General features: G+C 44.2%; 2 pseudogenes; both read left to right on the top strand.

The window, feature by feature from the left end:
- The first annotated feature begins 25,855 nt into the window (after window positions 1–25,855).
- Window positions 25,856–59,764, top strand: LOC116906029 (annotated as a pseudogene).
- Window positions 59,765–60,356: 592 nt separating this feature from the next.
- On the top strand, window positions 60,357–60,793 carry LOC116905777 (annotated as a pseudogene).
- The last annotated feature ends 11,296 nt before the right edge of the window (window positions 60,794–72,089 follow it).

The raw sequence follows: 72,089 nt of genomic DNA, 5'->3' as shown, positions 1-72,089 counted from the left end.
CTGATTTGCATAATTCATTTTTAGAACATTAATTAGCCGGGATGTGTAATAGTTCTTGTGCCAATTTGTGTTTCAATTTCAAATGCAAATACAAATTAGCAAATGTTCTTCCCTCACTACCTTAAGGAGGAAGCATTTGCTGCTCCAAGTGAGTATTAGTCTTTACATTTCCGAAGTGATCACTGATAGCAATAATATCCTCTCATTGGCACGAATGAGGGGGAAACGCTCTAGTCTGATGGGGGCCTGGTAAGTGAGAGATGATTCTCTCTCAGCCAAAGAAAATAGTACGTTAAGTGTCAAGCCACTCATTCGTCCTTCCATTCCTTTATCCATCTGGTAGATAGCACTGAATACCTGCTTGTGGAAAGAGAGAGAGAGTACCCAGGAGCTCACACACTTAACAGAAGAGAGAACCATGTAAATAATAAATGTATGGCATCCTGACGGGCTTTGGAATAGGCCTATACTATGGGCTGAAGTAGGAAACCAGAGGATGCACGATTACCATCTAGAAGAGAAGTCAGGAGAAAGACAGGTAAAGGTGGGATGTTCCTAGTGGCGTTCCTAGCTGGCAAGGGGCTACCTTGAGCTAAGACTCAGATACAGGCCTGGTGCCCTTGCGGTATGCAAGTCTTTCTGTATTTCTGGAAGTAAGATCTCCTAGCAGGTGTGTGCTCAGAGGTAAGGTGACGGGTAGAACTCTATGCTGCTTGGAGTTCACCCAGCAGGCCCGTGAAGCCATTGTCAGGAGTTGGTGGGCCTGGCACATTAGAAAGGCCGCTGGGAAGGTTGACTGGAAAAGGTTGCTGGGGAGGAGACCATAGACCAAGTTGAAGAACTTTTGGAACAACCCAGCAATAAAAGTAGAGAGGAAGGGACATCGCAATGAAATTCTCTAGGAACCAGGCCTGCTGGCTCCGTGTCTGCAATACCAGCATGTCATAAGCTATGTAAGAAGTATATGGTCTGAGTCAGTCTGAGCTACATAGCAAAACACCAACACTCCCAAACCAATACCAAGCAAAAGTACAGCAATATCACTATTTGGTGGCCAGTACAGTGTGGGGAAGAGACGAAGTCTTCAACAGTCCCAATGCTGTGACCCTTTAATGCAGTTTCTCATGTCGTGGTGACCCCCAATCATAAAATTAGACTTGTTGCTACACCATAACTACAATTTTGCTTCTGTTAGGAATCATAACGTAAATATAATTCCTAATGGAACCTGATGGTCTTAGGTGACGCCTATGAAAAGGCCCAAAGGGGTTGTGGCCCACAGGTAGGGAACCACTGTCTTAGGGAATGTGTGTTGTTGACAGGAATGCCCGTCATGTGGAGGATCCTAATACCTCAAGCCTATGGGAATGGTAAAGCCTTTGCTAGAGGGATAAGCATGCTTGAGGAATGGTTGACCTCTAGCTAAATGCAGTATATGCCTTAAGGTATCAACTGTAGCTTCTTCCCAGACCACTGCTACCCTTCAGGGGCCTCCTGCCGAGATGGGCTAACCTGCCTCCTTCCTTCTTGCTGTGTATAATAAATTTCTCAGTTTCTGGACTGCTGCTGGTATGTCTCCATTGAAGCACATGGCCCACCCAGTCTCAACATTTCTGTATATACATCTTTTTACATTTATTTAGTATTCGTCACTCCAGTGAAATTAGTCTTTAAGTCATGCAGGTCATAGCAGTCTGGGGTCATACTTTGAACATGGCCTGCTGTATTTCAAGTCCAACTGTGACCTAGGCCAGACTACTTTAGTGTGGTGCTCTCTAAAACATCCATCTTAAGGATTAGTAGATATGGGCTGGGGATATAGCTCACATGGTAGACTGACTGCCTAGAAGGCAGGGGGTCCTAAGTTCCAATCCCGGTTACCACATAAACTTGAAGTGGTGGTATGTGCCTGAAATTACCAGTACTCAGGAGGTAGGAGAGTTCCAAGTTAAAAATTCAAGGCCATCTTTGGCTACATAGGGAGCTGGAGGCCAACTGGGACACATGAGGCCTTTTCTGTTTTGACTGGGGATGGGGTTGGGAGTGTAGTGGCGGAACTGACAGAGTGGATGTGGTGATGATGGTGATGTAGACAGTTACTTACTGGATATAAAAAGAGAGAGGAGCCTGGGGATGGGGGCAAGCCCAGAGGTCTGAGCTGGACAGAGAAATGTAGCATTACTTCTTATCTGATTAAAAAGCACAGAAAACAGAGTGGGAGTATGGAAACGACAAGGGAACTTAGAGTAGAAGAGAAGCCACCTGAGTTCTAGAAGACATCGTCTCAAGGCACAGCCTCCTCAGGATTGTCCATTCCTGTGATAGCCTCAGCGAGTCCAAGTTTATACTTCCAGCACAGTTTGAAGGCACTTTTCTATCTCATCTCAGATTCTACGAGCATCACCTACTGGCATGTCCCGGGATGCCCCAGAAATCCTGGATCCAGTCCAGGACACATTTATTCTGGGAGCAAAGGAGTTCACAGTCTTATTGTTAGGACCATGCCTGCTTCAGAGGACAATGTGGGAATCTACCAGGACAAAGGCTATTTTCAGGGTGGTGTGGCTGTGGTGCCTGAAAGATCTTAGATACATATCCTGACTGAAGCCAAGGGAAAGTAGCACCCACTCCAAGTAGCTTAGCAACTTTTAGAAAGCACTGAAAGAAGGATTGAATTTGGGAACCAGAGCGGGAGAAGGAGGAGGGAGGGGAGAAGGGAAGGAAAAAGAGTGAGGGAGAGAAGGAAGGAAGAAGGGAAAGAGAGACAGAGACAGAGACACAGAGAGACACAGAGAGATACAAACACAGAGACAGACACACATAGAGATCCTTAGGAATAGGAAGACATGGCAAAGTCTCAATCGTTATTCAGATGTCACTGATAACTTGGTCCCTTCTTTTCCTTCTCAACTGTCCTACTGTAAAAAGGAACAGTAAATGAGGTTAGTTTCATTCTGTCAATAATGTATTCAACAGGCACTTTTTTGTTGCCACTGAAATCTAGGGATTAAAAAATACTTAATCCCCCTTTCTAAGATGTTCACCAAAGAATGGAATAATTGTTTTTGTTTTGTCTGTTTTTCTCAGTTGTTTGTAGTGAACAAGAAGTCACAGTGAAGTTGAGTATCTTACAACAACATAGGTAGCCTCTTGTAATCTCATGGTTACTGGTGGATTCAGAGAGTGGTTCTTTTGTTGGCATCATAGTTATGTGATTCCCAGCTCTAGAATCTGCCAAGGAGTGGGATGGACAGACCTTCATCTTCTCTTAACGTGGCTTAGTGGCTCATCTACACGTGGTCATGTCACCTATATGGCATCTCATCCTCTAGAAATCCCAAGTGGTGGGGGTTGTTTTGTTTTATTATTAGTTATTCTCTTTGTTTGAGGTATTTTTGTTATTGTATGTTAACAGTACACAATAATGGGTTTCATTCTGACATTTTCATGCATGTAATGACGTAATTTCAGTCAGATTTACCTGATTGCTTTCTCTTGTTCCTCTCTCACTCTCAATGGGGCATTTTGCTCAGCAAAAAATCTAAATGGACTTCTAAATGGTGGCTGATATCCAAGAGTGTAGAGGTGAGATTCTCAGTGGTTGAGATGCCTATAATCCTAGTACCCAAGAGTCAGAGGCAGAATGATCATGAGCTCAAGAGTCATTTGGGCAAGTTTAGGTCAACTCCAGGCTATTTAGGTCTCTTGTCTCTCTGCTCCCTGAAATCCCCAAAACCACAGAGTAGACTTTTACAAGATCACATAGTTCATGGTAAAACAACTTGGAGATAATCCACATTAATGTTGGAAGGTCAACAAACGCAAGGGGCAAGTCGAGAAAGATGCTGTGTTAAGGACCATTTTTTAGGTTCTAGCAAACCTTACACAGGTGCGCCACCACACTTAGTTTATGTGGTGATGGATATTGAATCCAGGGCTTCATGTATGTTAGAGAAGCATTCTGCCAAGGGAGCTACACCCCCAGCCTTGGCATGTAATTATTTTATGTGTTATGCAATGCTAGAAAGTCAATTTTCATTATAGTGTCCCTCAGAGATGGAAGGAGAGTGCATTCAGAGAACGAATACAATAGAGTATCTGATGGCCCTAGATTCTAGAGCCTCACATCTCCCTAAGCTTTTCAGAACTCTATTCTCTCACAGTGAAGGTTGTACCTAAAGCTAGCATGACTTTTTATGCAATTTATAATGTTCTTCTGCAACCTGTGGGATTTAGTGTTTCTATTTATTCTTTACTCACTCTGAGGATACAATGAAGTATAACTAATTTTTTTTAAGGCTTTCTGTTTCCAGATTGTACCTTTAGCTAAATATTTAGTCACTAAATAGCCCAGGCTGGCCTCAGTCCTCCTGCCTTTGCCTTCTATGGTGGTGCAGGCCTATACCACCATGACTGGCTTCAGCTAAATATTTAGAGTTGAAAGTGCCATTCCTCTCAGGTAAGCATCAACCAGAACTAGAAACAGTCCTTTCCTATCCATCAAAGTGGCTGGAATGATTATTCTCACAGTATATTGATTGATCTCACAGTATATTGATTTTAGTGAGCATTTTTGACATAGATAACTACTGGCTGAACTTAACTGTTCTTTAAGAGCCACTAGTTGTTGCCTACCGGTGTGTCATTTTTACCTGTTATGTGCATAAACGGGCTCAGATTCACAGTTGTGAGTTGGTTATTTAGAGTTCAAGACTGTGGATGCCATGAACTGTTGGCAGTGGGGGATACTACTGTTCCCATCACTCCTCAAGCCTCCCCATTAACACCTCAGGGCTCCTCAGTCCCTCAAGAGCATCCCTTGCTGAATGGCACTGCCAGCCAACCTTCCAGCCAGAGCTATGAGCGCTGCTCTCACACTTCATGCTTTGTTGTCACCACCCATGGACTCATGCCGCCTAAGCAGCATCCCAGGAGCCCACACCTGTCTCCCACTCTGTTGCTGCTGCTGAAAGACAATGTAGGCAAAACAAGCTGCCTTCTCTCCCCCTCTGCCGTTCACTTTCCTGGCAACGCCTCAAAATCTGAAGCCAGCTGACAAGGGAATCTGGGTTGTGTGTAGTCTCCAGGCTTGTAGCCTCTTGCAATTCAGAGCAGAACAATTACCAGGCACAATACAGAACTGAAAAAAATTGGAGCCTCCGTGACAAAAATTGAGCCAAATTATCTCCCTTCTTGATTTCATGTAATGTAGCTCTTCAGTTCCTCTTATTGTGGGATGGGCTCTGCTTCCACACTGCTTGGATCTGGGACTCCCCTATGACTTCCTTTGCTGGACAGAATAATGTTTAGCAGAAGGGAAGTTTGCCCCAGTTCTGAGCCAAGTCTCAAAGGCCCTGTGTGTTTCCACTTAACTCTCTTTGAACCATGCTTTTACCTGGGAAACCACACATGGCAGTGTGAGATGGGGAAGAGCCAGCCAAAATAGAGCTCTCAGAGGCAGTAGTATCAGTGGAGGTTTTCTTCTAGACCTAGAATGCTGCTTGGTCCAGTGGCTCTCAATCTGTGGGTTCTGACCTCTTTGTGTGGTGAGCAACTCCATAAGGGAAACCTAAAACCATCTGCATATCAGATATTTATACATTTTGATTCATAATGGTAGCAAAATCACACTTATGAAGTAGCAACAAAAATAAGTTTCTGATTGAGGATTACCACATCACGAGGAATTGAATCGAAGGATCACAGCATTAGGAAGGTTGAGAACCACTGGCTTAGGTCTGTGTGGCAGCTAATCCACCAAGAAAACCCATTCCGGCCTTGTAGCCTACTCACAGACTTGTATTTTTAGTCCACAACCTTTGGGAGTAGCTTGTTCTGCAGCAATCACTAACTGATACATCTGATGTCAAGGGTGCTAAGTTTGGCAAGGAGACAACACACACAGAATGGAAGCAAGTGAGAAAATAGTGTGCATTCCCTCTTCAATAACTTCTATGGTATATCTCATTAGACAGGGTTCCAAGAAGAGGGGAGTTTTGGTGGCTTAGGTTTTCACTGAGTCATCTAGTAAGTGCTGAACTTGAAGTAGGCTTTGGAAAAATTTCAGTGGAACATAGTAGAGCATGCCATTTTGGGAGGCAGAGGCGGAGGCAGAGAGGCAGAGGCAGAGGCAGAGAGGCAGAGGCAGAGGCAGAGGCAGAGGCAGAAGCAGAGGCAGAGGCAGAGGCAGAGGCAGAGGCAGAGGTAGAGGCAGGCAAGATCTCTTTGAGTTTGAGGCTAACCAGGTCTATATAGCGAGTCCAGACACCTGGAGCTACATAGTAAGATGGTATCTTATTAAAAAAGAAAGAAAGAAAGGAAGAAAGAAAGAAGGAAAGGAAGAAAGAAAAGAGAAGAAAAGAAAAGAAAAGAAAAGAAAAATTTCAAGTAACCAGATTAGAAAAAAAATACACGGCAACTAAGTACGGAGAAAGTCTAGTGGAGTGAGGGGCAGTTTGAAGAAGCAGTCATTACTACCTTCTCATTTGCTTACTTAAATAAAGTCATGTTGGGCTATTGCTGAGCGCTGTTGGAGAGAGTAAAATTACAGATGCATGCACACACTACCTAAACACTTATCTAGCGAGCACAGTAGACCACAGTCATTGAAGAAACTAAGAAGCCTTTTGTGTCTTATCTATCCATCCATTTGGAGGATCCATTACTTTGTTCTTTTATATTTTTTTCTAGTACCTGTTTTCAAAAATATTTACTTTATTATTTAGTTGTGTGTCTCTCTGTGTGTCTGGCTTGACAAGGACAAAGGATGATGTTAGATCCCCTAGAGCTAGAATTACAGGTGGTCATGAACCAGCAATGTGGGTGTTGGGAATATAACTCAAGTCCTCCAATAAAGAGATAAGTGTTCTTAACCATTGAGCTCTTTCTCCAGAACAATATATATAAATTCCATTTTTATTTAGCTAGTGCACGTGTGCACACACAGGAGCCCACAGCACACAGGTGTCAGAAGATTGGTTCTCTTTGTCCCATGTGAATCTCAGGGATCGAATCCAGGTCACCAGCCTTGGTGGCAAGTGCCTTTACCGGCTGAGCCACCTCACTGGCTCCCGGTATGGATATTTTAATAGATACGAATTGATAATGACTTGTCGCTTTTATTCTCATCTCTTTGAGTGTGAGATTGATTGAACATTTTCAGTGTGCTCTGGGCTTTAGTTTTCCGTGGTGGTGGACTGACTGCTCATGGCTGGACATTGATATTGACAACAAGGTTCTTTGTGAACAGCCTAGCTACTGCTGTTCTCTCATGGGACATAGGCTGTGCAGCGGGGAAACTGTCATCTCCTATAAGAGCCTATATAATAGGCTGCCTGTCTTGGCTGTTGTCGCAGCTGTCACCAGGGTGGCACTGCCAGGGTTCTGTCACACAGTCCTTCTACCCATGGGCATGTGGACCCTGAAATGTGTAGTTTTCTGCAGGGTCCTGAATTTGGTGGCTTTGTGCCCTGCGGCTTGTTTTATGTGAATGGTAGGAGCATTGAAGGATTCAATTTTCAAGCAGTGCAAGGACCTACAGTGACCCAGAGAAAAGTGGGTGCCATCAGGCAGGTTGGCTTGGGGATTTTCAATAATCTTGTGAACTATGTGTATGGCAGTCAGCCTTTAGTTTTCCAATTCCCTGGTATAGGATGCTGGAGAGTTTTTGAGTCTCATTACCTGCCTGGAGGGTCATGGGATGCCTCAGTGTGCTACCTGTTAAGTCACTTGTCAAAAGGGCCCAGATTTGTATATATTTATTGGCTGTGCATCTATATTGAGGCAGATAGAGAGATGTAGGTAATATGAGAGATACAGAAAGCGCTTGGAGGCCAGCTCACCTCTTCTGTTCTTACTCTAGGTATCAAACCCACTTGGTTTTGTCTCCTCCTCCTCCTCCTCCTCCTCCCTCCTCCTCCTCCTCCTCCTCCTCCTCCTCCTCCTCCTTCTTCCTCCTTCTTCTTCTTCTTCTTCTTCTTCTTCTTCTTCTTCTTCTTCTTCTTCTTCTTCTTCTTCTTCTTCTTCTTCTTCTTCTTCTTCTAACAAACAACAACAACAAAACTTATTTTATTTATTTGGGTATTTCTCCTGTGTTGATGACTGTTCACTACATGCATGCCTGGATGCCCACAGAGACCAGAAAAGGACATTGGATCCCCTGGAACTGGAGTTACAAACCATTGTTAGCTGCCATGTGGGTGCTAGAAATCGAACTTGCATCTTCTACATAAGTAGCCAGTATTCATAAGTCCTGAGATATCTTTCCAGACCTCTTTTTTTCTTAAACTTTTTTTTTCTTTCAAGACAGGGCTTCTCTATGTAATAACACTCCTGACTATCTTGGAACTTGCTCTACATACCAGGCTGGCCTGGAACTCACAGAGATCAACCTTACTCTGCCTCCTGTGTATAGGGATTAAAGGTGTGCACCATCACTGCCTGGCTTCCTTTTACTTTTTAATTTATAGTTTTTTTTTTTTGTTTATAAATTGGTTTTCTTTGAGATAGGATCTTAGAATCCAGATGTGGCGTTACTTGAGGAAATACAGTATGATACCACTTCAGGAAGATGCTGTAATGGAAATGTATTCTCTGGTTGTAGGCGTGGCTCTGTTCAGTGCCTGCAGCGTGAATGAAGCCCTGGGTTTAATCCCATTATTGCATAAACCAGGTTCAGTAGTGCACACTTACAATCCCAGCACTCACGGAGTGGAGGCAGGAGGGCCAGAAGTTCAATGTTATTCCTGACTACACAGACTTTGAGACCAGCTTAGGGTTCACGAGTCCCTGTCTCAAAGAAAACAACTCTGCAGAGAATCTACTGAATCAAAGATGTCCCCTTGTTTAGCTCTGGAGCGTGAAAGAACAAAAATCTGTGACTTCCATAGATGAGCAAGCCATTTGCCAACCCTTCAAAAGCGGTTGGTGAAGCAGTGGGCCTAGCTCCACTGCTGCTGTGGCCTCTGTCCAGTGTTCCCTTGTGTGTGGCCGGGATTCCTCTGCCTGGGGCTGCTACAGAGAAGCCTTCTTAGTCCCCAGCAGGATGGTCAAGGAAGCCTGGGTTAATTGATTCTTACCCAACCCTTATGACCAAGACATTCCCATCTGCTATAGTATTAGAACTTGAATTATGTCTCTCCAGAAAGATATGTTTGAGCCTTAACTCTCAGGACCTCAGAATGTGTCTTTCTTTGGAAGTAAGGTCACCGAAGATGTCATGAGCTAAGTTGAGATCACAATGGAGTAGGTTGGGCCTCTGTTTAGGATGACTGGTGTCTTTATTACAAGAGGGAAATGGGGACACAGAAACACAAAGAGAAGGCCATTTGACCATGGGGACGGATACTAGAGGGGATGCTGTGACAAGCTGGAAGGAGCTGGGAATGATCTTCCCCTCAGGGCTCTGTGTCTGTGTGTGTGTGTGTGTGTGTGTGTGTGTGTGTGTGTGTGTGTGTGTGTTGGCAGGGAGGGGACATAATCATCTGACATCTTGACACTCACTGCTTTAGAACTGTGACAGACTGAATCTCTGATGTTTGCTGTGTTTGTTCTGGCAGCCTTGAAAGATGATACTCTGGGATTGGTATTGCCTACCCACGCACAGAGGTGGCGCCTCCATGATGCATAAATGCTTCTGTGCACACACACACACACACACACACACACACACACACACACACAGAGAGAGAGAGAGAGAGAGAGAGAGAGAGAGAGAGAGAGAGGGAGACAGAGATAGACAGAGAGAGATAGAGAGACAAAGACAAAGAGAGAGACAAACACAGAGATAGACAGTCAGGTGCACACACACACACACACACACACACACACACACACACGAGAGAGAGAGAGAGAGAGAGAGAGAGAGAGAGAGAGAGAGAGAGAGAGAGAGAACATACATCAACACCTCTCCAGTAGCACTGGCCTCCTTTCTGAGAACTGATCGATAAAACCTCAGACCCTTGTGTCTCCCCTGGAGACGCACTGCGTTTCTCCGCCACAGTGCAGAGCCACAGCTCAGTTTTGCTGCCACGGCTTTGTTTTCACCGCATAGCTTTCTTTCTCTGTTCGTATGGAAGCATCTGCGATTGTCCTTGCTGTGGGAGACAGGGTGTGTGCAGACATGTTTGTTCTGGCTTTGTGCAGGCCACTGATGGAATACTCCTGGACTCTGTGCAGGTGCTGAGACCATTTCCATTGCTTCTTTGGTGGAACTCTTCTCCTTTTAAATGGGGTAAAGACTGAAGTTGGGGACCAGGTCAGATACCAGAAGCAGCCTTTCAAAGCAGAAGGGGGCTATGTTCTCATGTCTGGATTAAAGCAAGTCGCTCCTCTCTTTACCTCATGGATATAATCATCACATTTATGTCCTTTACAGATCGGCCCTTCCAGTGGGTCTGCACAGAGGCATGGGTTCTGGGAACCTGGCAAGGAGGACTGAGGGGAAAGCAAGGCCTTGCTCTCATCCAGGAACAACACCCCGTGGTTTCTTATTTGTTTTAGGATAGCAATAAAATGAAGAGTATGAGTCTTGTCAAAATACCTTCTGCTCAGAGGCCACTCAGGGTCAGTGGGCCTGGTTTTCTGACTTGGCTACCTAGCATCCCAGTGGGAGGTTCCATGTCTCTGAGCCTCATTCTTCCTTGTGTGGACAGTTCAGGTACCAATCCAGACTCCACAGGACTTTTGTGAATTCAGACGAGAATGTGGCGTAGGCTTGCTTGAAGACCCTAAGGCTAAGACCTGGGAAGGATAGAGCCCTTGAATGGCTGCTCAACTCAAGCCCTCAGTGTTTTCCTCTCTTCCCTCTCTCCTTCCCCATCAGCAGGGCCTCTAATGGCTTTGGCATCTCTGCGGTCCATTTCCTGGAGAGTGTAAATTATTTATTAGATAGCCACATCTGCCTGCAGGCTGGGGCGCCGCCGTCAGTGCCTGCTGCGGGAGGAGATAGGCCTGGCAGACCTGGCCCCCGCCTGGCTCCCAGCTCCCTAGAGGCCTTCTTCAGCCCTCAGGCTTCTAAGATGGGCATTTCATGCCACCTGCCTGTCACACTCCGGGCTGTTCCTGGGATGTTCTCCTCCAGCCTGAGCTGCTAGTTCTCAGGCAGTGGGTTTCTCCTTTGGGGGAAAACTTGCCCTCTTACTAACCATGAATAATCTACAAGCTCTTAGGGGAAGGTTCTGGGGAGACACATGCTCCCCATTAGTGACCCTGCTATCTGTCTGAGGTGCGTCCTTTTCATAATGCACTTCTACCAACATGAAGCTTCTAGGCTGGGCATGGTGAGTCCCGGTTTCCCAGATGATAACAGCAGTAAGAGGCAGCTTCTGAGAGCAGTGGGCTACTCCCCGGGAGAATGTGTCCAGAGACACTCTGCCTGCCCATCTGTAGCCAGTGCAGGGGATTGTGTATCTGCCCCTAATCTGGAAGTGTAGAGAATGTCTGACTATACAAGGGAGCTACAAATGCTTCCCCAGACAAATGCACCTGCATACAATCAAGAGGGTGTGGCCAGCGATCTTTGATGGTCACATCTCCTGGCTCCTTGCTAGTAACCTCCCATACTGGGCTGAGCCCAGTCTTCTCTGAATTCAGACTTCTCTGGACAACTTCATCCTGTGTGCTCACTTATCTGCCCACAGCACTGCCCTGCCCAAGGAGCTCCCAAGTATAGCCAACATCCTCCAGGCTTCAGCATACGCCTCGAGGGTCCTCGGAGGACAGTTTAGATTCTGGCATTCTGTATCCTCCTTTTCCTGACATGTATGATGCTCATGGCTTTCTTGGGGGACAGAAGTCACTGACTGTGCTCAGCCCCGCATTCCAGGTTCTTAGCCTGCCGTGTGTCATTAACCTTAAAGGAGTCCTGTAGCTTTTCTTCCTTCACCCAGAGGAGAGAGTTGGATCCACCTTTTATAACAAAGGCGGGTTATCCCCTGTGGGGAGGGCTTTGTTTATTCTGCAATGACTTCCAGTTGAGGCTTTCTTTTTTCTGACTCCTAAGGGTGGGCTTGTAGATCAGACTTGATATGTATGGGTACATTCAAATAGTAGCACATTGCTTAACAAAGGAACCCCAACTGATATACTTATTATTACATGATTTTATAGTTGTGAAAACAATATATAATGTATTGTATAAACTTACATGGATACTGTGTTACTGGGATACATATATATGTGTGTGTATGATGTATGTATGTATGTATGTATGTATTATGTACACACACACACACACACACACACACACACACAAGATCATTGTCTTACAGGCATGGATTGAAACATCACTATGTGGGTCATGACTGCTGGAGTTAATAGGAAGGTCTCCATTAAGTCACCTCCCTGAACTGATTATTTCTAGAGTTTTGATTTTTTTCTTTTCCTTTTTTCCAAAGCAGAAGAGTGTAGGTATTAGACACAGTCTTTTCTGTTCAAGGCAGGATAAAAACCACACATTAAGGGACTGAAGAAACTTGTCACGTTAATTATGGCTCACCCAAGATTTATGGCTAGTAGGTAAGTATTTAAGCCATCCCAGGGCAGGAGTAGGTAGGCAAGAATGGGTCAGTACTTGGATCAGGCATGATGTTTGGCACTTTATTTCTTAGATCATTTCTCATATGGTTCTACCTGTCAACTGCTTTTACTTTCCACTTATGAGAGAGAATGAGGCATGGACATACAGCTTGCGTGAGTTCACACAGTGCATTTGGCAATGGTGACTCTTTGCACACTTAGGATGGCATGTCTGAGATGGTGGTAAGTTCTCAGAATGCTTGAGTCTCTCTCTCTCTCTCTCTCTCTGTCTCTGTCTCTCTCTCTCTCTCTCTCTCTCTCTCTGTGTGTGTGTGTGTGTGTGTGTGTGCGTGCGCGCGCGCGCGCACGCGCACATGTGCTTGTGTGTTGGTATAGGGAATGTGGAACAGGGCAGCTTGTGGAATGGAACCATGAGGAATGTTCCAAGTATGTCTATTCTATCTGACAGCTCATTCTTCCCTGAGCCTACCAGTAAAGGTTAATGCTCTGGGAGCCAGTTCCATCAAAGTCATCTCTCCCATTAGAACACACTTTCTTTTCTTCAAGGCATTTTAGACCTACCATCTCTTTTAATTCTCTAAACAGCAGCTACTGCTGTCAACAATTCACTAACAAGCCTGCAGAATCATACGGAAGCTGGCTAGGAACACATCCAGAGCTAGGATGTAAACAGATACTAATTCTGATCTTCCCATGGAAGGCCAATAACCCCCATCGAGCCAGGCCAGTGATCTTGTCTTCCCTTCGTTTCTAGCTATCAGTGAACTTCTTACTTTCTAGTAGTGGGCTTCTTCACCCTGCAAACTGTGGCTGATGAAGGAATGTAGGTTCTTAGTGGCTAGAGGCCTGCTTAATCCAGCAAAGAAAACATCAAGCCTGAGGGACCTTGATTTGTTACCTGTTCTCTATAGTCAGGAGCCATCTGGAAATGTGTCTTTAGCTTGCTACATCATACAAGGTCAAGACATCAGACAGACACAGTGAGAAAAATATAGGCATGTCTCTAATGCAGCAGATAAACGCCTGTTTAGGCTAATGGCTTTCCACCTATGGGTCTCCTTTTTCCACCTTTGGGGTTTGCATAATATATATCCCATATATCAAATATTTACATTATGATTCATAACTAGCAAGATTACAGTTATGAAGGAGCAATGAGAATAATTTTATGGTTGGGGGGGGTCACCACAATATGAGGAATTGTCTTAAAGGGTCACATTAGGAAGGTTGAGAACCACTGCTTGAGATTCAAGGGAAGAATATATTGTTTTAAAATCAATCTATCTATCTATCTATCTATCTATCTATCTATCTATCTATCTATCTATCTATCTATCTATCATCTATCTTCCTTCCTTCCTTCCTGTCTTTCTCTTTCTTTCCTCCTCTCCCTCCCTTCTTCCTTCTTTCCTTTTTTTCCATGATGTTCCACTGTTATATCTCAGTGTAATTTCTGAATGTGATTGACTAATACACCCCTTTTCTCTTTAGTTTTGTCTCTCTTTTTACCTGACATATAATAAAAGGAAGGCCACAGAGGCCTGGAAACACAGACAGAATGTTGACTTGATGGCAACGGTGTGTACTTCAACTCTCCCTTCCCAGATTTCGATTTCTGTCAGTAGAGAAGGGAGGCAGCAGACACCAGCAACGTTCTGGCTGTGGTATGGAATTTCGTTTCTCCCTTACAGCCAGCAAGAACAGGAGGCACCTGCGTCTTCATCCCAGTGAAAAACTGAGCTCATTGCCCTCAGGAGAGGTGAGTTGATGGGGATGGGGAATATTTGTGTCTTTGTAACTATGCAGCCAGGTTCTCCTGGCTCCACACTCTCTGGTTATTGCTTTATTTTATAGCCACCCACAATGACAGTTTTGCCTCTGCAGTGCCTTCCTGCCTTGGGTCAGAAATCCATCAGCTCTTTGTAGCCACTCTGTGTATTTGAGTTTCTTATCATAGCGTCCCCATCAGATGCCTTCAGAAGGTCCTTCCCAGCCCCAGTGTGACCTTACCAGGCTCCCGAAATTTGTCGCTCCTGAGCCTTTTGCTGGCTCCTAATTGGCCAGGAACATAATTCTTAGTAGTGGCATTAAAATCCGCTGTTTGCTTTTCTACCCTTGAAAAATCACACATAACATTTGCAGGATTAACAAACTTTATAAATGAGATTTCATGGGGTTGGGGATTTAGCTCAGTGGTAGAGCGCTTGCCTAGCAAGCACAAGGCCCTGGGTTCGGTCCCCAGCTCCGAAAAAAAGAAAAAAAAAATAAATGAGATTTCATGTATGTTAACCCCAGCAGCTTCTCCCATTCATTTTCTAGCTAAGTCTAGGCACTGCTTACTGCAAATCTTTGAGTATGTTTCTGCCTTGTGGCATTTCTTCCCGAGCCTTTTTGTAACTGCCATGAATTTTCTCTCATATTTACATTTAAATTCATCCCCCTCCAATATCCTTTTTAAAAGGACACCTCATTCAGGAAGCACCCCAGGATCTCTATGCTAGGGAGAACTTACCCTTTGATTAACATAGTGTCACAAAACACCAGGCTTTGAAGGTAAGAATGAATGATCACTGTTTACTCCATTTGAGCCATCACTGGCCCCCACAAGACTCTCAAGTGCTTTAAGAAATTCTTACTAAACGAAATCTTTAGATGGCATAGAATGATTACCAGTAATTGATCCTACTGGCACTCAGGTTGAATGTCTGTCTTTAATCCAAGGCTGTGAAATACAATGGGAAAAAAGAAACCAAATTCTGAGGACAGAAGTGCAGCTGGAATGTGTCAACTGGGGTGAGTCCTTGAAGAAACGTTGGGAAATGTTAGTTTTGGGGAGAGAAAGAATATAGGGGAAGTGGGGGGCACATGGCCTATGTGGGAACTGTGCTTCGGCAGAGGCAAGCATGGGTTTTTCCCTCACTGGGGCCTGCCCTGACTCTCCTCCAGGTGCCTTCTGGGGTATGCGTCTGCTGATGTTTCCTCCCATTCAAAAGGCATGACGTTGCTTAAGTTAGCCGACTGCAGAGACATCCTCGCAATGCTGTTAAGGAACGAGAAATGTTTACAGCGTGCGCCTTTGCACGACGAGCCATTCGGTGGGTGTGTATCTATTTCTTAAAGCAAATTAGTATAGGAGCAGCATACCCTGTCCCAATTTCAAGTGAAAGGAACTTGAACCTAGAAAGAAAAGGACCATACCCAGGGTGCTACTTCATCCAATGGGTTAAAGGATTGGCCTTCAGTTTAATTCCTTGGGAAGAAGGCCGTAAAACTGCCCTTTCCTGCATACGATTGAGAACCATTATGTGGGGTGAAGGGAGGGCAAAATACAGAGGATTTGGGAGACTGTGAAAAGCCTAGGTGTACCCTGGAAGCTGGGAAAGAGGGCAGGAAATAGAATTTTTTACAAGGACATGCTATACATAACCTGACAGCAAGACTGGGCTGGAGACTTACCTTTCTCAGGTGCATTGTCAGGGCCTCTGGTCTCTGTTCCAGGAATGTGAAGCAGATTTAGAGGTGCTGCCTGCAGAGCGTTTCAGGGGTCTTGGGGGTAGATAGTGTCCCAGGGTTTCTGCCTGTGAGTGTTGTTGCTTGACCCGAAAGGAGGGAATGTTTGCAGAAAAATGTGAGTGGAAAGGGCTGGTTTATGGAGAAGGGGGCTTGAGTCCCTATTCTAGGAAGCATCTGCCACACCGAAGCCCAGAATCCTTTATTGCTTAAACCTCACTTATTTCATTTGCAGAGAGGAGTTAACCAGGCAAGGCCTGCATCTGTTGCAGTGCGAACATGCTCGAGATGAGGCATGGCTGTGTTATCGGAAGTGTTGACGGAAACAGGTGCACATAGCTGTCAGGGAGCAGCTGTGTCCTATGGGAGAATCCCGAGACCAGTTATTCAGCTAGTACTATGGGAATTCTTCCGTTGTTTGTGTTTGTTTGCTTATTTGAGACAGGGTTTCTCTGTGTAACCTTGGCTTCACTGAAATTCTCTTAGTAGACGAGGCTGGCTTTAGAACTCATAGACATCTGCCTGCCTCTGCCTCCCAAGTTCTGGGATTAAAGGTGTGCACCATTACTGCTCAGCTACTATGGGAGTTCTTATTCCTCTCTTACTAGCATGAATAGGGAATGAGAAAATGTACCCACTATAATATTGTGGGTATGCAGGACTGATTGACGGTGGTTGGGTGATGTCAAATAGTCAGTCCTCCAGTCTAATCCTGGCTCCAGTGCTCATGGTCTGGGTGACTGAAAGTCTCAATGACATCATAGAGAAGATGGACAAGATAAAAGATAATGACCAATGATTTTATAGCACATGTTTTACATGCAAAGACACTTTGGATAGATGTACACATAGTCATTGAATTCTCCAGACAACTCAGGTTCAAAACCATTATATTTACATTTTACAAGTAGGGAAATTGAAGTTTAAAAAGGTTAAAGAGTTTAGCTGGGCATAGTGGCCCATGCTTTTAATCCTAGCACTGGGGAGATCACTATGAGTTCAAGGCCAGCCTAGTTTACCTAGTGAGTTCCAGGACAGCTAGGGCTGTGTTCAGAGACTCTGTCTCAAACAAACAAACAAACAAACAAACAAACAAACAACAACAACAACAGAATAAAAAATTTGGCTCAAGGTTAGCAAAGTGGAGTAGAGGTATCTGGGATTCAGATTATGCTGAGCCTAGCTCAGGGTCAGTTGTTTCTCAGCAGGAAGACGATGAGAAGAGGGCAGAAAGCCCTTGATGCTATTCATAATTTTATTATTTTATTGTTGCTGTTGGTCTTGCTCTGGAGCTGGTGTTCATTTGACAAGAATCCTGCCCAATGCTATAAATAGCAGCCTCACTCTCAGAATTGCCGTGGTCTCCGTGAGAATGGCCATTATAGGCTTATATTTTTGAGCTGTTCGGTGGAACTGTTTAGAGAGGATTAGGAGGTGTGGCCTTGTTGGAGGAGGTATGTCATTGGGGGAGTGGGCTTTGGGGCTTCATAAGCAAGCTTATAGTATCCCCAGTTAGCTCTCCCTCTGCCTCCTACCTGTGCATCAGATATCAGCTTTCCACTACTGTTCTGGCACCATGCCTGCCTGCCCACTGCCATGTGCCCCACCATAATGGTCTCACTCTCCTGTAAGCAAGATTCCAGTTGAATGCTTTATAAATTGCCTTGGTCATGGTGTCTCTTTAGCAATAAAAACATAACTAAGATTAGAATAACACCCCTTCTCACTGCCTTTTTTTCCACTAACATTCTTCAACAGCTGTAGGAACACTGAAATGCTTTTTGAAACAGATGGGTCACAAACTTCAGTGTCTGCTCTAACCTGTCTCCTCCAATAGGGCATTTATGGACCCAGAAGAAAATGGAGATGTGGCCAGGCTGGCAGCAGCCTTGCTGCCTCAGGTTATATGTGCATAGTTTATTATCAACCCTACCCATGTGTAGCCTGCCTTTTCTGGTAAGGAATCATAATCATGGGCTTCCATATTCACTCTCCATGGGAGAGTGTGTGCCTTACCAAGTAAATTCCTGATAAGACGTAATTTAAGGGAGAAAGGATTTATATTTATTCTGTCTCACTCATTTGAAAGGCAGGGAGGGTGTGGCTAACATTTGGGCTGATCTGGAAACAGGGAAATCAGGCTAGAGGGAATAGACTTGGCTATAGCCTTCTGTCTCCTCCATCCCTATGGCCCTATGCTTGCCAGCTAAGTTCTATGTCCAAAGATTCATAACTTCCCAAAACAGTGCCTACAGTTAAGAGGCGGAGGGGTAGACCAACTGTTTACATAACTAAAAGTAGAGCATGAACATGGTCATTTGAAATGGAAACTTAAGGGTCCTTTGGAAAGTCAGTTGTGTTGGAAGGTATTTTGCTGGGGCAAACACATAAAGTGTTTTTTCTAAAATGGACACAGGTGAAAAACTAAGGCAGACATTTAGCTGAAGCAGACACAGGTGAGGTGAAAGGATGTCCTGCTAAAGCAAGCACGTGGAGGATTCATTGTTGATAACATGCATATATTGGTCTGCCTTACATTGTGTAGTTGAGTTGCATTCACTGGGACTCCATAGAGAGACATGTACCAAAAATCTTCTGGCAGTGTGCTGCAGCTTCCTGCCAATTCTGTGAACGCAGGCTGATTGGCAGAGTGACGTCACCTGAGACAGACACATGTGCTGAGGCAAGATACATGCTGAGGCAAAACCTGTGGAGGACGTGTGATGTTTGGAGGGCATAAATAGGACTTGATGGCCAGTGCAGGAGACTGAGCTAGGCTTGCTTACAGAGCTAGCTATGCAACGCTTGTTGGTCTTGCCTCTTCACTGAGAAGGGCACAGCCAAGAGCTTCTCCCGACAGCAACGGCAGCCCTGGTCCTTCCCGTTGACTCATGTTGAGGCTGAGGGCTGTCTCTGCTAGGTAGTGCCACTGCTGCTCATTTGTGTTTGCTCTCTGGACTCTACCAAACTGACTGCTGGTGTATCCATGAAGTGTTTGCAAGTGGATCGAGCTGCTGCTGACTTGTGAACTGAACTGCCAATTTTAGACAACACAGATGGGAGTTGCCCCAAAGAACCTTTCTAAACAGGTCTACTTCCCCTGTATCCTTTCTTTTCTACTACCTCTGGTAGGTGGTAGGCTAAAAGTCAGGTTAAAGCATTTAAGAACCATCATTAAAAATAGTTTTGTTTTTTTTAAATTAAAGTTACAGTCATTCAGCTGGTTCCTTCAGTACCACCAAGAACTACTAGACATTAGGAAGATGGAAGATGCTCCACTCTAGAAGGGTATGGAAGGGTAGACATTCAACAAGTGGACATCTCAGCAGGGCCAGAACAGGGTGAGGCAGGCAAAGGACCAACTGACAGTTAGCTCTATCTTGACAATGATTCTCTTTAAATTTTGTACCGAAGTGACTCTTGGGCCCCACCCCAGTCCCTAGATCTCAATCAACATCTACTAGTGTTGGGAGCTTTGGCAGCCAATCCTGGAGACCTGAAACCTTGACATCATAGATATCGATGGAAGGTTGCTCTGTAGGGGAGGCAAAGAGGACTCAGGAATCAAGAAGTTGAGCCTGTGGAAAAGTTTGGGTGGTCCAGGGTACAAATACAGTTTGTGTGATAGATCTTGGCCTCAGTTAGGATTGGCTAGTCATTCTTCTTGGTGGTATATTGGTATCCACTTTCAGATTTGAAGTATGTCACAGGAAGGCTAACAAAATGTAAACAAAGGTGATTGAGCTCTAAGTGGTATCACAGTGTCTACTCTGCACTGCCATGGAAATTAGTGCTCAGGTTACCTCTGAGGAGTGGGTGTCCTCTGAGGGGTAGGTATCCTCAAACTGTGATCCCAGCATCACCATTTAGGGTATTTGTTAGCACCACTATGAAGCTGGAACAAGGAAGAAGTGAAGTCGAAGGCTGGACCCTAGAACCTTCAGTCTCACTAGAGTTTACACTGATATTCTGAACATTTGATTTAGTTTTCCTGTGCTAAAAGTCTAAAAATCACTATCCTAAGAGATATTTTAGTAACCATCATGGAGAATGCAAGTCCCAATTTCACTTCCGTTTCTGTAAAAAATTCCTGACCAAAAAATGTCTTTGGGGAGAGGTTAGCCTAAATTCCAGGTTATAGAGTTGTAGAGGAGTCTAGGCCAGAACTTGAAGCAGCTAACGACATCGCGTTCACAGTCAAGAGCAGAGAGAAGTGAATGCATGCATGCCTTTGTTGTAGAAAGGATTATTTAGCATCCTTTTTACACCTTTAAACAGTCAGGGATCCTCTGCCTGTAGAATGTATCACCCACAGTAGGCTAGGTCATTCTACATCAATTCATATAATCAAAACAGTTCCCCACAGAGATCCACTGACCAACCTGTTCTATGTGATTCTTGATTGAGACTCCCTTTCCAAGTGACTTTAGATTGAATCAAGCTTACAATTAAGCCTATCGATCATAACCTCTTTTCATTTACTGTTTTCAGATTATTCACCTTCCTCTTTCTTGTTCTGATCTAAATGATATGAATGGCTGGTTCTTTTCATCTATTAGAGAACTGAGGGCAGACTTTATTCAACATCTGAGATGACACTACGGATATCCACATGTACAGACCTGGGACACATGACTCATTTAATCACTGCTGCTAGCACTTTTCTCACCCCCTGCCTGCTGTCTTAGTTCCTACCCAGGGTTCTCAGCTTAGAGTGGGACCTGAAAACATGGAGAAACAATCCCTCTGCTTTGTCCTCACAGCCCCATTGTCTGTTAGTGTGAGGTCTACTTCAAGGATGGATGACCTGCAATGTCTATCTACCCCTTTCAGAAAAGCTCCCTCCTATCCAGTGGGATATAATCTTGGAGACCCCTACAGGGCAAGCCTTAGAATATAACCAAGCAAATAGGATGCCCACTGCCCAGGCTCACATGTCCCTGCAGGAGGGCCTCTCTATTTCCTAGTTAATGATCACAGGGTGACCATAAATTCCAACTTGCCTGGGACAGTCCTATTTTATGCCTGTTGCCCTGGTGTAATTATTAATAGCTTCCCTTTCACCCCCAAAGTGTCCTATTTAGGGTGATAAATTATATGGTCCCCTTAATTGTCCTGATTATGATCAGAGAGCTTTCTCAGCTTCAGTGACCACTGATGCTTACCTCCTGCCATGCTGCCTTGAGCTGATCTTCCAGACAACTGACCACCCATGTGTTAGGAGTCTCCTCTCTACTCTTCCATGTGTGGTACCCATTTCTGGCCCTCCCCAATTCATTCAATGAACATTCCATGCCTACCACAGTACACCAAGGCATCTCTGGCACTAGGTACTAGAGAGCAAGAGTAGTGAAAGAAAGACGGATTATGAGTTCATTAGTATGTACCAATTCTGTTCCCTCATGATTGAGGTGTGAAAAATGCACAGTAACCTCCTTTATACTTGGGGGATTCATTGCAGATCCCCCCTCCCCTCAGTGTGTTCCTGAAGCCATGGCAGATCTGAATCCTCCACTCATGTGTTGTTGCTCATACATACACACCTATGATTAAAACAAGGGAAAACTCAGTATGTAGCACAGGCAGGTCTTGAACTTGTGATCTTCCTGCCTCAGCTACACAAATAGCTGGGATTACAGTTCTGTTGTGTCATCAGGTCCAGCTATATTTAATATATATATTAAATACATATGCATATATATGAACATATATTTTTATTTGTTTATTTGTTTGTTTATTTATTTTCCCAAGACAGGGTTTCTCTGAGTAGCCATGACTGTCCTGGACTCACTTTGTAGACCATGATGTTCTCAAACTCATAGAGATCTACCTGCTTCTAGTTCCTGAGTGCTGGGTTAAAGGTGTGCACTACCATGCCCAGCTTTTTAATATATTTTAATGTGGGGCTAGGCATGGTTGTGCATACATTTAACCCTTAGTACTTAAGAGTCAGAGGCAGGTGAATCTCTATGAGTTCCAGGCCAGCCAAAGCTATATAGTGAGACCCTTATTAAAATATGTGCATAATATATATACACAATTTACATATAAATGTATGTATATATTAATGTGGCATGCCATTTAATTCTCTTTAAAAGTGCATATTATAGTAAAGGGTATGTAGGTGTTCCTTGATGGTAAAGATGAACATAGTAGGGCTATAATGGGTGGCACTGGGAGTGAGGAGCTTTCGTGTGCTGTATCGACACAGTAAACAGGGCAGCTTCTCTGCACATGTGCCATCTAAACCAAGTCTGATACAATGTGTGAGTGACTCTGACAGGGAGAGGGCATTCCAGGTAAAGGAACAGATGTCAAAGAAATGAGGAGCAAGGTCAGAGTGTGACGGATATCAGTGCCAGCTAGGGGTTCAGAGAACACAGATTGGGTGACCCAAGGTTCTGTCTTCTCTGCAGCTGCATGGCATTAATGCTATGGCTTGATGGTCTTGGAGGATGGTGATTGGTTCATTGTTCATTTACTCATCTGTTCTCTTGGGCACAGTGGGTCTGAGTCAAAGCTTCCTAGGACAACCAGGTCTAGCTAGAGCAATGTGTTCAGACTGTAGATGTGGTGTGGGCATATAGAGGTTCCCACAGCAACTGAGCTGTAAGCCAATCCCCTGACATCCACTGATGGCATCAGCCTCCAGAAGGAACATGTTGCTTTCTTTTGCAGAAGAGCCTGCTCTACAAACCTTGATTGAGGCTCATCCCAGGGGCTTAGGATCTCACTTGATCCTCATTCTGCATAATTTTATGAAGCCATTTCTCAGGCAGAGTACCCAAGATGAAAAGAGCGGCACCCCACTGTTTAATAGATGTCCCTTAGTGTTGTCATAGTCATTAAATTGTATTATTGGTTTTAAGTGTATGTACTAATAGCCATTCTCTGCACAGTACAGGTTTTGCTATTGGTCACATTTCTCTTTTCCCCTGGCAGCCAGGAAGCTCCTCTTCAGTCTTATAAAGCATCCATAGTAAGTGGACAGGAGCCTCCAGCATGAATTTTTCTAGATTAACCTACCCTGGGCTTCAATTCAATTTATAATGCCACTCCTACTTTTTGCCTATATTGCTTTTTTTTTTAATCTTACTAATTGAATTTGAAACTTTTAAGTGGTCTGAGTCTTAAACAAATCCCCAGAGAAATCACACTTCACACTTCTGGACGCTGTCTTTTGCAAGTAAGTTTTAGGCACCTACTATGTGAAAGGAAGTGTTAGGCCCAGCAGGAGGGACTAGAAAAAAATGGTTGTAGAGTCCCTGCCCTCCAGCTTAAGTCCCTATTTTGTGTCCCTCACTTTCTCATGGGTCAGATCTCAATGCACACCAGCATTCTATAGAATGAGGAAACTGACCCCCCAAATTCCATCCCTCAAAGGGATTAGTTATTTGCATAATTTACTTTGTTAATAATGGTGCCTGGCCTAGTACCTGCAGGGAGGAAATAGAGTTTTAGAAAAGAAGATGGTGAGGTCGACATTATTTCAGCCTGTCTGTGTTGATGTCTTTGTGTAGAAGGGAACTGAGAGCCTTGGTGTGAGGGTTCAAATGTCTCTCTAAGCATCCCCCGACACTTTCACCCAACCGGCCACAAAGGAAGGTTGAAACTAATTCAAACCAGAACTCGGCAGCCACATACAGTCCCATACATGATGGGGGAGGGGGAGGGGAGAGAATACATTGAGATCTGCCCTTTGATCGTGTTCAATGCGACTTTGCATTTACCTGAGGGATTAAAAGTTCTCATTGACGGAGCTCCGGGCTTCCTACTCAGTCTTTGACGGGACAAGCGTTAATTGGACAATATAATGGGGGCGATGTTAATTCCCCTCTTAGAGCTCCTTTTCTTGTTCATTCGAATAGAAAGGCCCTTTTAAATGGCAGGGAGAGGAAGAAAGGAGCTGGTTTATAAGGGTAATAGACTGCACATCTTCCCCCTTGTCTCAAAACAAGCCCTGTAGTGGAGTCAGCACAAAGCAAGCCCCAGTCAGGGGAAAGAGAAATGACCTGGTGGTAGCTGGCCTGGAATGTCACCCTGGATAGGAATGGGGAACAGGAACTCTCCATTTTGATATGGGGATGGATGGGGAGTGTCAAAGGGACAGATACAGGGGAGAGCATGAGATTTGAGAGTAACACAACAGGTTCCTGAGGGAGTGGAGTAACAGAAGGTGACAAGGGGAAGACCTTTCTCCAGGACCGAGCGCTAAGCACGGTCACTGGCCTTGAGCCTCCAGAACCCTGTCAGTTCCCAACTGTGCAGGCATGATCGGCCAATTTTAGAAGCAGCATAATTAGAATCCTTGTTCTGTGAGACCTTAAAATGGGTGGTCCGAGTGCTGCTTTTACTTTATATGCTAAGAAACCAATGCCTTTCTTTCAGGTTCTATCGTCCTACCCATCTTCATTTGTCTTTTGCCTGAGTTTGCTTCTTGTTGAATCTCAACGATATACTTCCTCAGCCCTGATTTTTAGTGGACGATGACTATAACTCCTTGATAGGTACTTTGATATCACTGTGACCCTCATACTGTACAGAAGCAAGGGAAACTCATGGTTTCAGTCCATCATGGTGAGGAACACATGGCAGAGTTCCTGGTAGCAGGAAGAGGCTATTCACATCACAGCAGACTGAGAAGCACAGAACAGGCAGGAACCAGGGGCCAGTCTACAACCTCCACACACATAACACACGCACCCCACCTCTCAACCAGTAACTTGTCATACCAGCTAGGTCTACCTCCTACAGGTTCTACCTCATGGCAAAAGAGTATGATCACCTAGGGAGCAAGTATTCAAATCACAAGCCTGTAGGGACATTTCAGATCCACACCTTTCCCCCTCTCCATTTGATAGCTGAGTCAGCAAAAATGTTCTGGTAATTTCCTAAAGGGCAGATAAACCACTGTTTGCCCTCGAGCAAGTTCTGCTTTGGTATGCCTTCCGCATTCAGAGCTACAAGAACCGCCTTGCCTTTCTAGTCAATAGAGTTCTTTCAGGGATCAATGGAGAAAATGGATATTTTTAAAACTGCTGTATAAACTCCAAACTATGTGAGATGAATTATTCTCTTTATGGTTTTCTTCACTAGAGAGATGAAAGGAATATATTAAGGAACAATGAACAGCAATGTTAAATTTCTCTTGAAAAAGGAGCTTGCCAGGCATAGAGCATGGGGAGAACCTTGGGAGGCCAGTGTGATGAAAGGGACCTATTGTGGTCTAGCCTGAGCCAACTTGGACAGGTTCTCCAGTTTGAAAGTCTTGTGGTGGTCCAGCCTGAGCCAACTTAGACAAGTCCCCAACGGGCTGGCTAAGCTGTCTTCATGATCTCTGAGCATTGTTAAGTTCAGTTTCCCATGATGCCACCTAAGTTGCTCTCCTTCCGAACTTTCCTTTGGAATAATCTGAGAACTAGAAACAAATTTGAAGCCCCCAGACCTCCACCTATCTATCAGATGTTTTGGTTTGTTTGTTTGTTTCAGGGTTGACTAAAGCATATGCAGTAGCTTACCACTCATATTTTAAGAGAAGACTGCAGAAAATGTTCTGAAATTAAGAAGGACCTGTGTTATGGCAAAAAGAAGAGAATGAGAAAAGGAGGTCAAGCTTTGCTTTGCTAACCTTGAGCTCACAGTTGGACAGGTTCATTCCATGATGCTTGGAAGGCATGTTGGGTAGATTAGTTCATACTGGCAGAAGTATGGTGAGGAGGCTGTTCACATCACAGTAGATTAAGGAGAAAAGAATGAGGCAGGAGCCATTTTCCTCAGATATCTCAAAACACTGTATGATCCTCATCTTAAAAAAAATATTCCTCTTTTTGCCATCTTCTCTCGCCATCACCATGGTGAGAATGAATGTTCTGGCAGATGCTCTCAAGAACATCAACAATGTGGAGAAGAGAGGCAAATGCTAGGTCCTCATCAGGCCGTGTTCCAAAGTCATCATTTGGTTACTAACTGTGATGATGAAGCATGGATACATTGGTGAATTCGAGATCATTGATGAGTACAGAGCTGGGAAGATTGTTGTGAACTTCACAGGAAGGTTGAACAAGTGTGGAGTTATAAGCCCTAGATTTGATGCTCAACTCAAAGACCTAGAGAAGTGGCAGAACAATGTGCTCCCATCACAGCAGTTTGGTTTTATTGTGCTGACAACCTCGGCTGGCATCATGGACCATGAAGAGGCAAGACGAAATGTACAGGAGGGAAGATCCTGGGATTCTTCTTTTTAAACGTAAAGCATAAATAAAAAGCCTCTGTGGACTGTGAAAAAAAAAATCTCCTGGAGTTAGATCTCTACAAATTATATATCTTAGGTCTTCTGGGCATCAGGGATATACTTCTTTGCCAATAGGTGTCATCATTAGGAGACCTCTCAAAAAGGAAAGGGACTGGAGGATCCTGCTTTGCTCAAACAGGAGAGAACGGGGTCATCAGGTGCCTATGGATGCTGTGGTAGCAGCAGAAACAAAGTGGCAGCTGGAAGGGTGGCCATCCTTACTTCTGGTTGAGAAGATGCCTTTTATCTGTATGGAGAGCCAACTGAGACATCATCTGGAAGGATTTGGCAGCGAGAGAAGCATTCTAAGCTTCAGACATCACCCTTTCTGTCCTTACAATACACAGACACCACTCATTCTAGTCCACAAATGCCCACTCACTCTCTTTCTTTTTCAGTGCCCATCTAAAATTTCCAACGTTTAAAATTCTAAAGTACATGATTTCTTGTAGATACAAGAGGTAGACAAATACTCTTTGTCCATGGTGTTCCTGAGGATGAAAAGAAAACAATCCTTTAACAAAGGTTAAATCAGTCTGTCTGTCTCTGTGTCTGTCTATCTCCCTCTGACTCTCTCTGTCTCTCTGTCTCTGTCTGTCTCTGTCTGTCTCTCTCTCTCTCTCTCTCTCTCTCTCTCTCTGTGTGTGTGTGTGTGTGTGTCTCTGTGTGTGTGTGTGTGTAGTGTCATGTGCATCTACAGGTCAACTTGAAATGTCATCCTCAATAATTTTTTTTTCAGTTCCTGAGTCAAAGGTCAATGTTCTTCATTGCAGCTGAAGCTCACCTGTTGGGTTTATTGGCTGGCCAGCACGCTGCAGAGACCCTTTGTCTCCATTTCTCTAGTACTGGAAAGAACACAATTCTACATCTGAATATACTAAACACACACACACACACACACACACACACACACACACTGAGTGTCCAAACTCGAGTCCACTTTACCAACTGAGCCATCTCTCCAGCCCCCCAAATCTCAATGCCTCCTTTTGCTGGATTTGAAGCCTAGGTGGATTCCCTCCACTTTTCTGAGTCTTAGTCTTCCCATCTCTAAAATGCTAATACGTCCATGTCTTCATTCCTCATCTCGGGTTAGTGTACTTACGTCAAGAAGCCCCAAGTGACTGTCCACAGATGCTCTGTTGAATAGCCAGAGCCTCTGGGTGAGCTTCAGCCTGGCCCACTTCCTTCCTCACCAATTCATCCTCCTGCATCTGCTCCATCATCCAGTATCCTGCTTTTGATGGGCTCTTTTTTATCCTGGGCTGAAAGCCACATGCTTCAGACTTACCAGTCCTTAAATATTTCATAGCAGACTGGCTGGGAATTAATATTTAATCACAGACTCCTTGGCACTTAAATATTTAATCACTGATGTGACTGATGAGTAATGAGTCAGTGCCCAGGAAAACATTTGGTCTCTGGTCTCAGTTTTAAAGGCTCTTTGGTTTGGGTCTCAGAGGATAGAAGGACCAATAGCATGTCTATTGCCTGTCCCTTCCTTCCTTCCTTCTTTCCTTCCTTCCTTTGTTCCCTTCTTTCCTCCCTCTTTCTTTCCCTCCCTTCCTTCAGAAGGACTAATAGCAAGTCTATTGTCTGAGCCAACCTTCCTTCCTTCCTTCCTCCCTTCCTCCCTTCCTCCCCCTCCCTTCCTTCCTCCTCCCTCCCTTCCTCCCTTCCTCCCTCCCTTCCTTCCTCCCTCCCTCCCTTCCTTCCTTTCTTCTTCCCTTCCTTCCTTCCTTCCTTCCTTCCTTCCTTCCTTTCTTTTTTTTTTTTTTTTTTTTTTTTTTTTTTTTTTTGTTGTTTGGTGCCGGCCCCGGGGCCTTTCCTCCTTCCTCCCTTCCTTCCTTCCGTCTTCTTTCCTTCTTTTCTTCCTTCCTTCCTTCCTTCTTTCCTTCCTTCTTTCCTTCCTTCCTTCTTTCCTTCCTTCCTTCCTCCTTCCTTCTTTCCTCCCCTTCCTTCTTTCCTCCTTCCTTCCTTCCTTCCTTCCTTCCTTCCTTCCTTCCTTCCTTCCTTCCTTCCTCCCTTCTTCCCTTCCTTCCCTCCTTCCTTTTTTTCCTTCCCTTCCTTCCTTCCCTCCTTCCCTCCTTCCCTCCTTCCCTCCTTCCCTCCTTCCCTCCCTTCCCTCCTTCCCTCCTTCCTTCCTCCTCCCTTCCTTCCTTCCTTCCTTCCTTCCTTCCTTCCTCCCTTCCTCCTTCCTTCCTCCCTCCCTTCCTTCCTCCCTTCCTCCCTCCCTTCCTTCCTTCCTTCCTTCCTTCCTTCCTTCCTTCCTCCCTCCCTTCCTTCCTTCCCTTCCTTCCTCCCTCCCTTCCTTCCTTCCTCCCTTCCTTCCTTCCTCCCTCCCTCCCTTCCTCCCTTCCTTCCTTCCCCCCCCCCCTTCCTCCCTTCCCTCCCTCCTTCCTCCCTCCTCTCTCCCCTCCTCCTTCCCTTCCTTCCTCCCTCCCCCTTCCCTTCCTCCCTTCCTTCCTTCCTTCCTTCCTTCCTTCCTTTTTCCCTCCTTTCCTCCCTTCCTTCCTTCTTTCCTCCCTTCCTTCCTTCCTTCCTTCCTTCCTCCCTTCCCTTCCTCCCTTCCTTCTTTCCTCCCTCCCTTCCTCCCTTCCTTCCTTCCTTCCTTCCTTCCTCCCTTCCTTCTTTCCTTCCTTCCTTCCTTCCTCCCTCCCCCCTCCCTTTCCTCCCTCCCTCTTTTCTCTTCCTCCCTCCCTCCTTTCCTCCCTACTTCCCTTCCTTCCTTTCTTTCCTTCCTTCTTTCCCTCCCTCCCTCATTTTCTCCCTTCTTTCCCTCCCTCCTTTTCTCTTCTCTTTCCCTCCTTTTCTTCTCTCCTTCCCTTCCTCCCTCCCTCTCTCCCTTCCTTCCTTCTTTTTTTCCTGAAATCTTTTAGAATAGTTTTAGATTTTCACTTTTAATTGTGTGTCTATACGTGAGTATGTACATGTGAGTGCAGGTGCCGATGGAGCCCAGAGGCATTGGGTCCCCTGGAGTTGCAGTTACGTGAGGTTGTAAGCTGTTTGGTAAAGGTACCGGAAACCAAACTTAGTTCCTCTACCAGAGCAGTGTACACTCCTAACTGCTGGAACATCTCTCCAGCCCAGACCTCAAATTTTATTCCTTCTTTGGGCTCTAGAAATTTAACATCCCCTCTCAAAATTAATTACTGGATGTGGTGACACAGCTTTATTGCCAGCAACTGGGAAGCAGAGGCAGGTGGATTTTTGAGTTTGACGCCAGTCTGGTCTACACAGTATGTTCCAGGATAGTCAGGGCTACACAGTGAGACTTTGTCTCAAAAAAAATTTTTTTTAATAAAAGAAAAGGGAAAAAAATCTTTGAAGTCAATAATAAACATAGTAAAACTGTCTCAAAGAAAAATAGAAAAAGAAGTCAAAAAATTGCTTCCTTGGCAAGTGTGTTCATTTCTGTAGCGAATTTACCAATGTTCAGGAAGAGAAAAAGAAGTGTTTCAACACATTTGTAGGTCAGGCATTGTCATGCTGGAAGAATGTAGGTAAACTGAGACTAGGGAATAACAGCTTGGAAAGAGCTGACCCTTTGGTCATAGTTATAAGCAGTGTATTCTAAGGTAAAAGAGGTGCTGTCCACAAGGAAGGGAACTCTCATAGCTGTAAAAGCCCACGTTAAATGGACATTGGATTCCCTTACTTTCTCACTAAATGGTTCCCAGTGTTGGTCTGGAATATGAGATAAAGAAAGAGTTTTAGGAAAAGAAGTCTCTCTTCACTTGAGAGCAGTGGGTACAAGGGCTGGGGAGGGAGTTCAGTTACCAGAGTACTTGTCTCACAAGCATCAGACCTACAGCCAGCCCCGGAACGCATGTATAAAAGCCAGGCATGGTGGTACATGTGCATAATCATGGGGAGGCAGAAATGGGTGGCTCTCTGGGACTCACTGGCCAGTCAGCATAACCTGCTTGGTGAGCTGTAGGCCAGTGAGGCCCTATCTGAAGAAAATGTGGATAGTGAGTGCCTGAGGAACAACATCTGAGGTTGGCCTCCATATGAATGAACACATGCGTTCACAAGCATGCATTTACTCATGTAGAAATACACACACACACACAATCTGCTCTTGCACAAGTACATACACATGCACACACATACAGAGCAATTGCAGACAGAAAACCATCCTTCCCTCCACAAACTGAGAATGAGAAAATTCCATGGAGTCATGGAGCTTCACCTTGAAAAGGAAGAGCGGTAAAAGTCCTCTGGGTCAGAATGCAGAGAAATCTACTGCTCTTCTCATCTGTGACCAGAACTCCATCTGCAGAAAGAAGGAAGTTTCTGGAAGTCAGCCTCAAAGGACCTTGCTACCTGCAGTTGGCACTTGTCTTTGCTGTCCAAGAGCCATTATGTCCTCATTTCCCCTTGAAACTAGGGCCTTAAATTTGTTAGGGTAGGGTGTTTGCCCTCTCATGTGCTTAGGGGAGTGGAGCATTCTATCCCCGAGGTCCAATTTTTCAAAAACAAAACAAAACAACAACAACAAAAAACTATGAACACTCAGTTTCCCTTCAGTCATAGTGTTAGTCAGAGGAATAAAAGCAATTCTAACCATTATGTTACAAAAGGAATAAAGTGTGGTCAGGTGTTCCTGGGCAAAGTTCCCTGACCTCTTGCCTCTGGTAGTCTGCAGGGTTATAGGGCAGAAACTTTCAGGAACTTTGCTGTTCTGAGAAGACAAGTTGACAAGAGCTGGAGGTGGCAGAGAATGGAAGATGGAAGCTCTTGGTCTAGTGTAGGACCTTTCTGGCCAGGTCTGAAGCTCACGTATCACTAGATCTCCCATATTTCGTGTGCACTGAATGATTTGTCCTGTGTGGTGAGAAGTCATTCTAATTAATGCACCATGAGATTAGGGGAGGTGACAAGACAAAGATTAAAGACAAATGAGAGTTGAATAGGAAACTTTCACAGCCACTGAGTTGGCTAATAATTAATCCTGACCTCGGTTGACCCCAAATGAGGGTGTAGGGCTCCAGGATGCTCTCCTATACTACATCCTGTCATTCAGTGAATCAGTTCAAGGAACAAACTGCTGCAATAAAAAATGAGCATGACCTACGACACAACAGTTGTCTCTTGAGCACATGTGTAAGAATGGAAATGGTGGTTATACTGGCTAGTTTTTATGTCAACTTGAGACAGCTAGAGTCATCAAAGGGGAGGGAACCTCAATTGAAGAAGTGCCTCCAGAAGATTGGGATGTAGGCAAGTCTGAGGGACATTTTCTTAATTAGTAGATTCATGTGGGCTGGTGATCCTAGTGCTGTAAGACAGAAGTCTGAGCAAGCCATGGGGAGCATGACAGTAAGCAGCATTCTTTCCTGGTTTCCCTCCAGTTTCTTAGTTTGAATTCCTGTCCCAACTTTCCTCAGAGATTGAAGGAGACCTGAGTGTTATAAACTGAGATAAACTGATTTCTTTCTAAATTGCTTTTGTTCATAGAGTTTTGTCAATAGAAACAACAATAGAAACCCTAAGACACAAGTGTTTATATTTCTGAAGTAGAAAACAAGGAAGTCACATATCTAGACAGATTTGGGGCTATTATAGAATGGATACAATGAATAATTTATAGCTATATGTATCAACATGGAAACAGTTTTGAGTGAAATAAAAGCCTCAAAGGAAAGGCAGGATCTGAAATTATTCAAATGAAGTTGAAAACCATACACATGATATATATCCTGGTTAGGTTTCTTTTTTAAAATAATTAAATTATATTCACATAATTTCCCCTTTCTCTTTCCTTTTCGTTTCCCTAGCCCCTTACCCATTCTCAAACTGATGCCCCTTTTTGCTTTGATGGTTATTGTTACACACACAAACATACACATGTATAAATAAAACCTACATTGTCCATTTTGTGCTGCCTGTATGTACATGATTTCAAGCTGAGCAATTTTTGTTGGCTAACCAATTAGGAGGATCAGTCTTGGAGAGACTAATTCTCTGTCTCTCAGAGTCATCATTTGGCTATTGTTCCTTGTCTAGGTGTGGGACACTGAGTTTTCCTCCTTGTATGTCAGCGTGCCTCGAGCTCCTTGTTTGGGTCTTGTTTGGGTAACCCTATTGTTACCTGCAACTTCCCGGCCATTCTTAGGAGACACAATCTCACAGCAGACTTCCTGGTCCTCTGACTCGTGGTCTCTCTTTTCTGAGCTGCAAGTGCAGATTTTACATTGTAAATGCATGGTTTGGGGCTAGTTTTTCCTACTGGCTGGTTTTTGTCAACTTGACACAGTTGAGGAATTAATCCCGTCAGATTGGCCTGTGGGTATATCTGTAAGACATTTTTTTCTTTCTTTTTCTCCCTTCTTGTTTTGTTTTCTTTTGCTTTATTTTTGTTTTGTCTTGTTTTATTTGTTAAAAACTAGATTTCTCTGTATAGTCAGGGCTGTTCTGGAACTCACTTTTGTAGACAAGGCTGGCCTTGAACTAAGGGATTTGTCTAGTCTCTATCTCTAGAGTACTGGGATTAAAGGCATGAGCCATCATGCACTATTTGTAGGGCAATTTCTTGGTAATTCAAGTCTGAGGACAATTTGGGGCTATCATCTCAGAGCAGTTGGGCCTGGTAAAGTATAAGAAAGGTAGCTGAGCAAGCTAGAGCGAGCGAGCATGCAGTGTTCCTCCATGGTCTCCGTTTCAGTTCCTGTCTCTAGGTTTCATCTGGAGTTCCTGCCTTAACTTCCTTTGGTGATGGACTGTAATCTGTAAACTAAATAAACCCTTTCCTCCCAACATTGATTGTTGTTCAGTTTTTTATCAATGCAACAGAAAGTAAATTAAAACAATATTATATGGGAAGAGGGTGGGAAAGAAATTTTCTGGGATTACAAGTGTGTTCCAAACATGGCTTCCTTTTAGGACAGAGGCAGGCTACAGAGGAGGCCGTCTACAGTACCCCAGTGAGAACCCAAGCATGTTCCTTCTGAACAGAGTCTACAACAAGATGGGCAGTCATGATATCATCATTTATATTGTTAAACATGTCTGAAATATTTCATTAAAAATTGATAGAGACTAAAGTATTGGGCTAGAATAGATGGAGTGAAATCTATCATCTCCATTTGGTGGTGGTGGTGGTGGGGGGAGTGTTTGAAATGTTCCACTGAAAAGATCTGTAGATTGAATGGCTCTAAAGGCAATGAGGGAATTTTGACACAGCTGATGATCCACATGTCTATGGGAAAGTCACATAGACATTGAAGTAAAAACCCAGGGGACAATCAGATCCAAAGGCTACAGACAGAGAATAACGTCCAAGAGAAAAAATGAGAAATTAGTGGATTTTGACACTTGAGGAGACCTAGGAATAGCTTCATTTGCATTTGAATCTGCTGTTGGGGCTCCTTGCTTTTTAGCTTTTAGTGTGGTGTACTGAAAGCTACTGAGAGAAACTGAGGTGTTTGTTTTTCTTTTTGTTTTTCCAGACAGGTTTTTCTGTGTAACTCTGGCTGTCCTGGAACTCGCTTTGTAGACCAGCCTGGCCTCAAACACACAGAAATCCACCTGCCTCTGTCTCCGGAGAGCTGAGATCAAAGGTGTGCACCACCACGCCTGTCTCTCATCTTTAACGCTACCCATAAAATTGTATTTTAAGTACATTTTAAATTATTTTAAATACAGGTATCTATTACTACATTTGTGTGAAGATTTTTTTTTTTGTTCAATTATAAAAACATTGTCCCAGGTGACTGAGACATGCAGACATCCCCCCAAGGGAACTTGTTCTGAGTTTGTTTGTTTGTTTGTTTTGTTTTTTTGTTTTCTTATTTTTGAGTTATGTGGTGTTACCTGGATTAATAGTAGATTTTATGAAAGGAACCAATTGACTTTATTTGTTGTCAATCATATGATTACAGTGAACTGACAGTGTGATGCAATTTCTAAGCAAGTTAGTGTAAACCTTTGTTGTCTTCACAGATATGACAAGAACATCAGAGGCCGAGAAAACCCAGCTTCATTTCATATTGTCTAGAAGTATCTCTCTCAGGGCCACAGGAGAAGGTTGTCGGTGAAACTTGCTAAGGAAACAGATCAGTCCTCTTCGAGGCAAGAGAACATGTACAAAGTCTCTCAGCCGCTTCTTTACCTGTTACCTGCACACGGAGCGAGGATGGAGGCCTCCTTCCATCCTTTGAGCCAAGACCTCAAAAACCACCACAGAGATATAGAAATTATTCGGTGGCAGTGTAAAACTTGTCTGCTGATGTGTATGCTGGTTGATCTTGGTCTTCGGCTTGATCAGTTCTGGAATCAATTAAGAGACAAGCAGCAGGGTACCGCCGTGGAGGATGTTCTTGATAGGGTTAGCAGAAGTGGACAAACCCATCCTAAATGTGGACTATTTGGTGGCAGTTAAGATAAAAGGAAGTTTGGGGAGAAAGCATTTGCTTTTTGCCTACTTGACTTCCTGTCTCACCAGCGAGCTTGCCTACCCTCTTTTGAGTTGATTTAACCAGTTGCTGCTGTATTCCTTCTCTCATGTGAGAATTCGGATTCTCTTGGTCTCCAGTATGCACCAAGGACCAGCAACTCTTCTGCTCTTCAGTATCATACCAGAATTTGAAGTTCCTGGATTCCCAGACTCTCAGTGTGGGAAAAGCTTTTTTGTTTGTTTGTTTGTTTTTGTTTTTTTGTTTTTGTTTTTGACTACTCAGCCAATCTAACAAACCACTCTTCTAATATTCACTGTGTTGCTTTTGTTCCTCTTACAAACCTCGGTGGAATCACTCCTAAACCCAGCAGTTTAAACACCCATTGTTCATCTTTGTCCACAGTCTTGAGTGTCAGGAATTGGTTGCGTCTCGGATTCAGGATCTGTCACAGATTGAAGCGCAACAGGTCCTCCTCCATCTCTGCTGGCTAAGAAGGCTCTTAGGGCGATCACTTCTTTTTTTTTTTTTTTTTTTTTTTGTTTTTTTTTTTTGGGGGGGGGGGCCGAACCCCAGGGCTTGGGGTTACTTTTTAAGCCCCCTTCCGCGGAGCTAAATCCCCCACCAGGGCGATCACTTCTAAAGCTCTCTTACAGGTTGTTGGAAGGAGACCCCAGATCTTCAGTAGGTGGCTGTTTCTTTGGAGCTACTCATGCCATAACTTTCCTCAGAGTTAGTGACCAAGAATAAGAAGAACAGCGCAACAGAAAGGAACAGAAACTTCAGCCTCCAGCTTCCACTTCAGCCGTCTTCCGTTGTCCGCACAAATCAACCCTGCACCAGAGAGTGAGGTGTAAATAGCAAGAGATGGGGATCACTGGGGATTGTAACTCTAATTGAAAACATAAAAGTTTAAATTAGCTCCAGAAAGATCCATATCGGGCATAGGAATGTTAATATTTACACATTCATTCAACAGACTCTTATTAAGCACTTCCTTTGTGTCAGTCACGCGGTACTGAAAATGGTGGGGGAGCAAGGCATTCACACTCCCACCGTCAGAGGGTTTATGGTTTATCGGGGACTGTGGCTCAGTGGTTGAGAGCTTGCTTAGCAAGTGTGAGGCCCTGGGATCAATTCCACACACTACTATGTAAATACCAACATATCTACTATAGCATAGCTACCTCTAGCATATACATAGCAGATAATGCATATTTAGCATATGATAAATAATATATAATACATATAAATAAATAATGCATATATAGCTATAGCTAGTTCAAGGCCAACCTGGGACATATGAGATCTTGTCTTAAAACAAATATTAGAGGGCTGGAGAGATGCTCAGAGGGGTTAAGAGCACTGACTGCTCTTCCAGAGGTCCTGAGTTCAAATCCCCGCAACCACATGGTGGCTCGCAACCATCTGTAATGAGATCTGATGCCCTCTTCTGGTGTGTCTGAAGACAGCAGCAGTGTATTCACATACATGAAATAAATAAATCTTAAAAAAAAAACCCAAATATTAGAGAACTATCTCTATCATAAAAAATGGGTCCTCGGATCTAAAATGCTTTCATTTGTTCCCTCCTCATCCCATAGAATGGAGCAGTACAGTAGGAAGACACAGGCAGAGAGAGTCTTGTAGTTTTGGCTACACAAGTTGTGGGGATTTCGCTCCTGAGACACAGCTGTCTCTGCCTCCTTCCGTGTAACTGTCTAGGTCACATTCTGAAACGAAATCCTATTGTGTTTTAGCCTAGTCTATGTTTGGTCTAGCCTGGAGCATGCAAGTCACCTGAACTTTTTTCTTTGCTGAAAATCTGTTCTTCAGGTCTGGATGGAACCCGAGCCTATATTTGTGACCAGCTTCAGGGTAAGACTGCTGCTCTGTGGAGCATCTTTTGTCCCTTTTCAGTGTTAGAGCCCTGGTCATCCTGAAACACACAGAGCCAGAGTTTCTGAGCCCGACCAATCCCTTTCATATTGCTTCCTCCTTGAGTGCCCTGCTCAGGTCTGACTCTCCTCAGAGGGCACTCATCCCGTAGCACTGCCCTAAAGTGATCTGGGTTTCAGATACTTATCTATAGTCAGCCCACCCTGGACTGGGCTCAGAGCAGATCTGAAGTCATAACCCGTCATTGTTATGCCTTTTTAGTTTAGTGTGTAGGTGTTTTGCTTTCATATGTGTACGTGCACCATATGCCTAATGTCCCTGAGTCTATGAGAGAATGTGAGCACCCCTGAAACTGGAGCTACAAATGACTGCACTGCTATGCAGGTGCTAGAAACTGAACCTGGATACTCTGTATAGGAGCAGCAAGCATTTTTAGCTACTGAACCATCTCTCCAGCCCCACTATTAAAAAAAGTGTGTGTGTATGTGTGTGTGTGTGTGCGTGCATTTTATAGACGTCAGAGGCAAACTTGTAAGAGTCATTTCTCTCTTCCTACCACACGGGTTCCAGGCTGCTAACTCAAGTCATCCAGCTTGGTGGCAAGTGCCCTTGCATGCTGAGCCATCTTGCCTGCCCATTGTTTATTAATTTTTTTTATTATCAATCAGTTGGACACTTAGGCTCCTTCTGTTGTGCAACAGAGGATCATGGATCACCCTATTGAGCTGTGTTCTTTTCTCAATTTTTTTTGACTCTGCTGACATGGTTCGTTCCTAGATCCAATCTTTGAGCAATGTTACAGAGGCAAGAACACTTGTGGGCTGCTGGGCCAGTCCTCAAGTCACCGGATAAGACAGCTTTACACCTCTGTCTAATCTCTGTAACTGGCAAATTCCGAGCCCACAGCCGACCTTTACTTTGGGGAAGAAAATCTCTTTTTGATAAACCTAGACATATGTTGGGATTCTTGGCTGTACCAGGCAGTGGTGGGCCACAGGTACCAACTTCTTTCAGGGAGGGCCCAGTAGACTCTCCGATTTAAATCTCATTATCCGCAACATGTAGCCATGCTCAATAAATTCACAAATACCAACGGGGCTGGGCCATGTGTTACTAGTTTAAAAAAAAAAATGCAATGTGGAAGAATTTTCGTTTTCCTAAAGTCTCCTTTTAAAAGTTCAGTATTAAGAAATCCTTGAGGTAAGGACACTGATTCCTTTTCCTGGACAGATGGACACACAGATGCTCTGCAGCTGATTAACCCCACCCTGACATTTCTGCAGTCTTGGCTTTGTCTTACAGTGGGTTTTGGAACGCATCCAAAATCTACTTAGACATACTTCTCAGGGAGAAAGCGTTTACACTTCAGAAACACTCTCTCTCTCTCTCTCTCTCTCTCTCTCTCTCTCTCTCTCTCTCTCTCTTAATTTGAGGTTGAATTTTTCTGCCCTAATTAGCTGTGTCTTTGAGCTTCAAGAGCAAGTTTTACTGTGGTTATTAACGAGGCCAATCTCTGATCGCTGGCCTTTTTCAAAAGCATTCCAGCCCACTAAACAGTGGCCTTTCATGATTTACAAGTTTGGAATCTTTGAGGGTTTTCAACAATTAAGGTGATTACTTTTCACACTCCGAACGTCTTAATCACAAAACCTTGAGAGGGGGCCATGGTGAGTAGAGCCTGGCACCCCTAGAGCTTGCCTCTTGGGTGTGTGTGTGGGGGGTTCCCTAGAGCTGGTCTAGCCCAGTGGCACTGTTCTGAGAGGGTGTTGGCAGGAAGTCACAGGTGTTCTGCTTCATCTCCAAGCCTGTGCTAACAGTATAAAACCATGTCTCAGGGCGGGTGCTGTCAGATACCGGCTGCGGGCAAGGTAAACAATCCCTTTCTTCAGTTCAACCCGACCCCATTTTCAAAGTACTTTATAGATTTGAAAGCTCAGGTGATCTTTACACGGCTGTGGGGTTGCACAGATGAAGTGCTGTAGTATTAGTGAATCGGGAGTGTGAGGACCAGAGGTGAGAGCACACGGTCTGTGGTAGAAAAGGCCTTCTAGTTTTCTGATTCTTGGCCCAGAGCTTTGCCCAACAGAGATGTCACTCCTTCTGTGTAGAAATGGTACAGTTCTCTGGAGGAAAGGAAAGATTCTGGTTTAACATTTCATCTCTATCTAATGAAAAGGTGACCTATTCTCCACTTTCACAAGACATAGATTCTGCAGACACCCTGTGCTCCCATGTGATCTGGCAGTGAACTGGGTGTATGGCACCAAACAGAAAGTTAAGAGGGTCAGTCAATGCTCAGAGAAAATGGATTGCTAGTTAATGTTGGAGGTGAATACATAAGTAGTAGGTTCTAGAACTGTAGAAATGTAAAACACAAGATTCTTGTGAGGTGCATGATTAATGTGTGAGCTGACATGCTTATCACAATAGGAACGTCCAGAATTATTCTTCTGTGGATTTTTTTTTCTTCCCTAAAAGGTTTAACTCTATAGCCCAGGCTAGCCTGGAACTCACTGTGGAGCCCAGGCTAACCTCACAGCTATGGCAGCTCTCCTGCCTTAACCTCTCAAAGGCTAGAATTGCAGGACCATGCATGGCCCTGTGCCTCACTGTATGGTTAATGTGAAAGAAACCTTGTGAAGGCAACTTGCATTTCTTAAAGCTCAATGTGCATCTACATGATCAGGATGGTTATTAGGTCCCATCAGTGTCACAGTTCACTTCATAAAGTCTTTATTGTTATCATTGTTACTGTTACTGTGCTTTTGAGGCAAAGTCTTGCTATGTAGTCCAGGTTAGCTTTGAACTCATGATCTTTCAGCCTCTGCCTACCAAATGGTAGGATCACAGGTGTGCACTATCGTGCGCAGCTTTACAAAATCTCTTTGGTTGGTTGAAGAGTATTGTTATTGAAACTGTGAACGGCTATGTCCCAGGCTCTAACCTGAACTTTCACTCCTCCTTAATTTCCAGCCCCATTACATCTTTGCATCTCCCCTCTTGATGGTGCGCCTACTTCTCTTACACAAGGATTGTTGTTTGAATGAGTATATTCATTCTCCATCACATGCTGAATCCTAACTCCCAAGGGGATGCTCTTAGCAGCAGCCACATCCAGGACTGATTAGACTGTGAAGAAAAGCCCTCACAAGTGCCATTCATGCCTTTACCTGAGAGATCAGAGACCACTTTGCCTACCAACCCCAGGTGAGAAAATGGAAAGACAGTATTGCTTGTGACCCAGGAAATAGGTTCTGATTAGATACAGAATCAACCAATGAGTTGTTGATCTTAGACTCTCCTGCCTTTCAGAACTATGAGAAATAAATGTTTACAAGATTCCCAGCCTATGGGACCTCATTACAGAAGTGTGAGTAAATGGAGGTAGCAGGAGACAGTACAGCCTTATAGCATCCCCCTACTCCCTGACCCCAACCCCTGATCCTGACTCCAGACAACCCAGAACAATCTGACATCACATCCTTGTTTAAGACCCACCACAGCTAAGAGAAAATCTAGTCACTATGGTGATCGCGAAGACCTACATGGTCATGCCTCTGTCCGTCTTATTACCCTTTCCACCTCTTTCAACTGAGAACTTGCCATGCCATTGCCCCATTGGTCCATGTGGTGCATGCCCATCTTAAACCTGATCCTAGACTGCACTGGTCTTGCCCAAGGTTGGGTGTTCCTGATCCTTCTGAACCACGCAAACCTCTCAGAGTGGCTCCCTGACTGACTAAGTAAAGGATCCCCTGCATATTTTGTCTCAGAACCCTAATGAGATTATATCTGTTCCTTTCTTTCTAGCCAGTCCATATTCCTGCTTCTTCAGTCTGTTTTCTTCCCAAAAGAATGTAAATTCCAAAAAAAGCAAGAAAATGGCTGGTTCTTTTCATTTTAGTATTTAATTGAAAATAGTCCAGTGTGCAGTGGGTGTTCAGTAAATGTTAGTGACAGACCGAGGGAATAAAGGAATGAAGACCAGGCCCATTTCTGGAGCTTTTGCCATTCTTTTCTTTAACCTTCCAACAATTCTAGGTTATTTTAGTTCATGGCATATGGAGAAATAAACGAAGTCCTGAAAAGACTTACTAAAGTGTAAAAATTTGCATTTTCAATCTATTCTCAGGAGGTGGGGATGAATGACTCAAGCCGTGGGCTGTACTGTGTATAATGTTGGTACTAGACCCTTTAGCTGTGCCCTAGCCCATGTGGCACATGGACATAATGAGAACTAATGAGTGGAGGAAACATGCAATGGGAAAAGGGGACCTTGTTTTCTGAGGGGACTATCAGAAGCTCAAACACAAGCAGTCAACCAGCAAACTGTAAGAAGAGACATTTCGGGGAAGGGGCGTGGTTAAGAGCAAGTACTGCTCTTGCACAGGACTTATAAGTGTGCTTTCCAGCACCCATGTGTGGCAGTTTACAACAGCCTGTAACTCCAGGTCCAGGGGATCTCACGCCCTCTTGTGGCATCCACTGGCAGCTGTACGCATTTACACGCCTATATTTTCACACAGACACAGATACCTTCACATAATTAAAAAAAAATAAAAGTCTTTAAATAATAATGAAAGAAAAGAACATTTTCAAAAGGTGAGGGCAGAAATGGTCCTGGATGGCCCAGAAGGTGAACACCACTTGGGAGAGTTTCAGGTTGGATGTGAAATATCCCTCAACAAGCTCGTCAGGTATTTGAGCATTTCGTTGTCAACTGATGGAGCTGTTTGATGATGTCAAACTCTGAGGAGACGAAACTCTGCTGCAGAAAGTAGCTCACAGGGATGTGAAGCTTACGGCCTTGTCTTGTTTCCTCCCTGGCCTCAGTTTCCGGTTCTGACAGGATGTAAGGATGGGAAGTTTCCTAACTGTACTTCCCTGCTGCCATGGTAAAACCTGTGACTGTATCCCCTCCAGTGGTGAGGCAAAACTCATAAGATGTTGTTGCACTCACACCTGTGACTGGGTGGAAATAGAACAAGTATTCTTTCTGATAATACGTCTTTTCTGTTTCTACCTGCTTAGCATATTTTTGATTCCTATGGTAGTCATCTGGGTTTGCTTAGTACGTGTACTAATTTGCTTTTCATTTGCAGGCAGCCTATTTTATAAAGGAAAGGAGTTTATTGACTTCAATTTTTTCTTCCTTCTTTTATGATTTTATTTTCATTTTAGACAGTGTCTCACTATGTAGCTCTGGTTGGCCTGGAACTCATTAACTATGACTTTGGGTCTTAAAATCCAACATGGGTTCAGCAAGACATATCAAATTCAAATGAAAGCAGTAGGCGAGAAGCTCTGAGTGCAAGGGACTCACTCATCTCTAGAGCCTACTTATCCTTAGGGTTAATTTGAGTAAGATCAGGCTGGCCTCAAAATCACAAAAATCCACCTATCTCTGCCTCCGAAGTGCTGGGATCCAAGGTATAGGCCATCACATCCAGCTGATCTCACAGCCTTGAAGGTAAGAAGGCCCAGTACCATGATGCAGGCTACAATAGAAAAATGGATTATTTTTTTCTCCTAGCTACAACATCGCATACCAGGAAACCTGTGTGTCTCTGTGAGTACCTCTCTCTTTATGGAGCCTTTAGGATTAATTTATGGGAGGGATGGTGGGTGGGTGCCACCCTAGTGGCTTAATCTAATAATCTAATCATTTCCCAAAGGCCCCACCTTTAAATACAATAGGCGGATTAAGTTTCTACCTTCTTAATAGCATTAACTATGACTTTAGGGCTTAAACTCCAGCATGGGTTCCGCTGGACAAATCACACTCAAATCAAAGCACTGGGCATGGAGCTCTCGGGCTTGTATGCTGAGGTGGGTCCAGGCTCATTCCTAGATCTCACCTCTCCCTAAGGCAGACCATTAGGTGTTTGTGAAATAGCTTCATAACATCTAGTCTCTAACATGTAAAAAATTAGGAAACAGCTTGTGGATTATTTTTTTTCTATTCTTTTCTCTCCCGTCTCTCTGTCCTCTCTGTCTCTCTGTCTCTCTGTCTCTGTCTCTCTCTGTCTCTCTCTGTCTCTGTCTCTCTCTCTCTCTCTCTCTCTCTCTCTCTCTCTCTCTGTGTGTGTGTGTGAGAAACTGAGTCTCCCTATGTAGCCCAGGCTGGCCTAAACTTGTTATGTAGCCTAGGCTGGCCTAGAACTCACAATTCCACCTATAGCTTAGAATAAAATTATCTACCATTATAGCCAGCAGGTTGTGCTTCTTATCCTCTTTTCAAAGATGGGCTGGAATTAAGCTCGGGAAAGAGGACTTGTGTCACTAAAATGACTATATGAGGAGAGGACAGTTCCTAAATAAGCAACTTTATCTTCTCTGTTCATAGCACAGTCAGAACCAAAATTAATCTTCCCAACGTTTATAGGCAGGCATTGTTGGATTAGCTTGGGAAACTACGTGTGCGCCAAGGGTGACTTTGAACAGAAATGTAGACTGATACCAAGCTTTATGGTTCTATCACATGCTTTCAAATCCTACAGTGGACATTTTTACTCAGTGTTAGGAGGTTTTAACACTGCTCTCTCCTCCCCAAAAAGTTATCTTACAGCCCCAGTTCTTACTGTCTCTAAATAAGTATGACCTTATTGAAAATACAGTTTTTTATTTTATTAATAACATCAGGCCATATTTTAGTAGGGCAGTTCCTAATTTAGCAAGACTAGCTCTTTCTAGAAAGGGGGAAGATAAAGAGAGAGAGAGAGAAAATGTCTTCCATTCCTCCATCTGATAAGAGAATAATATCTGGAATATGAATGTATAAAACAACAAGAAACAAATTGATTTTAAAAGTGAGCAACCATGAGCTCAGCAGCTATGGATGTCTGCACTAGGTCTGTGTAAGAATTAGCCTGGTGTCAGGCCTGGATGGAAGAAAGGCTCAGAGGGCCTCATCCCTCACTGCTGAGGTGTTTACTGCTGATAGGTTCAGGGAGAGAAGGAGTCACTGCCTTCAGTTCTGCACTACCTGGTGACTCCATTAGGTTTCAATGGATAGTTCTGACAATGCTCACACATATGGATCTAGTCAACTAAAATTAGTCATAAATCAAAATCAAAGGTCTGGTTGGGGTAGGAGTAACAGTGAGGGATGCTACAGCAATAAAAAGGTGTTTTGGAGAGAATATAATCAGAACTAATTGTATAAATGCATGAAATTATGAAAGATCAAGATAAACCATTTTTAAAAAAGAAATAGGCAAATGACCTGATTAGACTTTTAAAAAGATATGTATTTTTTATCTTATATGTATGAGCATTTTGACTGCATGTATGTTTGGGTACCATGTGTATGTCTGGTACCCTTGGAAACCAAAAGAGGGTATCAGTTTCCCCTGGAACTTGAGTTTAGATGGTTGTGAATTGCCATGTGGTTTCTGAGAATCAAGGTCCTTTGTAAGAACAGCTAGTGCTCTTATCCTGTGAGTTATCGTTCCAGCCCCTAGATAGACAGGTCTTAGAGATGTACAAGTGGCAGCAAATACACAGAAAAAAGTGTTCACATCATGAGCTATTATGGAAATGCTAAGCCACAGTAATGTATAATTTATAATTCCTTTCAATGACTGTCTCAGAAACACAAATAGCAATAACCACACCAAAGTGGGGGGGGATCCCCAAATGCTGCTGAGGGTACAATGAGAATTCCAACAGTTTGTAGGGAAGTTAAGAAGTACAACTATTACATTAAATAGGAGGGTGGCTCTTCAAAAACCAGAAACAGACGTGACTATATGATTTGTCCCTGGTACTGAGTAGATAGCCAAAGGAAGTGAAATCAGTATATTAAAGAGATAGCTACACCATATGTTTATATCCAAGATATCAATCCACTCTATCTAACTAGCAATAGATGAGCAGGTAAGGGAAAGCATGCAATTCTGTCATCTGAAACAACAAATGGGATGGAAGATGTTTGACATGAATGTCAGGCACAGAAGGACAGACTCACGTGCTGTGACTTGTATATGAAGCGTCTCCCAAAGGGTTCGTGTGAGGAAGACTTGGGTAATAGTCGGTGAAGGTGATTGGATGAAGATGACAGCAGCACGGGAATAATGCATCCATTGCACTTGTGGCTGATTAGGAGATGGGACCTGGTAGGAGGATGTAAATCACGAAGGAAAGGCTTTGAAGGCTTTATCTGGTCCCCAATGCTCTCCCTTTGCTTTCTGCTTCCTGACCATCATGAGCTAAAACTCTCTATCACACACTCCTGCCTCCTGTTGGCCCGAAGCATGGAGTTAGCTAATCTGTCCCTGAGCCAAATACATAACCTCTTACCCGTTAAGTTGCTTCTCTTAGGCATTTGTCACATGGATGAAAAACTAGATTGCAATGGCTATTCTTAGTTGTCTATGTGACGACATCTGGCGTTAACTAAAACTCAAAAATGGCTGTGCACACCTGTGCCGGGTTTTTGCTTAATTAAATCATCAAAATGGGAAGATCCACTTGCAATCCAGATCTTTGCAGTGGGAAAGCATGCCTTGAATGCAGATCTCTGGAGATATGAAGACTGGGCTACATCTTCTGCTGGAAACCTAGATAAAGGAAGAGTTTCTCTCGATGCCTGCTTGCTCTCACCCTCACTAGCAACTCCATTTTCTCATTGGCATTAGAACTACTTCTTTAGGATTCCTATGTATATGGGAGACCAGACAAGATATCCAGCCTCGTGGACTAAACAACTCCTGGATTCTTGGACCTTACATTTATAGGCGGGCATTGTTGGATTAGCTGGACCACAGCCTGTAGCTTATTCTAATAAATGTCAGAGAGAGAGAGAGAGAGAGAGAGAGAGAGAGAGAGAGAGAGAGAGAGAGAGACTTTATGCGTTCTGTTACCCTAGGGACGTTGACAAACCCATGGACTATATGTTCCCATATGGGTGTGGAAGCTGAATAGTTGACCCTACAGAAGTAGAGAGCTTGATAGGTGGCAGAACCTGATAAAGATGTTGGAGAGGTAGTGATGGATAAGGGTAGTCACAGAACATAGGGGCTCCTGAAGAGCAAAGATAATGTTAATGACCCATGGTAGTTAGGACAACTGTGGTTGTCTATGTGATTTGGATATCTTGTAAGTGGAAAGGGATGTTCCAGCACATAGAGTGAAAATGACCAATATGCTCATCACTGTGATCTGATTGGATGCATTGTATACATGTCTTGAAATGCTGTACTCTAGAAGTATACTACTACGTTTGAGTACTTAATACATGTGAATAATCTACAGGAAGGAAGGGAAAATTAGGACCAAGAGACACACAGGGAAAGCTGGCTATGTGAAGACAGAAGGAGAGATTAGAATGATTTAGCCATAAACCAAGGAATGCCTGGAGCTTTCCATACTAGGAACAGGCAAGGAAAGATCATATACTAGTTAACTGGGATAAGCAAGGTGCTTGATTTTGGATTTCTAGATTTCAGAATAAATCTCTTTTGTTTTAATCTACCTAGCTTGTGATACTCTGTTACACAGCCATGCGATAGGGGGCATTCTTAGAAATACAAGCCGAGAGAATCCCTCCTCTCCTAGCTGATTGGATTCTTCTAGGTGGTCTAGGCAATGCACACAGCATAAACTATTATATCGGAAGACAGGACACAAAGATCCATTTGTCTGCAGATCTCTGCGTCCAGAACACTTAGAGAGGCTGCCTGAGCACTGAGGACTTGGCAAGTTTCACAACCCCTGAGTTCAGTCAGCGACTCACAGGAACTCACCACTGGAGTGGCCCACTCACAGCGCTAGGTGTATCCGACACAGAACTGAACAGCGTTCCCTTCCTGATGATTGTACTTGGGGTTTCCATCACATCGTGCATTCCAGCATTTCTGTCCCCTCTGGAAGTATTAAATCGTGGGGAGGTTGTCTTTCTCACCTTATTTTACTTCCTTCTCTGCCCCTTTCTTATTGATCATGGTTCTCCTGCAGACTTCCCTCTGTATCTATGAAATTGATTTGAGGAACCCCAAGACTCCCAAGTCCTCAGATATCTAAGTATCTTGAGGTGACACAGTCCTATATTTGCATGTAATGTAACATGCATTTTCACGTGTTTTCACCCATGGAAGTGGAGTTTGCAGGTTCGGCCAAGCTGTCTGTAGTTTGATTATTCCCTCATCTCTGGAATTCCTCTCCTTAGACCAGACTTTCCTGCTATTATTTTCAATTACATCACCATCTTTCCACCTTCAAGTCTTTTGTGAACACGATTGTCAGCTTATTTAAGAGGGTGAAACTCATTAAGCCACATTTCTGCCTCACTTTCTTCAATCATGCATTTTACATGCATGCACTAGTGCATTCCCATGCACACATGCACATACGTGAGCATTCGTGTAAATTCAGTCTCCTTCCATCTTTTTGTCTTGTATCTCTATATTGGTTTTCTTCATGATGCCAATATGGCTGCAGAGATCCTTTTTTTTTTTTTTTTTTCTTTTTTCTTTTTTTTTTTTTCCGGGGCTGGGGACCGAACCCAGGACCTTAAGCTTCCTAGGCAAGCGCTCTACTACTGAGCCAAATCCCCAACCCCTGCAGAGATCCTTTTAAGATTCATTTTACCTTCTTTTTCTGCCCAGAGGGAGAATGACAGATTGGTTGTTTGGGGAAAAAATAGTATCAATTCATAGGCTCCCTCCTCCTCCTCTTCCTTCTTTGAAATAGATCTCACTGTGCAGAGCCCTAGCTGGCATGGGACTCTCTATATAGACCAGGCTGGCCTTGAATTCACAGAGATCTGCCTGCCTCTGCCACCCAAGTGCTGCCCAAGGTGTGCACCACCCTGCTGTGCTCAGGGCTCTCCTTAAGAACTAACAGTGAGCCTCCCTCAGATGCTGGCAGACTGCTAGCTCCTGAGCTAAGAACTCAACTGAAGGAGCAATGCATGTGTGTCACACGGACGGGTGTCCTCAGGATGGATGAATGTCTCAGATGCGTTGACATCTGTCGGGGTGGACTGCTGCTCCTATTTGGGTCTGGAATGTCCCCCAAAGGCCCATAGGTTAAAACAATGGTTCTCAACTTGGGGGCCATGACACCCTTTTGGGGGGAGTCAAATGACCTTTTCCCAGGGGTCACATATCAGGTACCCTATATTCATATTACAATTTATAATGGTAGCAAAATTACAGTTATGAAGTAGCAACAAAAATAATTTTATGGTTGACAACCATTGGGTTAGAGGCTTAATTCTTAGTCTCTGGTGCCTCTGGATGTCTTCATGTCATTAGGGGCATGGCTTTCCAGGAGATTGTAGGATGTTGGGTTTCATTCCTCCTTTCTCTTAGCTACTTGGCTATGCGGTAAGTAGATTTTCTTCACATTTACTCCATCATGATACACGATGATAGGCCTAGACAACTGAGGGAAAACCCCAGAACCCATACTATAAGTAACTCTAATAATTTAATCTTCAGGAAGCAGATTAAAGGAGTGTACTGAATAGGTTTGTGTCAACTTGACATAGGCTAGGTCATCTGAGAGGTAGGAACCTTAATTAAGAAAATGTCCCTCAATATTTGGTTGTATGCAAGCTTGGGAGGGCATTTTCTTAATTAGTGATTGACGGGAAAGGGCCCAGGCCATTGTGCCACCCCTTGGTCGGTGGAACTGGGTTCTACAAGAAAGCAGGCTGAGCAAGCTATGGACTGGAAACTTCTCCTCTATGGCCTCTGCATCAGCTCCTGCCTCCAGGTTCCTGCCCTGTTTGAATTCCTGCCCTCATTTCCTCAGTGATGGACTATGATATGGAAGTGCAAACTAAAGTAAACCCCTTTCCCCCTGAGTTGCCTTGGTCTTGGTGTTTCAGTAGAAATCCTAAGACAAGGCTTTCCATATAGCCAGGATCAACTTCCGGAGCCAGGACTAAGGTGAACCTCTCTCCTCCCATGATAGCCCTTCATGTAAAGTCAGCCACCTGGCCTTTCCTGCTTTCTGGTGGCATTCGAGAAGGCTAACGAAGTCACAGTATTACATCCCATAGGCTGGTGACCCCTTTCTCTTTACAGTCTTTAACATAAACATCATGAACTCATGGCATGTTCTGGAACCTTCTCAATACTCCTTATACATCCTACCACTCTATGATGTTCAACTAGAATTTACTTACTTCTGTCTTGTTGCATCCACTGTCATCTCTGTGAGTAACTGGTTCTATCCATCTCCCATAACACTGCCTGAGGAGTGTAAGCACCAGAAGGGCAGAGCCAGGGCCAAGGCTGCCTTTCTCATACCAGGCCCTAGTGATGCGGAGTATCTTGTACATCATAGGTGCTCATTAAAAATGCGATGAGCAAACTAATGTAATAAGTACAATGGCAAAGGACAGAACCATGATAAACAGTCATTCGACTCCCCCCCAAAAGGGGATCATGACCCCCATCTGGAGAACCATTGTTCTAACCCATGGGCCTTCAGGGGACATTCCAGACCCAATCAAGAGCAGCAGCCCAGCCTGACAGAAGGCCATCGGTGCCAATGACAACTTTTATATGAATGTATACATGCTCATGAGTATGTTTATACTTTTTAAAAGATTTATTTTACTTACTGTGTATGAGTGTTTTGTCTGCATGTCTATCATATGTGTATCTGACACACTCAGATGTCAGAAGAGGCCATTAGATTGCCCAGACTGCAGTTTCAGATGTTCGTGGGCTGCCATTTGGGTGCTAGGAACAAAACCCAGTTCTTTTGCAAGAGCAACAACTGCTCTTAATTCTGAGCCCCATGTTGAGCTCTGATACTTTTTATTGATGGGTTTATGTACTCTTTTTTTTTTAACTGACACCATAGCACCGATGTCTATATACCTATATCATCTATCCATATATCTATATATGAAATTCTTTATAAATAAGGTTATATAATCTAAGCCAAGAAGCTGCTATGCAGGCTGATTGGAGAGAAAAATTATTAGAAATCTATATTCTGACCTTTCTGGGAATTCTGGGAACTAGAACACCAACTTACCAGGCAATATATGCTCAGAGTTACAATAGTGACATCACTGTTTTGGGGATAACCAATTGCTTTCTGAATAAATTTGAGGCCTGCTCCACAGAGAATTCATACCTGGAACTATAAAACCTGATCAAAAACTTGTGTCTGGGGTGGTCATAGGCCCTATGGGGAAACCTGTTGTTTTGCTATGTAGACACATTATCAAAACATACCTTGTAAATATTTATGTTAATATCCATAGATCAGTGTTGCTCTTAGTTTTAGTCAAGGGAGCATAGGTTTGCAGTGATAACAGTAAATGAAGAGATTCATAGCTATTCAAAGTGCTACTTAAGTGATGATTGAGACATTCATTGGGACAGCTGTTGAGCCCTAAATGGGACATCTTTATTCCTCCACTCCAGAGGTTAGGGTACATGGAGGGAGAGGATGTAAAAACAATGTAAAATCTGGAAGATGGGAAGGAATGATGCAAATGCTGTCTTCTGGACATGACAGTCCATTGTACCCACGGACCCACAGCAACAGTGGCTACATGTACATTACCTTCCTAAGTCTGGGCCCAGTAACATTTCCTCAGTGATTGGGGAGGAGTTAACATGGCTTCACTCCTGAGAGAAGAACTGTAGTTAGTGGTTGGTTGGGGGAACAGGGTCATAGTCTTTAGTATGTAACTACTAGTAAGTTGCCCTTGCTTAAGTAAATAGCTCACTACTCACGCTCAAGTAGGCAGCCCCAATGAAAGGCAGTGGGTCACAAAAGGAAACAAAACAAACATAAAATATGAAGTAGGAAGGGGACTTGTTGGAAGTCAACTTGTTCAAGTCAAAGGGAAGGGGTGAGATGCGAAAGGTAATGGGGAAGGTACAATTAAAGGACCTTTCATTTGTGTTGGAAATTGTGAAAGAATAGACAAGTTAATTTTCTTTTAAAAGTGGGATATGGGGGTTGGGGATTTAGCTCAGTGGTAGAGCACTTGTCTAGCAAGCGCAAGGCCCTGGGTTCGGTCCCCAGCTCTGAAAAAAAAAAAAAAGTGGGATATGGAGGCCAATGGAGGCACTGAGCATCCTGCTCTATCACCCTCCACGTTAGTCCTTTGATACAGGGTCTCTCGTGAACTTGGAGCTAGACTGGTAGCCAGCAAGCTCCACTGACCTTCCTGCTTTTATGCCTCTGCAATACTGAGGTTGAAACGTGTGTAGTCAATCCCAGTATTTTACACGGATACTGGGGTTTGAACTCACATCTTCACGCTTGTGTACTAAGTACCTTTACCTACCAATAGTCTTCTCAGTCAACATTCTTTTGTACAGAACTGTGTCTATATTTCAGGTTCAGCATATTCTTGAAAATGGTGCATTTCCTATGTACTGTAGAACACTGTTACTCACTGTTTTAGGCCAGAGAGAAGACCCCACAGGGACCTGCAAAGCAAAGTGAGAACAACCTTTAAGAATGACATGCACTCTTAACCTTTGTCCGAAAGCAATAACAGGATCCTAAAAATGTCCTTTGCATCTAGTTAGCATTGAATACAGTACTCTACTGTGTGATCTCACACAGTATTATTCATTTTCAAATTCTCTGAGACTTGGAAGATGCAGCAGTTCTTGGGCCAGAAGGATGGCTCAGTATATAAACATACTTGTCCAGAAAGCCTGCTGGCTTGATTTAGTTCTAGAATTCATATAAAAAGCAGGATGCTGTAGTACATATTTGTAATCCCAGAAACCCTAGGGCAAAATGGGAAGCAGAGACAGAATTGTCAGGAGGCTTGTGAGCCAGCTGGGCTAGAATACACTGTCAGTGGCAAATAACAGAGACCCCGCCTCAGGGAGAAATAGGAGAACTTAGAGATCTCTGGGAAGTCCTCCTCTGATCTTCACGTGTTCATACACACACACACACACACACACACACACACACACACAGCACACATACACACAACACATACTCGTACTACATATACAAATACTACAAACAAATATGCTACACACACCACATACATATTGTACACACACCAAACATACTGCATATATACTATACATCATACACACATACTACATACACATACTATATGCATACTACATACACACAGTACATACACACTCCATATATATACTACATACTATATATACATATATATACTACACCCCATACACACATACCACAGATACACCCCTAATACCACATATACATACCACATATACATATATAAACAGTAATACACACACTACATATATAAATACTACCCACACTTACTATACACACATACTACATATACTACACCTTGCTACACAAACATACTGCACACACACTCTACAAGCATGCTACATACACACTATACATACATTCTACATATGTTACCTCCACATACTACCTCATACGTATTATACACACTATACAAATATATCACAGACTATACATGAATATTAATACACACTACATAAATACATATAATACATTACCAAACACACCACATACTTCACATCTACTTTGTACACACTGCCCCCACATACTATATACATATACATCATAGATAGTATACACATACTACAATACGCCATGCATACATAGACACTACCCATATATATTATATACACACTACATACATACTATACAAACACTACTTACAACTGCACATGCACTACCCATACACATTACATACAAACACACTATACACACTACACAAAACACTACAAACACAAACACTACAAACATTTTATATACATAATATCTCCGCATACTATACAAACATACTACATACACACTACACATACACTCTACACACACTATCCACACATTACATACACACACTACATATAGACTGTACATACCTACTATCCAAACACTACACACCTTTCCATTACACATACTCACTACATATACTACCCACATATACTACTACATACACATTACATATGCACACAACTACAAACATACACTATGCACACTACACATACTATATACACTACACATACACACATACACACTATACATACTACTCATATACACATACACACTATACATACTACCCATACACACATACTACCCCTAGACACTCCATACACACATACTGTATACATACTAGACACACACTACAAACTCACACACTTTAAAAATATAGTGATTCTCTATCACAGTGTCACAAATAACATTTCTGTGGTTCAATTTAAAAAACAAAAAAAAACAACAGCTTGCCCTTTGTGTTTTCCAGTTCCAACCCCCACGCCCCCTCACTTCATCTTTTACACTTCTTTTTTTTTTCTTTCAGCCACTATTATGAAGGAGAGATACCTATGTGGTTCATGCTGCACTGTGAATAAGACGAAGTTTGGGATAGAATCACCAAGGAGATAAAAGCAAGTTTACCGTAAGTCAGATTAGCACTTCCTGAGGCTCTGGGTAAAAAAATATATATTCTTTAAATTTCTTTTTTTTTTCCAAGTTTGTTTTTCCCTTCCATCTTTTCCAAATAAGCCCACAGACTCAAAGACGTTCTGGACCTGTTGGTTTGCTCCCTTCTTTCCCAGCAGCTGTATGATGTGTGGCCACCCATACCCAACATTATTTTCTCAGTGAGGGTCTCAGGAGATGTCTGCCTTACATTGCACAAAAGCCATTCACCCATTCATCTCCAATGTGCGTTCTCTATGCGTATGCGATCCCGGGTTGAAGCTGGTCACTGGAAACCCAGAGAGGGAAGATCAAGCCTATCCTCAGGGGGCCTACACTCTAGGGGGGAAGCAGACAGAGCTTGTAATTAGGAGTCACCACAAAGGGGACAGAATGCCTTTCCAGAGCTCTCCCAGGCAGTGAAAATGGAGCAAGATCCCAGAGGAGGAGGAGGAGGCTCCTGAGGGAGGTCTCAGAGCTGCGGGAGTCACAGAGACAATAGCACGCTTATGTTCTCTGCAAGCTGGCCACACGCATCTCCTGCTTGCATTGTTTCTGGTTCAAATCCTACTGCTTTATTTAGAAGCCTTGGATCCTCGGATGGAAAACTTAAGAAATAGCGGGGGACAGTGTGAGCTCCCAGGTCGGAATCAGAAAGCCCTAGGTTGGAAGTTCCGCTCTACCTCTTTCTTGTTGTGTGAACCCCCAACTCTCAAAGATTCAGTTTCCTTCTCAAAAATAAATAAATAAATAAATAAATAAATAAATAAATAAATAGAAAGACTAGTGAGATTAATTTAAAAGCGTAAAGCCCAAGAAGGGTGGAGCAGAGAGCCTGCATCATGAAGTGTTCACTCCAGGGTATAGTCATGATGCCCTTCTGTATGGTTCACCACATTAAACTCTGTACTTTTTCTAAAGACTCCTGATAGAAAAGGGGTAGGGGTAACACCTAAATCCTGCCCTGCCCTCTGTGAACTGGTGACCCCTCCCTGGTCACGGAAGCAGGCAGGTCATTTAAAAAATGTAATTTTCGAAATGACATTCTTCATGCTAAGTCCAGGGCAGGCATGTCTATTCTGCTCAGAGAGAGCTGGGGCAGTAACCCAGAAAGGAGAGGTAGCCCTCGCTTCGCCATTCTGCGGCCCAGGCTGCTGACAAAAGAATTGTGCAAATGAACCTTTAAATCCGTAAATAGTGCCCCCACAATGCCGGGAAGAATGCAGCGGCGACAAAGGGCAATATTCACAGTTTATCTCAGGGTGATGGATCTGAATGGACGCATGAACACGGGTTTGTTAGAGAAAGAGCTGGCCACAGCCCCCCGCCGGGAACCCAGTGGCCGCAGTCTGCAGTGCAAACAGTCAGTCTAAATCCTGAACAATTAGGGGAAACCAAGCTGCCTTTATCTGAACTTCAACTTGTTCTCATGATTGATATGGGAAATGAAAAGTTGTACACTGCTCGGGAAGGGTCTGTTGGCCCTGGCTGCATGCAGGGCCACGGAGAAGGTGTGTGGTGTGTATTTCATATACAGAGTGTAAGAAGCACACCACCCAGGTTAGTGGGGGACTGGGGCGGTCCTCAGACTGGCCTGGGGGCATTTACCTAGGTGGGTATTGTTCCCAAGCAATAAAATACGACAGTGGTTATTTCAGTTACATCAAAGTCTCCTTATTTGATTTTGGGTAAGGATTTGCTTTGAAGGTGGGGAGTGCATTAGATTCTCTTTGCCTGGCTTGAGTCTAGTTGGGCTCATCTGTCTGCTCTCAGTTTTGACACCCGAAGAATGGGAATAGGGGCCGCTTCCTACAAAAATGTGTGACATGCAATTGCTAAGCACAGAGTAGACAGGAAGTGTTCTATTCCGCAGTTCAGTATCTTAGAGTTTGAATTTGCCTTCACAGTGAGGGCACCAGGATGTGTGAATGTGAGCGGGCACCTCAGACTGCTTCAGCGAGTTGGATGGGGGCATCTATAAGCAAGAAGAGGAATGTAGACACCCAATAAATGGTGTCCAGTTCAAGGCCAGGAACAGTGGCATTTACACCTCAGAGTCTTGAATCTCTTCCTCAGGGAGCCATGAGTGGAATCAAGTCACAGAAGGAAAGACTGGGGTACAAGGAAGAAGTGGGCATGAAAAGATGACAACGTTTGAGTGCCCATTGGTGGGAAGGAAAGTCTGGGATGCTGTGGGCATAGGGCCTCCTGGCTGAAGAGCAGGGTTTGTGGAAGGGGGAGGTGAGAGGCAGGAGGAATGAGCAGATCTTCAAAGACTTTCACAATCAGGTAAAGATCTGCCTTTCACCCTGTAGGTAATGGAAAACACCATATCCTGGAGCAGCAGGCTACCCTCTCATATGTTCCATGAGGGGATCTTTTGAGGCTCTGGCCTGACTGGTGTGGTGCAGCGGTACACAGGCTTGTCCCATGCAGAACCAACAAGGCTCAGTGACATATTCGATGTGGGAGAGAGGTCAAAGGTGGCAAAGGTTGTGAGCCTTTGACTCCTACGCTCATTCATTCATTAATGAAACATCGTGGTCCTTTCCAAAATTCCACAGGCTAGCCCACTCGTTGCCAGGAACTTACATAATCAATCACTTAATTACACCGTAGACTCCCGGGGAGGGAAGTAGAGGGAATGTGTACCTTCCAATAAGCATTCTGTTCTCCCAAGCTCACATGGGAACTGTTCACACTGGTACTTTACCAAGGCAGAAACAGATGCCATCATTCCCTCATCTTCATAGAGGGGGAAACTGAGGCTCAGGACAATTACGTGATTGATTTGCCCAAGCCTGAGCTGGGATTTGAACTGGGTTCTGACGACAAAGCCCTTCACTGTCCTTTATGCTAAATGCCTCTAGTGAGGCTGGCTGGGAGGCACGCAGGCCACAGCACAAAAAGATCGGTGCTCAGGCCACTCTCCGAAACAGACTTCCAAGAACCCTGTTCAAAGCAGCCTGAGGCATTCAGCTCTGCCCGGCATTCACTGTGGAAGTATTTCCTTTGTCCCCACCATCAGAGGTAAGTGACATCTTGAACAGCTCAGGAAGATTAAATAGCTCGGCTCCCTTGGAAAGCTTAAGAAAAGAGTGAGAGAAAGAGAGAGGGAGAGAGAGAAGAAAGGGGCCACGCCGGCCATTATGGAGCTGCCTCCCCCAACCCCTTTTCTGTGAAAGAGCTCCCAAGAAGCGCCATTGGAAGAAGCAGGCGCAGATAAGACTACAATGACAGAGAGCCCGAGAACTCCAGAGAACCCCGGGCTGGGCGCGGTGAATACGGATTACTGCGGCTTGGAGCAGCTGAAGAAAAGGAGAATCCCAGTCAGGATGGAAGTGAGGAATTCCTTTTTTCCCCCTTCCCCTCGGAGACTCCAGTTCACTGCGCAACAACAATGCGAGGTGGGGGGCACTTGACATGCCCCTCTTCCAGGCCATGTTGGCGCCCCATGTGGGGCTCCCGGGGAACAAGGGCGGTGCAAACCCAAACAAAGCCGATTTTAACCCAATAAACTCACCCCACATTCTCAAATAGAAATGCCAAAAGCTTGGGCTTGCTGAGTACCCATCCACTGCCCAAACACAGGGGACAAACAAGGCCTTGGGCTGGACGTGTTTGAATAGCAAAATTCACCTTCTGTAATGCTTGCTTCCTTTTTGTTTTGCTTCAGTGAAAGGAAGACTTTGCTAGCAGTTGACAACCTTCCTGCGATTGTGATTATTCTTGTTGTTGAGGTTGGTGGTGCTGAGGATGGAGCTTGGGGCCTCGTCCACCCCTCAACAAGCACCGCACCAATGTCTCTTCTTAAAAATACGCTATCCTATTTCTTCCCAAACCACACCCTTGGACACTCAACACTCATTTGGGAAATGTGCAAATTAGACTGCAAATTATTGGCTCTGAGTTCGAGTTGCACAGCCTACTGATATTCTGGGAACAATTCCTTTGCTGCTTCAAATTTTGTTTCTCTCTTGCAAAGCTTTAAGTCCGAGCTACAGGTTTTGATCCCTTTGGAGGTCGAATACCAGATATTTTGCATTATATAACAATTCATAACTAGGAAAATTACAGTTATGAAGACGCAATAACAACAAAACGAATTTTTGAGACAGGTGTCTCTGTGTAACAACCTGGCTTGTCCCAGACTTCTGTAGACCAGGCTGCCTTTGAACTCAGAGACCTGCTTGCTTCTGCCTCTTGAGTGCTGGGATTAACCACTGACCAGCCAACAAAGAAATAATTTTATAGTTGGGGTCACCACAGCATGAGAAATTGCAGTAAAGGGTCAGCATTAGGAAGATTGAGAACCACTGTTCCTAGTACCTCTTGCTTGCAAGATGCAGCCAGCAGTCTCTTAAAGCCTTCTCCACAGTATGTAACCCCTAGCAAGAATTTCTTGTGAATGAAGCATGCCAAGTCTGGCTTCTTGGGGGTAGGGAGGAAGTAGCGTAAGGCAATAAATGTCACAGTATTCAAACTGTAAATGCACTTTTTTTTCCCAAAATGAACTATTTTCATTATTTCCCATTTTTTGGGGATAAAAATCAGTGCGTTAAAAATCCACCTAGTAATGACTATATTACCCCCCCCCCCAGTGTCCTTGGGAAATTTACCCCAAAATTCGAGTTTCTGTTCAGTTACATAAGGTTACCAATGGTTTTGGTTAGCAAAGGTTACCAACCTTTTCTTCAGGTGCTCTAATGGTTTGCCCATCTCTTACCTTAAAAGTAAGCAGGGGAGGTACTGAATCCAGAAATGGGATTTCAGAGGAAGAATGTGTGTGACAAACTTGAAAGTCATCATTCCCTCTAAGTCAGTTCCCAGAGGGAATAATATGCTTACCAAAATAATACCAGCCGTTTTGGGGTCAGAGGAGAAGATGAGGGATGAGGATTGAATTCAGGTCTTACACATGCCAGACCAGCACTCTAGCACTATGCTACAACCTAATTGTTTTAAACTTTTATTTTGAGATGGTCTTGCTCTGTTGCCCAGGTGGGCCTTAAACTTGCGATCTGCGTCCCCCAGCTTCCTGGGTAGCTGCGATTACAGTTTTAACAGATTTAACAGCTTAACAGACTTTCTCTCTGTGCCTTACCTTTCAAAACTCCTTTCCCCTTCCCCACTTCCTCTCTATTTCACTCGCTTCCCCTTCTTGCTCTTAGTCTCTTCTTGCCTCTCTGAGCTTATGTCCATAGTGGAAAGAGCTCTGAGCAACCTGAAGTAGGGGAAGCTTCTGTCACTCTGGAGTCCTTAGGCCTTGGAGCCTGAGCCCGGTGCATGATATGCTAAGTTTCCCTCTGAAGGGGCCCTTGCCCAGTATGTCTCTCTTTTATGCACAGAGGAGAGGAGCCTTCCAGCAGCTGCTTCATCTCTCCCTTGCTTCCCCTGCAGACATTAGGGTCAGAATCTCTTGAGACCATGAACGCTTTCACAGGGGGGAAAGACAGTGAGCTATGGATAAGACACCATGGTGACCAATGTCCTTCCCATTGCACTCCTCCAGCAGGGCAGGACAGTCACAGAACTTCTCTGGGCTTGGCTTCCTAGGTTGAGAGTATGAGTATCTAGGAACTCTGGTGAGGACAGAGAAAGCTCCATGAGGAAGAAAGTGCATACAGGAGAGAGGGTGGATGAGCAGGCTGCCTTCATGGGCTTTGGAGCCTAAGTCTGCAAACACTGCACACAGAGTATCAGGAGGCTGTACCTTGGATGTTTCCTGTATAACATGGGGGAATTGGGACCTCTTCACCAATGCTTGGCTCTTAGAACAGTGCCCATCAGTGGTTACTGCTCATATCCACACAGCCATCTCCCTAGCCCTTAGTATTCTGGTTTTGACATTGCCTTTCTTCGGTACTTAGCTATATGAACTGGCCTTCTTTCACGTGTGTGAGAGAGACTGACGGTTCCCAAATCCTAGCTGTTCATGCCATTCAGGACTTACTATTCACTCACCTTGGCAATTGGCAACAGGTTTACAAAACTTCTGCCCTGATCCACATGCTTTCTGGCCTTTTTGTGCTAGCCAGATTTTCTAATGGGGAAAAGTATTAGTCTCCTTAGCAGCTGATACTGAGTTATTGCTCTAAAGCTATAAACCTCGACTTTTGAATGCTTCCACCAATGAAACATCTTATGTCAAAAGCACATTCCAGTTGATGTTATGGGGGACATGATAAATAGTAAGAGACTACACTGTGTTCTGAATTCTTTAAGCTATCAGGAATAAACCTATGTAGAATATACTGTTTATGACTGAGTGATGCAGAAGCACTTAGCCTATGAGATAAGCTAACATTCCTTCCACTGCATCTAGCGAATACGCAGCCTATCTTGTTTTCAATCAAGCCATTGTATAATTCCTTCACAGGGGAAAAAAAACACTAAAAGAGACCAAATACCAAAAGGTATTTTTCTTGTAGAGAAACATAGAAACGTTTTATATTTGTTCTGGCTCTTCAAAGTAGACATAGCAGAAGAAGAATTTATCGTGAGGTGAGCCAGGGTGACAGCCAGGATACGATTTTTGGTTTTGTTGTTGTCGTACTTTTCTCTTTAGTAAGATTTCCCACCCTCTCCTCTCTCCATCTCTCAGATCCTGTGAAATCAGCGTTATGCTTCTCTGAGGATGGGAGGTTTCCTTCAAAGCTTCCCTGGGCCCCCCTCAAGCTGTTCTCTATATCCCCTGCAGGTGTGGAAGGAAACTCCTATGGCGGTCATCGGATTGACTTAGCTGAGACTTCTGAAGACTGTGACTGGCTTGTCATTGAGGGCACTTTTATTCGCACAATGAGATCTCTCTTCTTTCTGCTAATTGTAGGGAGAGAGAGAAAGATGGTAGATGGGTAAAGTGCTTGCAGTGCAAACACGAAGACTTGAGTGTGTTCCCCAAGAATGCCTGAAAATTAAATGGGCATGGTAGTCGCCTGTGCTCTTAATCCCCATACTGGAGAGGCAGAGCCAAATGGATCTCAGGGGATCCTTCTAACCTAGAGGAATCAGAAACTCAGGTAAAAAAAATAAGAGACTATGTCTCAAAACAGACTAAGGTGGATGACAGATAGCAGTCCTGAGGCATGACACCCAAGAGTGATCTATCCATATGAACATGTGGACATTCACAGAATCTATTTTAAGGTCAAGGAAAGAGCTATGGTTTTTTTCCAGTTATCTGTTTCTGACTTTCTCCTTTGCTTTTCAGATCCCGTTGCCCTTAAGTCTGACTTCTAGGACAGTTCATTTCAGGTCACCAAATGCCAAATTCTCCTTTGTGGCTATCCTCGTTACAAATCTGATGTCCTCCTTCTTTCTTTTCTGCCACTGCCATGCCATCCAGACTAAGGAAAACCCAGAAACTCTGGGGCCACGTGAGCCAGGGCCACGGTCACATCAGTAAGCACTACATGCACCCAGGAGGCTGCGGGAATGCTGGAGGCACACGTCACCACAGGATCGACTTTGACAAATACCATCCAGGTTATTTCAGGAAAGTTAGGAGGAGGCGTTACCACTTGAAGAGGAACCAGAGCTTCTGCCCAACTGTCAACCTGGATAAATTATGGACGTTGATCAGTGAGCAGACACGGGTCAATGCTGTAAAAAACAGGACTGGAGCTGTTCCCATCACTGATGTTCGATCAGGCTACTACAAAGTTCTGGGGAAGGGAAGCTCCCTAAGGAATCCCTCATTGTGAGGGCAAAGTCTTCTTCAGCTGAAGAGAAGACTAATGGTATTGGAGGTGCCTGTGTTCTGGTGGCTTAGAGGTTAATTAAATACTAACATTTTCAAACAAAACAAAACAAAACAAAACAACAAACAACAACAACAACAACAACAAAAACCAAATCTGTTGTCTTTGTCTGGAACGATGCAGGCTCCAGTGGCCAGTTCCTTGTCCTTGAATAGTAATACAAAGTTTTAAGCACAAAGAGTCCTCACTATATCTACAGACTCACCGTCTCCCACATGGTCTTTGGCACTTCTGCCTGGCCTGGGTTCTCTAGCCATGCTGTCATCACCTGGCATGCGTGCCCAGTGTCGGCATTACTCAGAACTTCAGGGACATCAGTGACTCTCTGTTGTTCCCAAGGCCACTGCTGTATCACATCAGCATCCCACAACCCTAATGACCACAGCAGATGCCAGAGTCAGTCGTGTGGCAAAGAAACTGCCTAGAACCTTCTCACTACTGGACAATTAGCACCTACCTGTGTGGAAATGATAGATGGGTCATGAAAACTGGTGTGTCCAACTTTCCAACATGTTGCATCATGGGACAATGATCAATCAGATCATGGACCTTAGACTTGTGATCTAGGCTTTACTAGATAGAGGAGATAGCCAGACATTCCAGTTACCTTTGGTCCGTCCTTGCTGCCTATGACCATTCTTGGTTACTTGTAGAGTATTGTGAGGTCCCAGAACTGGCCACTCTTTATTTTTCTCCATCTCCCTTTTAAAATTAAAGAGACATGGATGTGATATTAACTTCAGAAAAGCAAACACATCTGTGATTTTTGTGCAGGCACTGTTGTAGAACCACAACCACTGTTTAATTGGAACTAAATGTCTTCGTCACCCCAAAGAGAGCCCCAACCCTTGCTAAACAGTTGGCCTCTGTTTCCCTTCTTTACCCTCTAGCATTACTGATCTGAGATCCATCTCTTTGAATTTCTCTAGCTTTAAAGTTTCATTTATCGGAATCATGAATTGTGAGCTAGTTCATGTCTGATTTCCTTTACTCAGCATTAGTTTTCAAGATGCATTTATGCTATAATATCTATCAGTATTCCATTCTTCTTCATAGCTGGTTAATAATCTTTTGCATTTATATGATTTGACTACCTGTTTTCTTTACCAATGGACTGAAGGGCTGTTCTACATTTTACCTGTAGTGAATACTTCTAACATTATTACTGTGAACATGGGTCCATACATAGTTTATGAAATTACCTTTGTCTGTTTGTTGCCTCTCTCTCTCTCTCTCTCTCTCTCTCTCTCTCTCTCTCTCTCTCTGTGTGTGTGTGTGTATGTGTGTGCGCACACATGTGTCTCTGTGTGTCTGTCTATTGAGGCGTAGAGCTATAGACCTGTGTCTGCCTGGTATGTTGGCTGTGCTGTGTCACAGGCTAATAGCCTAAGGGCACTTAGGTAGAATCTAGAAGCTTTAGGAGGTGGGGTTCAGCCGGGGCAAATAGTTCACTGGGATATATCTTGTTCCAAGCCTCTCCCTTCTGTCTCTGTGTCTGACCCACTGTGAACTGTTGGCTCTCTACAAGACAGACTAAATACTCTAAAACCATGAGCCAAAATACATCTCTCTTCCTTGAAGCAGCTTTGCTCAGACATTTTTTTTCACAGTCATGAAAAACTGGCACACTCTACCTAGGCTTGGCCAATGGAGCAGAGAATATCCTTCAGGAAGCTACTCAAAACCCACTGGAAAGGATAGGGATATATATTCTTCAACAGAGAGACAGAAGCAAAGAATTGTGGGAAATCCCCTCTGTGTGTGTGTGTGTGTGTGTGTGTGTGTGTGTGAGAGAGAGAGAGAGAGAGAGAGAGAGAGAGAGAGAGAGAGTTCAGAATACAACCCTTCAACTACAAGAACTTGTGACACATCAAGCACGTTAGAGGCACATCGCTGTAATCCCTTATGTAAAGCCACTCAAGCCAAATGGCTTCAAATTTAGAAGCGTTTGCATTTTAGAAAAAGAAATATTCACTTGCTGCACATTGATTATGTAACACCCCCAGCAGGATCCCGGGAGCATCTTGTAATTAATACCTTAATATTTTTTGCAGCCAAACATACAACTCTGCAAAGTGAGACCTAATGTTTGCACAGATTAAGTGCTGCCAGTGTTTTGTAAGTGACTGTAGCTCAAATCAGGTCTTGTTGCCAAATGTGCTTCACTTTTCTGCTCCTGCCTCCAACCTTGAGGTTTTTAAGATTCTGAAACTGTAGCCAAGGAATCATTAACGTGTATTTTTGGATAGTAAGATGCATTTTTTAAAAAGATAAGTTAGTAGATATAGTCATTATATAGCATCTATTCTCTATTTTCTTTCTCTGTTTATGGTGTGCATGCATGTACAGGTGCACATGTTTACACGTGTGTGTGTGTGTGTGTGTGTGTGTGTGTGAGAGTGTGTGTGCCTATGTGGTGGCCAGGGGACAACTTTAGCTCTTTTTCCTCAGATGATGTACAATTTGGTTTTGCTTGAGAGAGGATCTCTCACTGGCTTGGATCTTGCCCAGTAGGCAAGGCTGGCTGGCCAGTGAGTCCTAGGGATCTGTCTGCCTATCTCTGCCTCCTGAGTGCTGGGATTACAGATTTGCACCCCAATGCCTGGCTTGTTTTGTGTGGTTTTCAGGGATTGAAGGCAAGCACTTCACAGCCTGACTCATCCCGGCCCCAACTCCCTGTTCAGAGTCTTCTAGGCTGTAGCCATATAAGACCTTTCCTAGAAAGCTGAGTGACTTGTTGGATGCTATTTCTCAGCAACTGGAGATGTCTGTTGATAGTCTATCTGTGTGAGAGGGGGACAGGGTGCTTATGGCCTGGCTCTTGCTCCCATGACACTTACAGCCTGGCTGGTGACAACAGATGGGAGTGAGTAGGGTTGTTCTGTGGCATGTGGCTGTGCATCCAAGGCTGCCAGAAGCGCTCAGATGGGCGAGCAGGGCGAGGATTAGTCTGGGGAGCAGACTGGAGATTGACAGAGAGACTTAGCTCAGGCAAGGTCGCTCTGAATGTTACAGGTGATGAGGCAAATTGCTCAGGCAGCTGTGGGGTGGAAATACTCCAACGCCACTGACCTGGTTCAAGGGCTCATTTGTCTATTTTCATCGCTTATGGATGGAATGGCTAATTTGTAATGAAAGAGACGCTGGCTGGAACAGTTTAATGAAAATGTGCTTCCATGGGAGTTATGAGTGGGGAGCTAGAGAGTTTAAGCAGAGCCCTTGGCACATAGAGACAGAGAAGGATCTCATTCCTGACTCCCAGGAGGGCTGAGGGAGGATCCTGGGGAGGCTAGAAAGGAAGTGGGTGGTAAAGGGAGGGAAACATTTTTGCAGGCTCCTGCAGGAACCTGTCTGAGGCAGACTTTCCGGGGCGTGGGTGGGCAAGTGTTCCCATTGTCTGGGAGCCACCTCCTTCCAGGCCTTCAAACTGCAGCAGACACCTGTTTCTACTGGCTCTGAGGGAATCTTCCAGACAGATGATCCCCGTCTGCTTGATTGGAAATCAGGCTCTTCCTTTCTCATTAGCTGTGGTCCTTTCCTAAGCCGTTTAAGAAGCCTTTGAAATTTGAAAATTGCCTACCCTCCAGAGGGAAGCAAGACAGTTGCAGGAACCAAAGCATCCCCGGGACCTTGCTGAGTATCTGTGCCCATGAGACAGAGCTTATCTGGGTGTTCTCTCTTGCTGGGGACACAAATGGTTCTAGAAATGCTTGTTGTCTGAGCTCTCCTTGACCGGCATGCTGGTGGAATTCTAAGAGTGAGACTGGCAGCATCTGCCGTCCACTGGTCAAGGATTCCAAAAAAGCTCTACAGGCTATGACATGGATCTGAAGGGACCCTTGCTTCTCTACTGTGTGTCATGGCCCTCAGCAAGAGTCCCTCAGTGGAAGGGAAGCACAGAGTCATGCTTCCCTAGGCACCAAGACCCTGGCTGTGGGGTGGGAACACTCCAATACCATTGACCTGATTCAGGGCCTCATTTATTTGGTTTCATGATTTATGATTGGAATGGCTAATAGACATTTCTAGGTGACCAAGAACAAGTGGTTGGTGGGAGGCGATGCACTTCAGGGTGAGGGAATCACATATAAACATGGAAAGACTCAGCAGCAAACAGGGAGTAGGCATGGCTGAAAGGAGGTTAGGAGTTGAAGCTGCTGGCGGGGAGGAGGAAGTGGAAAAGACTTAGGTTGGAGCAGTGCCAGGGGTGGACTCCAAAAGGCTGCACACAATAACACAAGTGCAGACATCACAGACAAGCCTGAGGGCTCCTGAATTCCCGTTATGATGTTGAGAATAAACTACAAATTGTAAAAGCAAAAACAAAATTAGAGTCTCACTGTATCTGGTTTCTAGTCTGCCCTTCTATTACATCGGTGTAGGCATTTTCACCCGTGGAAAGCGTCTGCGGGTGTTTCTGAGGCTGTATGATAAATAGGCAATTGGAGACATATCAAATGTGTTGACAGTTCCCCAAGGTCTTGATATTTAATGTCTCTTCGTTTTTTTAAAATGCTAACATTAATGTGGTAATAAGCACTCGGTGTATGACTTTGCTCTGTATTGCTAGTTATCCCCTAGAATTGATTCTTAGTTCCTGGCTGAAGAGCCATCAGTGGTGTGTGTGTGTGTGTGTGTGTGTGTGTGTGTGTGTGTGTGTGTGTGTGTGTGTGTATGTGTGTGTGTGTGTGGTTTGGTGTGGCCAGAAGAACAGAGAACACAACTTTAGTTGCCATTCCACAAGGTGTGGTGGCAAATGTCTATTCCTGGCACTCTAGAGGCAGAGGCAGGCAAATCTCTGAGTTTGAGGCCAGTCTGGTTTACATACAGAGTTCCAGGTTGACCAGGGCTACACACACACACACACACACACACACACACACACACACACACACACACACACACACAAAACCCTGTCTCAAAAAAAAACCAAAAAGAGTCATCCACCTTGTTTTTGGCAACAGGGTCTTTCATCTATCGGCTTAGAGTTCACTGAGTAGGCTAACTGCATTTTGAGGTATGCTCCAAGTATGCTAACACACACACACACACACACACACACACACACACACACACACACACACACACACATCTTGAATTCTAGAGGAACTGAACTCAGATCCTCATACTTGCAAGGCCAACAGACCAACTGAGCCCAGCACTGACATTTTTAAGGTCTTTGATGCCTTTCATTACACTTTTGCCCAAAGCGTCAGTACATTTCTAGTCTCTGCCCTCCGGACCAGCATATCTGACTCAGGGATGAGTCCTCTCATAGACAACAAGAATGGTCATTTAAGGGAGGGACACGAGCAAGCATTTTGAGAGGAAAAACACTTTTGGCTACATGGATTTTACTTAATTTACAGAATATTTCCACATATTCATTTACTTTATGTACATCTTTTGCAAATCCTTTTCATTGGATGACTTTCCTTATTTAAAAAAAAAATCTTTGTGTACAAAGCATCTCTTCATTGTCTTTGATTTCTTTCAGCTCCGTGTTTGCTTTGTAATCTCATGCATACTGTGACGTGGATACATAGACAGTAGTCTCTCTCAGACTTAGTAATCTTAATGATGGGTGTACGGGTGGGGCAGGAAGAACTGATGGTTTCTAGTTGTACTTTGGGGAGCACTGGGGCACTATGATGACCAGAAAGCACAGAACCAAGGCATCATGTAGTACACTGAGCGAATGTGTGGTAAACTCAGTTCCAGTTGCTTAGAGTCAGGGGTAATGACTGAGTCTCTTTCCTTATATGCAGCCAACAAGGCTTTGTTAAAAGACAGAATGGGGCAGAGGAGGGGGTGGAGAAGAGCTGGAGAGATGGCTCAGTGGTTAAGAGCACTAGCTGGTCTTTCAGTGGACCCAGGTTCAACTCCCAGCACCCACATGGAGACTCACATCTGTCAGTAACGTCAGTTTCAGGGTATCCAACATATACATGCTCACATGTATACATGCAGGCAAAACAGCAACACACGTGAAATAAGAATAAATACATTTAGAAAGAAAGAAAAGCCAGGGATGGTGGTTTGTGCCTTTAATCCCAGCACCTGGAAAGAAGAAGATGGATCTCTGAGTTTGAAGCTAGCCTGGTCTACAGATCAAGTTCTAGGACATCCAGGATTACACACAGAAATCCAACTCCCCCTCCAAAAAAAAAAGAAAGAAGGGATGGGTATCTCAGTTAGACCTCAGCACTCAAGAGACATAAACTGTGGATCTCTCAAGGTCAGAGGTAAAGCCTGTTATCCTATCCAGATGGATGGGAGGGGAGAGGTTTTTAATTTTGCTACACTTTTCTTTTTTAAAATTCAAATCTGATCTTCACACTCCTTTCCAATCTGTAATCAGCATCTCTTTTCCTGTGGGGAGCTAAGGCATGGTTTGGATACCTCAAGCCAAATTAATCTTGGAGAGCGGCTGAGGAACTTATCAGACGTTTATCATAATGAATCTGTTGTCCATCTGCATTCATTAATTTAGCCATTTCTATAACAAGTGGCATTAATATAGCATAATGGACTTCTCCATTACACTGAATTAATTACTAGGAAGCAATATGGCGGGAACATTAACGAGGTGCCAAGCAATTGAAACGTTTGGTGCGCTCCCATTCTCTCTGCATTTCCAGCTCTAAAAAAGTCACCATCAAAAAAAAAAAAAAAAAAAAATTAAAAAAAAAAATGACTACGTACGGCATGCTCAACATCTTTGTTCATGAGGAGCAGGGTTGGGTTTTTTTTTTTTCTTTTTTTCCTTCTTTTTCTGTTTTATGACTTGGCAAAATCTGACAAAAACCACAGCATTTTCTTTTCCAGGGTACCTCCAAGTTGTCATCTCTCTGTAGCCTGCAAATGCGCTTCTAACTGGCTAAGTCGTGAAAGCACGCTTTTCTTCAGGGCTGGAGTGGTTTTAAAGGTATTATTTGCAGTGAAGGATTTGTGGTACTTTGTGGTGTCGGCTGTCAAGTGAATGTCAATCTCTCGATCTCCCACTCTTTCCCCTTCCCCAGCCGCCTTGGCCTCTCCTGCACAGAAGCAAAGTACTTTCTATCTGCTTGAGGAGCCTCACTTTAAATTCCACTCAACGGCACAGGAAGGATGTGACTTGGGATCGAATTCCCATGACCTGGAGCAGAGTTTTCCATCAGAAGATCAGAACTGGGCATCGTTGGTCTGCAAAAGCCTCCTGTGGAGTCTCGGTCTTGAATTCCCTTCACTTCTCTTGAGCCCCAGGGCAGTGAGGGATACAGTAGAAATGAAATGACCGGCCAACTAGATAGAGAAAATCTCAGAGAATCTAGGCTTTTTCTAGCTCAGAAACGATCTTTTGGGTGCTGGGAAAATGGTAAAGTGCCTGTTGTGTAAATATGGACACTCGAGTTCGGTCCACAGAGGCCACAGAAAAAACCTGGGCAAGATGGCATACTCTTGCAATCCCAGTGCGTAGGAGGCAGAGTCAGCTAGATCCCAGAAGCTCCCTGGCCAGCCAGTTTTGCCAGGTTTCAAGTGAAAGTGAAAGATATTCCGAAAATGACAAAAGCAAACACAAGGACTAAGGAATCATGAACGAATGCACGCACACACGCACGCATGCACGCACGCATGTACGCATGCGCACGCTATCCATTGAAAATCAAGTTGAGAAAGTACATTCGCGTAGTAGCCACTATAAATTAAATCCTACTCTTTTTGGTAGAACTATCTTTTCTGGAATACAAAGTGTGATTTCACACTTGGAAATTACTGTCGTTAATTTTCTATGTGAGGTGTCTGGTTGGAGGAAATCCGTGTATCTGGTTGCTCTGCACTCATTTCCACAGTACTTTATAAAGCGAGGGCTTACATTTCAGGACTTGAAGACACACAAATTCGAAGACAGCCATAAGAAAAGCCCGTGTGCTTCTAGGTCTACATAGCCAGGCCTCAACCGGTTGTGTCAGGACTGTGGGGTGAGCCCAGCCGTCTGGCTGCTTCGGGGACCACCACCAGCCCCTCTCAGGGCCTCTTTGGCGTTGCCTGGAAACCATGCAACAATGCCTCCCAAGCAGCCCCGTGATGATCTTTTCTGAAGTGGCAGCCCCTTCAATTATTTTATTTCCATTATATTATGTTAATTAAATCAGCGAAAAGAACAGAGCACATGCATGCCCAGAGTGGAGTGGCTCTGAAGGGTTAATCGGAATGGCCCTGACTGAGACTGCTAATAGAGAGACAGCAGCAGAGGGGACAACTTATTCCAATGTGCCCAATGTAGACAAGCTGTCAGGAAGCCCCATGGGCCTGGTCTGCCTGCATCTGGGTCTCCTGCAGCATTCAGAACTGTTTGCGGCACCAGCGGGCACAGCAACAGCTGGAAAACTGGATGGTGCTATTCCAACAGTATCACGGTACCCCAGCGATCAGTTAGCACTGTGGTCAGACCTGCAGAAGCATCTGTGGATAGCAAGGTTCAGATACCTACAGGGCGGAGCCCACCATAACAGGGCGGAGCCTCGGAAGACTCAGTGTTTTCTTTAGTACTTGTTCATTTAAACTTCTACAATTAAATTTCTAGGCTGACCTGACAAAATGGTTGGCATCAGAGCTGGGCTGGGGGTTTAGCCTTCTTGGATGTGGAGCACAACCAGAGAAGTCAAGTTTAGGGCACAGTGGGAATCAGAATGGCCTTCTCTGGGGTGCTGCGTTAGCCATCTTTAATGAGAGCCCTTAGCAATGAAAATGGGTTTTATGGGCCTCATGGAATTTAGAATATATAGGTGATGCCTTTTGGCCTCAACTTACTTGTCTGTTCAATGGACATATATGTCACATGTGGCTTTCTAGGCTCAGGAGTTTTTGTAGTGGGAACTTTTTGGACAATGTAGAAGTTCCTGAGAAATTGCCCTCCCCAACCGGGGCTTGTCCTGGTGGGTGCCTTTGTACCTCTGTAAACACGGTGTAATGTTGTGTAGCAAGATCACTGCTCTGAGTCCTTATTCTACTCTGTGCTCCCCAGCATTCTCCAGCATGTGACAGGAGCTGGGGAAATCTCACTCTTCTCTGGCCTCCAGCTTGCTGGAGTTGGGAGACAGACTCACTTTGGCCCACGACTTCCTCCCAGTCTGCAGGCGGTGCCATCCCTGATCCCTTAGACACCCCGCAGCTGTGGCATCCTCTCATTTGAATACATCAGCAAAAATAGCAGTGCACCGCCTTATGTTTAAAAGACGATGGAGCAATTACTCTGAAGTTGATTTCCTGCTCCCTGCCTTTCCAACACTGCAAATCTCCTCAGTTTCAAAATTAAGTTGTAAATGAGATTTGAGTTCCACACCACCCGCTTTGTTCTCTCTCCAAGAGAGAGAGAGAGAGAGAGAGAGAGAAAGAGAGAGAGTCGAATCGCCAGTTCAAAGAAAACGTACACATAACTGGAATTCAAAGGCGGTTGGAGGGATTTTCTTTCTCTTAATCTTGGTGACTGGGCTCACCATCTGATTAACCTTCCACAGCCTTTACTGGGAAGAAGCAGGTCTTCAGCCACCACTCCCAGAGATTTCCCCTCGTTTGCAGGACAAAACCCTGGATCAGCACCACCATAACCACAGAAACAATAGGCAGGCTTCTGTGTGTATTAATTTTCCAAAGTTGCCTCAACTCTATTTTGAGCCCTGCATTCTTTCACATACTTTGCTGATTGAGAAACTGAAGAAGGAGTTGGAGACCATTTCTTTGGAACTGTACACAGGCTACAGGTTAATTTGTTCACCTCACTGGCCGACTGGAGCTGTCTGTCTACTGCTCTGTGGTTTGCTCTTTAATCTTGTTCTTTGTTGTGTGTGTGGTTTTCGTTTCTGTATTGTTTTGCTATGAGGTCTCATTATGTAGCCAAAGGTGACCTGGAAGTTGCTATGTTGCCCAGGCTGGCCTCAAGCCAATGGTGGTCCTGTTTCAGCCTTCTGGACCCTGAATTCACAGACATGTACCAGCAGGTCTGGTTTCTTTTTTCTTTTCTTTCCTTTCCTTTCCTTTTTAAAAATCTCTCATCTTTCTCCCTGACCCACCCTCTTCCTCTGTCTTTCTTATATGCTGGCATAGCCTTAAAACTCACCGTGTAGTTGAGGCTGGTTTTCCCTCCCAATCCTTTTACCTCTACCAGGAAGTGCTGGGATCACAGGCTAAGATATATATATATATATATAATTTTGAACTTGACCTGCATGTAACATTCCTAAAAGATCTCACAGTTTAACTTCCCATATGGTGCTCAAATCCCCTGTGAGGCTTCCGATACAAAGGAATCTCTTTCCTTTGACATTCAGAGTCATCAGTAGACTTATCTTGTGGGCCTCTCTACTCTGGCCCTCCCCAACCCTTCACTTTCCTGGGAGCCTGTCCTGGGAGAATATCTGAATCATCCATGGCTTCGTTGGGCCTCCTCTGTCCTGACCCAGCCTAGCTAATATGAATTGAGAGCCATTTATTTCGTTACTACGTGTGAATATTCCCCATGTGTAGGCCTCACACCTAGCTCAGTGCTGGGCCCTAGGGGTTAATACGGTCTTGTTCCTTGAACAGATAGCTCTTATTGATGCAAAATCCTGTCTTGAGGCTGAGTAGATGGTTTACTGTGCAAAGCTTTTGAAACACAAATGTGAAGAAGCTGGAGTTCCAGTACCCAGATAAATGCTGGGTGGACGTGCTAGCCCACCTGCAATCCCATCATCTGGGAGGGAGAGAGTTCCTGATCCCTGATGTAAGCTGGCTATTCAGACTAGCCAAATCAAAAATCAAGATCTGAATTCAGAGAGAGAGAGAGAGAGAGAGAGAGAGAGAGAGAGAGAGAGAGAGAAGAGAAGAGAGGGAGGAGAGAGAAGGGGAAGAGAAAGAGGAACATAATTGAGGAAGATATTAACATCAACCTCTGGTCTCCACTTGTATATGCACACAGACACAGACACACACACACACACACACACACACACACACACACACACGTACATACACATCACCTTATGTCCATTCTCACACAGAAAATAAACAGAAAATTGTCTTTACTAAAGCAGACAATTGTCCCTGTAATTAGATTGATTGGGTGATTACTTCCAATCCAGGATACTGTGAGGGAGAATGATTAGGGACTCACAATAACCATGAATGCAACAGGTATGATTAGGCCCCCTCATGTGAGGATGCAGGTTCCCTGTCTATACTGCATCTCCTGGGGTTAGGCTGGCTGTTGAATGTGCCTTTTAGAACCACTAACACTCAGAGCCCATCTACTGTCCTATCTTGTGGAGCTCTCCTCTGGTCCTCTTC

Source organism: Rattus rattus, chromosome 7 (assembly GCF_011064425.1).
Source record: "Rattus rattus isolate New Zealand chromosome 7, Rrattus_CSIRO_v1, whole genome shotgun sequence".
Classification (NCBI taxonomy): Eukaryota; Metazoa; Chordata; class Mammalia; order Rodentia; family Muridae; genus Rattus; species Rattus rattus.
The sequence above is the reverse complement of the archived record's forward strand: the minus strand, read 5'-3'. Positions and strand labels throughout refer to the sequence as shown.